At 40.1% G+C, this 57,334-nt stretch overlaps 3 protein-coding genes, 1 long non-coding RNA gene and 2 other non-coding genes across 9 annotated transcripts; 2 read left to right on the plus strand and 4 right to left on the minus strand.

Annotated features, from left to right (window-relative positions):
- Positions 1-6,337: 6,337 nt before the first annotated feature.
- LOC134326881 (zinc finger protein 271-like) lies at positions 6,338-38,222 on the minus strand (the record flags this gene model as incomplete). Its single annotated transcript, XM_063009006.1, has 2 exons — positions 6,338-7,065; positions 37,286-38,222. Coding segments are annotated over 2 exons (1,665 nt in total), but the record flags the coding sequence as incomplete, so codon positions are not given.
- LOC134326887 (zinc finger protein 79-like) lies at positions 11,533-12,252 on the plus strand (the record flags this gene model as incomplete). Its single annotated transcript, XM_063009011.1, has 1 exon — positions 11,533-12,252. A coding segment is annotated over one exon (720 nt), but the record flags the coding sequence as incomplete, so codon positions are not given.
- Positions 19,078-19,150, plus strand: trnak-cuu (transfer RNA lysine (anticodon CUU)). Its single transcript has one exon. It is a non-coding gene; the product is annotated as a tRNA-Lys (tRNA).
- trnan-guu (transfer RNA asparagine (anticodon GUU)) lies at positions 19,367-19,440 on the minus strand. Its single transcript has one exon. It is a non-coding gene; the product is annotated as a tRNA-Asn (tRNA).
- LOC134326890 (uncharacterized) lies at positions 21,202-22,249 on the minus strand. Its single transcript, XR_010014624.1, has 4 exons — positions 22,156-22,249; positions 21,914-22,000; positions 21,728-21,834; positions 21,202-21,647 (listed from the first exon to the last, which is right to left on the minus strand). It is a non-coding gene; the product is annotated as an uncharacterized LOC134326890 (long non-coding RNA).
- Positions 38,223-44,298: 6,076 nt separating the features above from the next.
- Positions 44,299-56,439, minus strand: LOC134326458 (uncharacterized). Of its 4 annotated transcripts, none has more exons than XM_063008631.1 (10): positions 56,246-56,439; positions 53,503-53,590; positions 53,259-53,425; positions 52,070-52,138; positions 51,874-51,930; positions 51,671-51,733; positions 51,497-51,523; positions 51,171-51,394; positions 46,551-46,713; positions 44,299-44,584 (listed from the first exon to the last, which is right to left on the minus strand). In XM_063008631.1, exons 1-10 carry the CDS (start codon positions 56,436-56,438, stop codon positions 44,472-44,474), a joined length of 1,164 nt encoding a protein of 387 aa, XP_062864701.1. In that variant the 5' UTR covers position 56,439; the 3' UTR covers positions 44,299-44,471. The 4 variants fall into 4 exon arrangements, with proteins under 4 accessions (XP_062864701.1, XP_062864700.1, XP_062864699.1 ...); XM_063008630.1 differs by having other exon boundaries at positions 51,171-51,391; positions 51,497-51,553; XM_063008629.1 differs by having other exon boundaries at positions 51,497-51,553.
- Positions 56,440-57,334: the final 895 nt, after the last annotated feature.

Consider the following 57,334-nt stretch of genomic DNA (forward strand, 5'->3'; position numbering starts at 1 on the left):
AATACTTCCCACACTCTTAACAGTGATGTAGTAAATCTACGTGAATACGCTGATGCCGTTTGAAATTATTTTCATGACACCTCGCGCTGTTGGCCGAAGAAGGGGGGGTAACACCGACAATAGCTGCGTGGCATGGCGCTTTCCAGCAACTTATGCTGGCTAGAGCCATGCCAGCTACCGGGTGTGATTGATTTGCGGGTTTCAAAAGTTAAAGGCAAAGGCGCTGTCACCAGCCAGGGTGGCTGGGAAGTGGCCATTTGCTCATGCGCTCCAGAGGGCGGAACGTGACGCTGTCACCAGCGGTAGCTGGGAGGGGGTCACGTTCCTCTGGGCGCAATAATGGGGTCTCTAGGTGGCGGCGGCACGGCGGCTCGACGGCAGCTGATTCTTCAAAAAAGAATCAGCCAACAAGAGCAGAAGGTGCGACGGCTACAGCTCTGCACCTATCCCTTAAATAAGGGAAGGCACAGGTGCAGCCACTTCGCCCTAACGAGCTGGCCAGGTAATTAAAGGCACAGCTCGTTTCTGCTCTGTAAGGCCTGTGGCGTCAGGGAGAGATGGTACATTCCCCTGATGCCACAGAGCCTAACAATATATATATATGTGTGTGTGTGTGTGTGTGTGTTTAGGCAGATGTTTGGAGCTTAAGTGTTGTCCTATATGACATGCTGTGTGGCTACCTCTTGTTCGATGGTGACAACTTTGTGGAGCTCCATGAACAAATTACTGTAAGTCTTGAAACTACAATGCAACACCATTGGCATACACGTCTTGTTACGATTATAAAACTGAATCTATTATTTAATGCTCAGCAGCATGTTAAACATACAGTAAAAGTAACAGTAATGGCTTGTGGTGATGGTCTTTGATCAGATGTGATTGTTTTGCTCTGTGTTTCCTCAGAAAGGACATTATGACACTCCTGACTGGCTGTCTCCTGGTTCTGTACTGCTGATTAAGGAAATGCTGCAGGTGTGTGTTTATGGTGTGTTTAATGTGAGCAAAGCGGGTGTGTGTTTATCTGTGGGCTTCTTCACCTGAAGTTCTTGTATCTTGTCCTGTAGGTGGTTCCAGAGCGGCGTATAAAGGTGGAGCATCTGCTGGATCATGAGTGGGTAATGAAGGGGTACAGCAGCCCTGTGGAATGGCACAGCACATGCAACATCCACCCTAGACGTAGTACAGTGACATGATGGAGATCCACCGTACAGAAGATTGTATCTTTATTATCCTACATACTCATATATTTGTGTCTGTGTGTGTGTTTGTGTCTCAGCTGGATCATCTAGATTAGGAGAGCATCACCGAGATGGCTGTGATGTTCAGACAGTCCAACCAAAGCACCAAGCAGCTCGTGTCTGAGGTACATTTCAGTACTTGTATCTGCACCAACACAGATGCCATTTATTAATATTGATGTTCTTGAGCTCCATCTAAAAGAGATGTGTGTGTGTGTGTGTGTAGTGGAAGTTTGATCAGACCACAGCTACGTATCTTTTGCTCTTGAGAAGGAAGCAGCGCAGTAGTCCAGTGTGTAGCTGAGCGGACGTGTAAGAAATCCAGGTAACATTTCCACAATCAGTGTATTTTACCTGATAAACGCTGCTCTACATGCTCATCTGTCCAAACACTACAGCTTCTGGAATGTTCTTACATCTCTTCTTGTTTTATTTAGCAGGAGATGTCGTCGGTGCGACAAGGAGGGATGATGGTGGCGCCATCCAATCAGGAAACATTACATCTCAATTTCACATTTCAGTGATTGTTGCAGATCTCTCTCTCTCTCTCTCTCTCTCTCTCTCTCTCTCTCTCTCTCTCTCTCTCTCTCTCTCTAACAATGCAGTTTGGGTATCTGTGTGTGACTGGTTAGATGAACTCCACTGAGGTGCCGCCCTTGTTGATCCACACAGCTGTATGAGAAGTGTAGAACATGGATGACCAGGATCAACAAGCCTCAAAATCTTATAACATTAAATAATAGATAAATAAACTCACTGAATATATGAAGGTTTATGGATGTTTATTTTCACATTTGTTCGTCATTTTGTGTATGAAGTCAGTAATATGAGGTGAAAGAAGGCACAACGTTTCCTGACATGTTACAGAACATTGAACTCAGCAGTGAAGATACAGACAGTGGTGTATAGTAATGAAGTAATAATACTTCGTTACAGTACTTAAGTAGTTTTTTGAAGTATTTGTACTTTACTGGAGTATAAACATTTTCAGCAACTTTCACTTTTACTCCACTACATTTTCTAAAGAAATTGTGTACTTTTACTCCGTTACATTCGCTGTATGTAAACTCGTTACTCGTTACTACAGAATGAAGGTAAATGATGTGAGATGTGTGACGGACTGCACGCTGGTTTGGTGAATCTGCGCTTGTAAGTTAGACGGTGGTTAAACACATTATTGCGCATGTGCAAACGTGCACTAAAAGCTATCGGAGTTTTCTAAAAGTGTGTCGTTCACCCAAAGACCCGCAAATATGGAGATTTCAGAAGCTCCCCGTCCAACACACTGATGTAACTTAACAATGATTAACAAAGTAAAGCTGCAGCATCAGCGGTTTTTTCATATTATTAACATTGTTCAGATATCTACCTACCATTTTTACCGATTACATTCGAACCACAAATAAAACGTTTCACTACATTTGTTTGGAATTCATTGACTGCAAAACTCATGAAGACACGTCCATTATTTTTAAAAACTCACCTACAGATAGATATTTCCTCAGATAACTTCTGTATTAGACCGGCAGAGGAGATTCATGGTGCTGAGGAACATGCAGCACGTCTTTAACCCTTTAATGATCTCAACAAGAACTCAATTTATCCAACTTATTATTAACTTATTATTAATGATTTTTCAGCTGTTGGCTTCAAGTTAGAAATGGTGTTTTCTTAAAGTAAGAATACCAATATTTTTTTAGTTTAAGACATGCCATTCAGTGAGTAGATACAGCCCAAAAAGATTATTTAAATACAGATTATTTTACTCAAATATTTTGATTTGAAATAATGGTTGAACAGATCATTAAAGGGATAAAAGTGCCACACATGTTAAAGTCTCTTGAGTTTTGCTTTAAATTAATTATGCCAAAATTATTTTTTGTTATTGAAATATACTACCCAAATAAAAAAAATGGGACCGTATAGAAATTGCAAATAAAATAGATGCAGTGTTTCTTACATTTACATCGACTCACATTCTAAAAACGTTGGAACAGGAACATTTAGGGCTAGTAATAAGTTAAAAAAACAACTAAATAATGTCATGATTTCAAACAGGTGATGTGAACAATGATTATGATCATGAATTGGCACAAATGTTCAGATGAAAGGAAAAAAACAGGTTAATTGTTAAGGTGGTTTACTGGCTTAAAAAAAACAATCTTTATATTTAAAATGACCGCTTCCATTTATACTAACAGCATTTACTTTTACTTTTAATACTTAAGTACATTTAATATCAAATTACTTTTGATGCTTAAGTACATTAAACATCAGATACTTTTAGACTTTTACTTAAGTAATATTCTAAAAGGTGACTTTTACTTCTATTAAAGTAAATTTCTGGTAAGATACTTGTACTTTTACTCAAGTATGGACTTCCGGTACTTTATACACCACTGTTGGCATGACAAATAAGGACATTCGTATTACCAAAGCAAGTTAGAGAGAAATAATAAAAATAACAATGAGAAAGAACAAATATATACAGAACAGTTACATGTGCAAAAATATAAAATAGAATAAAATATTAATAAAAACAGTGCAAAATAATAATAAAAATTATAATATGTACAGTAATGAGGTAGTAATAACGATCAGTTTGAGTGTGTGTGTCTCTCTCTCTCTCTCTGTGTGTGTATAATTTTTATTGTTATTATTTTGCAGTTTTTATTAATATTTTATTCTATTTTATATTTTTGCACATGTAACTGTTTTGTATATATGTGGCAGAATGGCGAAGGGAAGGGCAATGGCAAATATAAGGTTGTTGCGACAACGCCACCTGGGGTAATCTCATCCACAGGAAATTCTAAGTCTCTAACTTTTAACATACAAGATCTCACAGGTTCAATAATACCACGGGGCAAGAGACGGTTTTCAATTTAACCACAAAGGCTTTATTACACATCACAACAGTTAACAAAAGAAATCAAATTTACACACACACACACACACACAGTTACCCAACATAAATACCAATAAATTAGAAGAAAGGATTGCTGGGGCTTACCAGGCGGCCAGGGCAGACCAAAGATATCAAGAATCTATTAAATCAACCACCGTGACACTACACTCACCCTGCAAAAAAAGAAATGTGAAGAAAAATCACTACCAAGGACTGGACTGCCGCCTGAGCCACAGCACCTAACCAAACACACAAAAACACAATCACAATATACCAAACAAAAAGCTATGCCAGACTGGTGTGAAAAGAAACAATTAAATGACATACAAATGTACCAAAAACTACATAAAGATATTAACTAATCAATTACATTTAACACATAAGACATGTTAAAATACCAGTAGAATGTCCTTTAATTAAAACCCATCGGCCATTTTGAAGACGTAGCAATGCCCTGTAGATTATTAATTCCTTTTACTCAGGACGGACACATTCATTAGCCGTCACCACGGCTATTCAGCAACCCAGTGTTATTACAGACAAGCTGAAGTCACCATGAAGCGACTGACATATCCCACTATTAAATAGAGCCAAAACAGCAGCATGAATCCAGGGAAAGCTGAATACAAACCAACGATTTACGCCGTTCTCTACAAGAAAGGCATACCACGATAATTTAGTACCCAAGTTAAAATAATCAAATAAACTAATATTCATAAAAATATAAACTCATACATACCACGTCGCGACGCTACAGTGACGCCCACGAGAGACCGGGGATCAAAGGCTTGTGCCACAGCTTGTAACACAAGTGAACTTACCGGCAGACAGGCAAGCGCACCCAAGAAGGGCTTCCGGTGGAGCGATGCGTTCCCCCATGGCCACTGCAGCCAATTACGCTATAATGAGCAGAAATCGCGTTACCAACACGCCCGTTTTCCACACACAACAGCGGGAGGCTAGCAGAATGCATTACCTGAATGGGGAAGATCGTGCACCTGGAACGGCCACGCCAAACAGATCACCACCACCGGAAAGAAACGAGGGAAGAGGAGCGACAGGTGTATCCACCCCTCTATTTATCTAATGATGCATTATGCCGCCCCTCAAACCAGGCACTCCATTAATTGGCACAGTGCCATATGGTGGCAGGAAGGGAGACAACCTGTCACATATTCATTTATGAAAACTTAGCATTCATAATATGAAGAATGTATGCAAACACCATAAAGACCAGGGTAAAATTCTTCCACTTGAGAGTAAAAGTTGTTCTGTGTTTATTAAAGTAGATTAAACTTGAATAAAGAACAAAAACAGATTCAGATCTGAGGTTGGTACATTACACCACATAACTTTTAATGATTAATGATCATATTCATACCATCATGTACATTTGATAATTGAAGTGTTAGGCTCTGTGGCGTCAGGGGTATGTGCCATCTCTCCCTGACACCACAGGCCTTACAGAGCAGAAACGAGCTGCTCATTTAAATACCTGGCCAGCTCGTTAGGGCGAACGGGCTGCAGCTGTGCCTTGTGCCTTCCCTTATTTAAGGAGGAGGTGCAGAGCTGCAGCCGTCGCACCTTCTGCTTTTGTTGGCCATTTTCTTTTTTCTTTCTTTCAGTTTGTTTGGCACTGCGGTGCCCTTTTATGTTTGTTTATTTTAATTCTAGGTTGTGCCGCCGCACTGTGCTGCCGCCGCCGTGCCGCCGCCACCGGGCCACCGCTATTGGGCCGCCGCCAGGTCGCCGCCGCCGCCGCCGTGCCGCCGCCATTGTGCCGCCGCCGCCTGGTCGCCGCCATTAGGTCGCCAACAGGTCGCCGCCGCCGAGCCGCTGCCGCCGTGCCGCCGCCACCTTGAGATCCATTAGGGACGCCCAGAGGAACGCAACCCCCTCCCAGCGCAAAGCGCTGGTGACAGCGTCGCGTTTAGCCCTCTGGAGCGCTGTTTATAAACAGCCACTTCCCAGCCACTCTGGCTGGTGACAGCGCCGTTACATTTAGTCGTTTAAGTCCGCAATTAAATCACACCCGGTAGCTGGCATGGCGCTGACCAGCATAAACTGCTGGAGAGCGCCGTGCCACTTATCTACCAGCGGTGTTACCCCCCTTCTTCGGCCAACACCTCGCGAACACCTTGAGATTCTTTTCATAAGCAAAAATCTTTCCACACTCTGAGCAGTAATATGGTTTCTCTCCTGTGTGAATACGCTGATGTACTTTAAGAGCATCACTGTAAGCAAAACTCTTTTCACACTCTGAGCAGTAATATGGTTTCTCTCCTGTGTGAATACGCTGGTGTTTTTTAAGGTTAACCTGTTGAGCAAAACTCTTTCCACACTCTGAGCAGTGATACGGCTTTTCTCCAGTGTGAACACGCTGGTGTACTTTAAGGTCACTACTTTGAATAAAACTCTTTCCACACTCTGAGCAGTAATATGGTTTCTCTCCTGTGTGAACATGCTGGTGTACTTTAAGAGCATTACTGTTAGCAAAACTCTTCCCACACTCTGAGCAGTGATAAGGTTTCTCTCCTGTGTGAACACGCTGGTGTACTTTAAGGTCACTACTTTGAGTAAAACTCTTTTCACACTCTGAACACTGAAATGGCTTCTCTCCTGTGTGAATGCGCTGGTGTTTTTTGAGTGTATTCTGTTGAGAAAAACTGCTTCCACACTCTGAGCAGCGATATGGCTTTTCTCCTGTGTGAATGCGCTGGTGTTTTTGGAGTGTATTCTGTTGAGAAAAACTGCTTCCACACTCTAAGCAGTGATATGGCTTCTCTCCTGTGTGAATGCGCTGGTGTCGTTGGAGATTACTCTGCGTAGTAAAACTCTTCCCACACTCTGAGCAGTGATATGGCTTCTCTCCTGTATGAATGCGCTGGTGTTGTTTGAGATTACTCTGCATAGAAAAATCTTCCCACACTCTGAGCAGTGATATGGCTTCTCTCCTGTGTGAATACGCTGGTGTTGTTTGAGATTACTCTGCGTAGTAAAACTCTTCGCACACTCTGAGCAGTGATGAAAGTTCTTCATGTTTATGCTTTGATAAGACTGTAGAAACGGTTTCCTTGGAAAGCAACAGAAACAAAGAAACAAGTCGATTAATTAGAATTACTTTTACTACATTAATACCACAATAATATTAAACTCTTCACCTAGTAATAAAAACATTAAATTCACTTCACGTCTAAGTGAGAATCTGAATTTAAAGAACATCAGGATAAAATACTTATAAATACTGCAGATATTAATAATTAAATAACTATAAATAACTTGATATAAATAAAGATATAAGAGATCTGACTTTCTCAACATCAGTCTTGCACCAAGCAAATCTAATCCAGTTCATGACAGGACTAATAATTAGCTCACAAGTGTAAATCTTTGGTTTGCTGGGAGTAAAAAAGCCTTCATAAATCACCACAATTATGAGCATAAAGCTATTTTAAACAGTCTGAATATTTTAACCTGATAATATTAAATAACATCATAAAATAAAAACAACAACAAATGCAACATAAATGTAAAAGAAACAAACAAGAAAACCCTTTACCTTCCTGTTAGAATCCTGGCAGCCACTTTAACAAAGCTGGTGTCTCCAGCAGGTCGTTTCTAATGAAGAACGTGCAGAAGATCCTTCTTACCAAGTGACTCAGCTACAAGTCTAGAGTTTAGTCCTTCAATAGAGCTGAGGACAAAGACCCAAGACCAGTTCAAAACTCTGCATTGGTCAATCATCAGCCAACCATTCACACCTTCTTGTGTGAAGTACTAGCTCATTATCTATGGAACGTGTGCAAATGAATTAGATGGAGCCACAAAGCATGATGGGTGAAGTCAAACTACACCTATTTATCTCAGCAGAGAAGTGATTTACATTTAATCCTAAACACAAACAAGGAATTGAAAGGCTATTCTGTAAAGTGAAATGACATGAACTTAGATAAAGCTTTTATGATAAGAATTTAAGTCGAGCCTCTAGTCTTGCTCGACTTGAGCCCCCATCCAGGACTAAAGGAAGACAAGCATCAAGGCTGTTCTCTGTTCTAGCGCCGAAGTGGTGGAATGAACTTCCTGTGTCTGTCCGAACATCTGAGTCTCTTGTTGTCTTTAAAAAACGATTAAAAACCCACCTTTTTACTAAACACTTAGGCTGACTGTACTTATTTACTAACATTTTGTTCCATTCTTTTCCATTTATAAAAAAAAAAAAAAAAAAAAAAAAAAAAAAAAAAAAAAAAAAAAAAAAAAGCCTTTTAACAGGTTTTAGCAGATTTGTGTTCATTGACTGTTGTTTACCTAAACTTGAGAAATGAAATGTTCACTATAGAAGCACTTCTGTAAGTCGCTCTGGATAAGAGCGTCTGCTAAATGCTGAAAATGTAAATGTAAATGTAAGTCATGTAAAATGCTGTATATGAGTTTCTACTGTATATGAGGAACAATAAGAAAACTAGAAGAGGAAACACCCACCTATAGATTTATCTGTATTTATGGTGTAGAAATATGTGAACTGTTGGATTTACTGAAGCACTTTCTACATTCTGAGCAGTGATACGAGCTCACTGAGGAAACATAAAGATTAATAAAGGGAAGGAAATAAAACCTGAAAATAAGAGCTTTACCTTCCATTCAAATCCTGTTTAAACTGCTGAGAATGAGAGCAGTTCATAACTACAGGAACACAGACTGTACTTGTACTCGGTCTGGTCACCTCCAGCAGTGACTGGAACCAACGCCAAACAATTCAACTCCACCCAGGGATGCCAAGTCCAGCACAAATATCCAGCTCAAAGTCTGTCTAAACCCGTCCTTCACATGCTAAAACTAGCAGAACTTGTTCATAGGTATGTGAGCGCAAATCCTTATTAAAAACATTTTGTACGGTTTGTAATGAAAGCTTTTAGACAGCCGTGACACATTTGGAAAGTAACCCAATTTGAAAATCGCGAGAGTTGCCAGGTTCAGCCTAATGTCTGGTCTAAAATCAACCCTGAAGCTGAAACTAGCCCAGAATCCAGGGTGTCACAGATATTGGTGAAATGGCAAATGATCGATCAGTACTACTAGTGAATCTTTTATTATTAATAATAATATACTTTCATTTTACAGTATTTTTTTCATTTTTTGTGATGTATTTTGTTTACATTGGTATTACAGCTAGTAATATTTTATCATTAAACTATTAGTCATTTTATAATCGTCATTTTACATCCGGCCCGCGAGACATCCCCAACCGGCCCGCATGAGGTTTGTGGCAATTAAAAATTAGATGTAAATAAACGTACATCAAACATGCATTACAACAGGATTGATTTTGACGGGAACGCTATATCTTTAAATTACCGTAAGTTTTGATTTACGTGTGTGTGAGTGTTTCCAGCTTCACCATAATGTGAACAGAAGGAGTTTTTAACAAGACATGAACTTCTGAAGTATTTATTAACTGAAGTCAGGTGTAATGCTGGTTAAGGATCAGAATTTAGGCTCTAAATCGCTGTTACGATACTAAACAGAAATATAAGAACATTTTTACTCTGCCTACTTCTAATTTTCTGATTGTAACATCTAAACATTAACAGCTTATAAGAACTGTACAATCTACTGCTTCTCATAAAGAGTGAGCAGTCGTAGCCTAGTGGTTAGTGGACTAGTAATTAGAAGGTTGCTGGTTCAAGCCCCACCACAGCCAGGTTGCTGCTGTTGGACCCTTGAGCAAGACCCATAACCCTCAATTGCTCAGACTGTATACTGTAACTGTATTGTAAATCACTTTGGATAAAGATATTAGAATTAAGTTCACCTTATTGGTCCGGCCCTCCACAACAGTCCCAGTTTCTTATGTAGCCCCTTGGAAAATTTAATTGCCCACCACTGATTTAAACCCTATTTTTTTTCGTACCCTTAAACTTTAAAATAAAGGCCTTTTATATTGTCACATTTCTAGAATGTATTTGTAACCTACATGTTGTGTACTATCATTATGAAGTGGAATTGTTCTGTGAAAACAAGAGAATTCCTTTTAGTAACAATAAGAGATTAAGTTTTATTTGACTTTAAATTTAAAGTAAAATCATAATGTCCAGTTATTACCAAACCTTTTATTTTAAAGCCTGAAATTCTATCCTAAATAGTTCCGCCAGACGCTTTTACCGTAATGTTTAGTATACACACATCTTCACAAACAATGTGGGAGCTGATTTGACTGAGCATTTTGAAGTGGAGGCTTGACCGCAGTAGTAAATCAAACAGTTCACAGACACACAAGTGCAGAGTAAATATTTCTACACCATAAATACAGATAAATCTATAGGTGGGTGTTTCCTCTTCTAGTTTTCTTATTGTTCCTCATATACAGTAGAAACTAATTCACACAAATTTACATACAGCATTTTACATGACTTACATTCTTATCATAAAAGCTTTATCTAAGTTCATGTCATTTCACTTTACAGAATAGCCTTTCAATTCCTTGTTTGTGTTTAGGATTAAATGTAAATAACTTCTCTGCTGAGATAAATAGGTGTAGTTTGACTTCACCCATCATGCTTTGTGTCTCCATCTACTTCATTTGCACACGTTCCATAGATAATGAGCTAGTACTTCACACAAGAAGGTGTGAATGGTTGTCTGATGATTGACCAATGCAGAGTTTTGAACTGGTCTTGGGTCTTTGTCCTCAGCTCTATTTAAGGACTAAACTCTAGACCTGTAGCTGAGTCACTTGGTAAGAAGGATCTTCTGCACGTTCTTCATTAGAAACGACCTGCTGGAGACACCAGCTTTGTTAAAGTGGCTGCCAGGATTCTAACAGGAAGGTAAAGGGTTTTCTTGTTTGTTTCTTTTACATTTATGTTGCATTTGTTGTTGTTTTTATTTTATGATGTTATTTAATATTATCAGGTTAATATATTCAGACTGTTTAAAATAGCTTTATGCTCATAATTGTGGTGATTTATGAAGCCTTTTTTACTCCCAGCACACCAAAGATTTACACTTGTGAGCTAATTATTAGTCCTGTCATGAACTGGATTAGATTTGCTTGGTGCAGGACTGATGTTGAGAAAGTCAGATCTCTTATATCTTTATTTATATCAAGTTATTTATAGTTATTTAATTATTAATATCTGCAGTATTTATAAGTATTTTATCCTGATGTTCTTTGAATTCAGATTCTCACTTAGACGTGAAGTGAATTTAATGTTTTTATTACTAGGTGAAGAGTTTAATATTATTGTGGTATTAATGTAGTAAAAGTAATTCTAATTAATCGACTTGTTTCTTAGTTTCTGTTGCTTTCCAAGGAAACAGTTTCTACAGTCTTATCAAAGCATAAACATGAAGAACTTTCATCACTGCTCAGAGTGTGTGAAGAGTTTTACTACGCAGAGTAATCTCCAACAACACCAGCGTATTCACACAGGAGAGAAGCCATATCACTGCTCAGAGTGTGGGAAGAGTTTTACTACGCAGAGTCATCTCCAACGACACCAGCGCATTCACACAGGAGAGAAGCCATATCACTGCTCAGAGTGTGGGAAGAGTTTTGCTCAACAGGGTACCCTTCAAAAACACCAGCGCATTCATACAGGAGAGAAGCCATATCACTGCTTAGAGTGTGGAAGCAGTTTTTCTCAACAGAATACGCTCCAAAAACACCAGCGCATTCACACAGGAGAGAAGCCATATCACTGCTCAGATTGTGGAAAGAGTTTTGCTCAACAGGGTAACCTTCAAAAACACCAGCGTATTCACACAGGAGAGAAACCGTATCACTGCTCAGAGTGTGGAAAAAGTTTTGCTCAACAGGGTAACCTTCAAAAACACCAGCGTATTCACACAGGAGAGAAATCATATTACTGCTCAGAGTGTAGAAAGAGTTTTGCTGAACATAGTACCCTTCAAAACCACCAGCGTATTCACACAGGAGAGAAACCGCATAACTGCACTGAGTGTGGAAAGAATTTTACTCAAAGTAGTGCCCTAAAAGTACACCAGCGTGTTCACACAGGAGAGAAACCGTATCACTGCTCAGAGTGTGGAAAGAGTTTTGCTCAACAGGTTAACCTCCAAAAACACCAGCGTATTCACACAGGAGAGAAACCGTATCACTGCTCAAACGGCATCAGCATATTCACATAGAAAAACTACATCACTGTTAAGAGTGTGGGAAGTATTTTATTGCACATTGTGTTCTCCAACAACACCAGCGCATTCACACAGGAGAGAGTTCGCATCACTGTTCCCTGTCTGAAAAGAACTTTAGTGAAAGGAATATCCTTTAGGTACACCACACCAGCGCATTCACATAAGAGGATGACCTATATTGCTGCTTATAGTGCAGATGAAGTTTTACTGGAAGCAGCATTTTTAATAGACACCAGTACGGTCACACAGAAGTTATGATTTTGTGACTGAAGTCGTCTTGAAAAACACCAGCGCATTCAGAGGAGAAAATAAAATGATTTTCCACTACTACATGTACAGAAAAAGCTATGTGTACTTTCTTTTTCTACTAATATCCACTAGAACTGTTTTCGAATGTACATGATGGTATGAATATGATTATTAATCATCAAATGTAATGTGGTGTAATGTACCAACCTCAGATCTGAATCTGTTTTTGTTCTTTATTCAAGTTTAATCTACTTTAATAAACACAGAACAACTTTTACTTTCAAGTGAAAGAATTTTACCCTGGTCTTTATGGTGTTTGCAAGAATTCTTTATATTATAAATGCTAAGTTTTCATAAATGAATAGCCTCTTACTTTAACACTTCTAGATCTACACTCCAAAATTCTAGTCTTTAGATGATTTCCACTTAGCAAATAATGAACCGTCCTCAACCAGAATGTACATGAGAAGGTGTGAATGGAGGGCTGTGTTGCATTGTTCTATCATCATGAGTCTTTGTTCTTTGTGTTTATCTATAGGCTCCCTTGTTAAAAGAAATACTCACATTTACGTTTAATTATCCCACCTTATAGTGCAGGGGTGTCAAACTTATTTTCACCAAGGGCCACATCAGCATTATGGTGGCCCTGAAAGGGTCAATTGTAATTTATCCTGCTGTGAGTGCAGTCTGCTGTTTTTCTTGGAGGCTGAATTCTGTGTTTGGTGTCAAATTGTCAAATTTATACAGTATATTTATAATGTCTATCTACATTTATATTGTCCTCCTCTACCACAGACATGGCCTCATAACACAAGAGATGCACCGGTTTCTCTTCCTAAAGCACAAACTTGTATTCACTTTCATTAAATTTTTTTATTCTGCTTAATTTTCTCTTCTTGTACATGTTGGGATTATGTTTAAACATCATCTACTGGCGGGATGGGGTCACTTTGTGGGTCACAAAATCAGCATGCATTTTGGGAGATGCAGTTTATGTAGGATTTTACAGTGTATTTTAAGACAGACTAGACAGACAACTCCCTCCAGAACACAGTTATGTCGGTTTTATTTGCTTTCTAGCTGTATGATACACTGTGTGTATCAGAATGGAGTAAAACTACATAATAAAAACAATAAAAAACTTAATACAGTACATGCATATAGCTGTAGTTACAGTGTTACATCTGGTACAATATGAGATGTAACCAAACGTAAAATAGTGCTAACGAGTTAGCATTGTGTGTAAAGATACTAATTGCTATAGTAGCGATAACAAACGTATTTAATTATGGAATTACGGTAAATTTGTAACTTAAACACTGTAATATAATCGCTAAACATTTACAAACAACTGAGAATATAAACGTCACTACTGTCACTACGATGCTTCTGTATTATATTGCAAGATAATTATTTGTATTTATTATTATTATTTACATTACTGACTACGCTACCCCGCGTTCTTTTTGCCGTAAAAGTGACATGGCTTCTAGCCAAGGTCAAAGTTATTTGCAGTGACTATGACGTCAGCAGTCGCTGCTTAAAGGTGCAGGAGTCCCATTAAATTATAAGTGCGTCTCTGTAATGACTCCATTAGTACTTTGTTGCACCACCTCTGGCTTTCATAACGGTTTGAACTCTCTGAAGCATGGAGTTAACTAATGACAAACAGTATTCTTCATCAATCTGCCTCCAACTGTCTCTTATTGCTGTTGCAAGATCAGCTTTGCAGGTTTGAGCCTTGTCATTGACCATCTTCTTCAATTTCCACCAGAGATGTTCAACTGGATTGAGATCCGGACTATTTGCAGGCCGTGCCATTGACATTATATGTTTTCTTGAAGGAAAGTTTTCACGTCCTTTGTCCTATGGCAAGATGCATTATCATTATCACCAAACATCCTTTTAACTGAAAAGTGTCCAAAATTTCAATATGGACTTTGGCATTTATTGAACACTGCCATCTCCCCTGTGCATTTACCTGACATGCAGGCCCATATCATCAACCACTGTGGAACTTTACATGCAGTTATCTTCATACATTTCATTGGACAGACACCAAACAAAAGTTCCAGCATCATCACCTCGCCCAATGCAGATTCACGATTCATCACTGAAGATCACTTTCATCCAGTCACCCACAGTCCATGATTGCTTTTCTTTAGCCCACTTTAACCTTGTTCTTTTCTGTTTAGGTGTTAATGATGGCTTTTGTTTGGCTTTTCTTTATGTAAAGCCCATTTCTTTTAGGTGATTTCTTACAGTTCGGTCACAGACATTGAGTCCACTTTCCGCCCACCTGTTTCTCATTCTCATTTTGACGCTTTGATGCCTTCCTTGGTCTACCAGTATGCTTCCCTTTTACAACCTTCCCATTTAGTTTGTACTCAGTCCATATTTTAGACACAGCTGACTGGGAACAACCAACATCTTTCATGACATTCCATGATTATTTACCTTCTTAACACTAGCTTGACTGAAAATCTGAGATCCTCAGGACATACCCCCTCCTTCTACATAACCATTAGAGCACTATCAGTCCTCTTTTGTCATGCATATGCTTGCAGATAACACACTATTCAACCCACCCCCAACTAATCTATGATTCTGTCTCTTGCTAGCCAGCATGGTCAAACAATAGTTTGTGCGCCAGTTTTCAAATAGTGTCATATATAGTAGTTTTCAAATAGTATTCATATATACATGTATGTATTCGATTCGATCCCCGTACGGGCCACACCCAGTTTTAGACTTAAACTAACTAACAAGTGAGCCTTCTCTAACTAGCAGGTCTTATTAACCTGGGCTTCAAACATTGTCTCTGAGAAGTGTGAGATCTGTGTACTTTGGTCAGTGGAAGTAGTTTTATAGCTTTATAAAAACATTACAGTAGACCAAAACTGATGAGTTTAAAATGTTTCATGTTCCCTTTTGCCACTTTACTTTAGTATCATTCAGAACTTTTTCTTGTTATACATCTCTGTATGTTGCTAAATAAAAAAAAAATAAAGGATGCAGATTAAAAAAACCATCTCATTTGACTTATTACACCTAAACACTGTTGTAACTAAAGCTAGTGTTGTAGAACTACTAACCCTATTTACCAGAAAAATTTGAACATTTTTGTTTTGTACCCAAAGGGGTCAATGGCAAATTTTTCAGTCATTTAAAAAACTGGCTACTGACTGACCGTAGCTTTAAAACAAATATAAACATGTCTGTTGTAAGCTTTAAACAGTATTACTAGAGGAAATGCATTTTTTCTGGATCTAATACGCTGTTCTTCATTATAAATCAGTAAAAGCTGAATCATGAAGAATGGAAATCCTTTTTACTTTGCAGAAATGCAAGATAGAAGCATTTTCACTAGTTGCTACAACTATAAGCATGTGGAATAAGTTTTAACACAAGGGTAGATAATTCATACATGTACCAGCCAGCCCACCATAAATCATGGTCTCAGACTCATTTTGTGTAATTGACATTTTCGTCAACAAATAAAAACGAGACAAAAATGTTTGGCAGGGACGACATCCAATCAGAACTGATTTAGTTTTGGAGAGTTAGGGAGAGATCCAATCATAACTACTTTAGCGTATGTGGAGAGGCGGGACAAGCCGGGTAGCCATCCTATCAGTACTAATTTCTTTTGCAGTACCGCTGTAAGACCACACTCGCACAAATTTGATCTAAACCCGGGAAGACCAGACTAGCCTATGAACTGTCGTTACTCATGGAACTAGGTTAACTCCACAATGTCAACAGGGAGAAAGTGCAGAGACGATATATATGGACACATTTCACGTTTCTCATTTCACGTCGTGAAAAACAAGACGATGTGTACACCATCTGGGGCGACGATCTCGGGTAAAAACACAACAAATCTGAAACCACATCTGGCACTGCTGGCAGTATAATGGCAACATAATGGCACTGCTGCTTTTACGGTACCCAGTTTTATAAAGAATGTAATATGCAATTTGTTATGAACAATGCATATATTTTTCAGGCAGAGCAGGCCTACTGGTCATTAATATTTTGTTATTGTTATGCTCAATAAGCAAGGTCAGGTAAATAAAGATGTTGTTTGAAATAAGTTACATCTGTTTTTGTGTGTATTGCACATTCAAACATTAATAATATTCCATAACTGGTTAAAAATGTTTCATTTTGTGTAAGTGTGCATAATTACTTAAATAATTGAAGTGAACTGATTAAAAAGCATTTACATTTTACACCCTTTATATATATTTTAGTCTAGGGCTGGCAGATTTTCACGATTAATTCGGTTAATTCGCATGAACGTTTACACCCGATGTTAGAAATGTGACAATTGCGATTGTTTACATACTTTATATTTTAATTAAAATACCAACATGTCACGAGGCAGAAACTGACCAGACACTCACAGAACATAAATCAGGGAAAGTTTAATATCAAAAGGGTGAAAACAGTGTACAAAATCATGTAGAGTGCAAAACCAGCGGATAAACTAAACAGTAAACGGAGGACAACAAGGACTATACACGGTAACGGTTAGATTCAGAAATAAGGAGCGCAAACACGATCGGCAAAACAAGACACAAACAGAAGAGTTTAATTAAGATTCACTGAATCAAACACCTCTGAACTGAATCAAAACTCCGGAGACGGTGAGCGCGATCAGGATTGGCTGACCGGGACATGAGAGTCACGTGACAGTCCGGGGGAGCATGGGAATTGTAGTCCATATAGTTAGAAGCAGACCGTGCCCCCTCCATCCACCCCCAATAACAAGAGGACAAAATCAAAGCTGAGCTGAGTGATTACTTGATGCCCCCCCAGTGTAGCTACTGATACAGACTCACTCAGTGGTGGAAACAGTACAGTACAGGCTCGTGTTCCTTTTAAGAAACCTGTAAAGAACTTTTTGTAGTTCTTTTCCTAATGTAAGGAGGCTCTGCTGCACATTATTTAAAATAAGAGTTGTTTGTGAGATATTCTTATAAAGGATATAGATAATTAAGATTTCTATTTTGTTTTAATTATTGTTAATTATTGTGATATTGTTTTTGTTATAAGTTTGAGTCCCTTGAAAGGATAATTATAGGTGGTGCTGTTACTATTTTTGCACTTCTGCAGTCTTTTAAATTACAATGCAAAAAAAAAAAAATTTGAGTCTTGTTTCAATTGCATTATACAAGAACAAAAAAAAAACTAAATCGTAATCAACAATCGGTTATCATTTTAAAATAATAGAGATTTTTTTATTTGGCAAAATCGCCCAGCCCTATTTTAGTCGACTGAAACTAAAACTAGACTAAAACTAAAACAATTCAGATGACTAAATTATGACTGAAACTAAATTACATTTTAGTCAAAAGACTATGACTAAAACTAAATCAAAATTTGCTGTCAAAATGAACACTGACGTGTGGTTCCATGAGTAACCCAAAAAATAGGTCCAGACTTTTAACCATACAGGTTTCTGAAGGCTTCTGCTAACGGTAAAAACAATCAAACCTTTTAAGATTTGAGCTTTTTTCCAGGAATAAGAAGGTTCGAGAGCTCTGGGAGGTCTTTCTGGGTGAGTAGGAGATGATGAAGGTTTGATATCTATGCAAGGTTTAAGTCTCTATTCACAGGACCTCACAGGACCTCACCGGACCTCCAGGACGTCACGATAGCGTAACGGTAGTCCGCAGGTCAACGAGCATCTCGATCCGGAAGATGAGGAGATTCTTCTTACAGTTACCAGCAGCTTCTTTGTTTATTAAATAAATAAATTGTTCAATAAAGACGTGAACTGTACCGTTGTCTGTGTGTTATTAGCATGTTTTTAGGCGTCTGTGTGCACAGACTTTGATAGGACACCCAAAAGACGGGTATGATACCGCTTGAGATGCATCTCCAATTTAACTGGAGGCCACCTGTGGTCAATTGGTTTGATTGGATACGATTGGGGATTGCAGACACCTGCTTATACGAGGTCCCACAGTCCACAGTGGCCATGGGGTCAAAGGAATCGTCTGCAGACCTTAGAGGCATAGATCTGGGCAAGGGTACAGACCACCAACATCCATAAATGGAAGAAGTCTGGCCTGGCCGGGAGGTGAGCAGGAACCTCCGGCGTATCCTTGTGGAGACGTGAGAACCTTCCAGAAGATCAACCATTTGAACTAGGTGCTAAAATGCACCTAGAGGTCTCTCGGACCACGAGAAACACATTATGTCTGGTGGAGACCAGGCACCCGGCTAATGCTGCACCTAATGTGAAGCATGGTGGTGGCAGTCCTGATAGAGGGGAAGATGAATGCAGCTGATCCGTCCTGCAGTGCTTATATATTTTATTTATTTGTATTAAACAGCACTGAAACACACTCATGTTAGGACGACCTTTTGAGGTTTTCAGTGTATTTCACTGTGCACATTCTTTGAAAGTAAAATTGTTTTATTTCATTTATTTTTGTTTATTTAAAATAACACTATTAAACCTACATCTCTCTGATGGTCTGACTGATGAGCTGTCTGTTCTGACATACTGCTTAAGCCCGGCTAGCTCAGTCGGTAGAGCATGAGACTCTTAATCTCAAGGTCGTGGCTTCGAGCCCCACGTTGGGCGAGTATCTTCATTTAACATCTACTGAAACCAAAAGGACGTTCTTCCACTTTGGACAGCCGGTCTCCGGTGACTTATCAGGTGGTTTTTTGTGCTCGTAGGACTGTTGTTTACTGGATGTTTTTCAGTTACTTATTTCCACTATTCTGTGGGACTACACATTGTTCTTGTGTCTCATATCCGTTTGATCAACAGGCAGGTTGTGCAATAAAAGGCACTCGTCCCTGGGTGGGCTCGAACCACCAACCTTTCGGTTAACAGCCGAACGCGCTAACCGATTGCACCACAGAGACACAAGCACTGCTTTTTCATTGGACACAAAAGTCACATGACTTGCAAACATTTACAGAGGGTTAATTAAGTTTGGCAAATTGAAATAATGGCATGTTTCTGACTTGAATGAGAGGGGCATTAAAAAGATCTCACACTTGTCAGAGACAACGTTTGAAGCCCAGGTCAATAGGACCTGCTAGTTAGAGAAGACTCACTTGCTTGTTAGTTTAAGTGCAAAAGGGATAGTGGCCCGTATGGGGATCAAACCCATGACCTTGGTGCTATTAGCACCACGCTCTAACCAACTGAGTTAACCGGCTGGTCTTCATGGGCAGGGCATGTACCCACATACCTGATACACTGACAGCCCTTCAGTTATGGTGCTGCCACACAGAAACGATGGAGAGCTTTACTGTTGTTGAGCAGAACAGATCTTCATGTGAGATGACTGAGGTTCATGTATTTTTCTTTTAAGAATAAATAAAAGCTGATGCTTTTAACCTCATACTTTCCTAATACTTTTATTCTACACGGTCTCAATTTCTTTTAGTCTTCTGCCATGTGCAGTGCAAGAATTCACTAAATTACACAGCAGTTCTCTTTTTATTTATTTTTGCCATTAACAAAATTGATTGCAAGCATTTATAAAGGTCATGCCACGATCATTAGGTGAAATGAAGCCAGAATTAAAGATGGCAGAAGAACAGGGTGGTATTCTTACTTTCAGTGATTAAATTACTCAGGTTAGAAAGTCCTGATACTCAGCACATGCTCACCTGACTCTCTCTCAACCATGCTACCTTTAATGGTTAAAGTGGGTGTGGCCCGTACGAGGATCAAACCCTGGCGTTATTAGCACCACGCTCTAACCAACTGAGCTAACCGGCCAGTTCATCTAGACTCTGTAGATCTTTGTACATAATTCTACACTAAACTTTAATTCAATTTAATTTTTTTAACAGGAGAAATAACTCACATCAGCATTTTATAAAGGCTTTCACAAAGCATTAACAAATTGAGACGCGTCCTGGAGCAGCTGAGGTAAACGCTACAGACTCTATACTACCTGATTATCAGTTTTACCTCACTCACTTTTCATTTTCTTTATTCTTTCACACTATTGTAAATTGTTCCACACTAACACACCATGTCAGTGTCACTGCAGTTCTGAGAATGATCCACCACCTAAACAATGTGACCATTGAAAAACAGAGTAAAAGCAGGTAGAGAAATAGATGGACTACAGTCAGTAATTGTAGAACTACAAAGTGCTCCTATATGGTAAGCGGAGCTGATTAAATAGACTACACTGATCATCCATAACATTAAAACCACCTACTTGTTTCTACACTCACTGTCCACTGTGTAGTGTGAACTGAACAAAGATCTGAACACAGTCGTGTAGTGTGAACTTGGTATTAGTGGTTAAGGTACTGGGCTAGCAATCAAAAGGTTGCTGGTTCAAGCCACACCATTGGTGAGTTGTCACTGTTCGGTCCCTGAGCGAATTGGTTCTTTGCCTTGTAGAGCTTCTTTTCCTTAAGTGTCTGTGACACCTTTACTTCCTCTGTATTGTGTCCACATTCCAGTTCCCAGTTTGTTCCCAAATCTCACAACTCAAATTCCCTCAAAATAAAGAGCAGCATGGAGAGCAACTGTAACTGTAATCTTCTATAAACCTTTTACTCTTATTCTGCCTCCGTCCCAACTTTATATAGCAATCAGTGAAATCATTGGAAATCTTTTATTTTGGAGAATAAAGACGCTAGAGAATGAATGACTCACAGTTTCTTCTTTCTTTATTAAATTTTTACAGAACATCAGCTTTTTACACATCTGGATCTGGTCCACAAAGTCATCCGGGCGTTGTCCTGATGTAAAGACATCGTCTTAAAGGCAGCAGGTCTCTCAGAGATCCTAATACATGCTTCCACATCGGTGGTATCTTCACACGTCGCCGATGTCTTGGGTCCTGACGCACCTCCACAAGTACACAAACTGTGAACAAACATTAAAAACACGTCAACCACCAGACATGCATCCCTGACAGTTAAATAAAGGTTCTAATCAAGGTTGGCCTTTAGATGTCCTCTGTTTCCAGCCTTTCATGAAACCGTTGGAGGCTCTGCCATAAAAGCGTCTCCAGTGCAGCAGCCAGGGCTTCAGGTTCTGCATACAAAGACTCGTCCAGAGTGAAGATTTCATCCAGGAAGCTCAGCATCTCAGTCTGAGAGAGAAACAGAAGAAATAACAGATTACTAGCAGACAGTTCTATTCAAGATCATTCATGGTGTAAAGAACACACACCTGAAGATGGAATAAATAACACGTTCAGTCTATCTGGGCGTAACACACGAATAGATGAGAGCAATCAGCCGGTCCAGAAAGAGCCTTCGTCTCCGGTACTGCGTCAACTAAACAATGGTGTGTTTAACTACACTTGTAGGGCAGCACAGATTAATTTTAGACTCTATAGAGCACAGACTCTCTTACTGAGATGATCTGATGCACCCTCGCTCTTCCCAGAATTCCCAGCAGCACCAGCTCAAAGACGATGTCTATAAAGTTAACGTGCTGGATCTGTGAGTAAAAGGAAAATAGATTTTCTATTAGAACGGTAGGACTGTGGTTCTGACTGATGGCGTAGTCGCTATGGGTAACCGCATGGGTGGCATCCGGCAGTCGACACATATAGTAGTAAATATAGTGCCAGTTTCAGACTGAGTCAAACTCACCCCGATCTGCGCCAGCTCCACTTTGGCCCACATCCGATTAGTACGATTCTCCAGCATCTGTATCAGCCGGTCGTACCTTTGCTGGAAGACGCGCAGATCCTAGGAGAGAAACGCTCAAGACGTTATTAAATCATTCGTACATCACTTGAATTATTTGATACGTGTTTTTCTGCCGTGTTACCCTCTTTTTTGCAGCCGCCAGTATGAGTGTAAAGATCTACACCGTCTGGACCTAGTCTTCCGGTTACTCATCAAACCACCCATGCAGGAGGATCTGCCCGAGGGTGAGACGCTTGCTGGGCTTCTTCTTGAGGCATTGTTCGATCAGATGGCAGCAGGCTGGCGAGTGCGACAATGCAGATTTAAATTATACGGTGTTTAGATCTGAAGAAGATACACCGATCAGGCATAACATTATGACCACCTTCCTAATAACGTGGCCTCCATTGATCGGACTCGTTTGTCCAGCACATCCCACGGACGCTCGGTTGAATCGAGATCTGGGGAATCCATGGAAGAGTGGACATGGTCCTCAAATGCTACGTGTCAGAGCTACGTGTCAGGAGCTACGTGTCAGGAGCTACGTGTCAGAGTGACCCAACCCAAAGTTTCCCAGCAGAATGTTGGCAGAACTTCTTCCCATAGTGCATCCTGGTGCCATGTGTTCCCCCAGGTGAGCGACGTGGACAGGGGTCACCATGGGCATCCTTACTGGTCTGCTGCTACCTTTGAGCTACAGGAGCTCTTCTGCTGGATCGGGCCACACATGCATCAGCGAGCCTTGGCTGCCCATGACCCTGTCACTGGTTTACCACTCTACCCTCCCTGGACCACCCCACAAGAGCTGCAGATTTGGAGATGCTCAGACCCAGTCATCTATCCATCACGATTCGCTCCTTGATAGTCACTTCACCTGTCTGTAATTGTAGGTCTTAATGTATATATTTCCTTACCATTAGACACACCAGGTTTGAACACTAGACGCCCTTTGGTGATCTCCTTCCTAGACCGAAATGGCAGGCGTCCACAAACCAAGACAAACAGCAGTACGCCCAGACTCCAGACGGTCGCAGGGCAGCCATAGTACTTCTGCTTGGTTATCCACTCGGGTGGTGAGTATTCCCACGTGCCTACACGAACAAAGAAGACAAACTAGTACCCAAAGTCCAAACCAAAGTACCCGTCCCTCATTGGTGCACAGTTACCTGAAAATGTGTAGTACGGAGTGTCCCTCAACAGGTCGCCGCATCCGAAGTCGATCAGCTTCACCTCCAGCGTCTCCGTGTTCAGAAGGACATTCTGGCGCTTAATGTCCCTGTGCAAGACACCGCGATCCCGGCAGTGGAGCACCGCCAGGACAACCTGCCGCATTACATGCCGGGCAAACTGCATCCTCAGCCTACCCTTCTTGCGCATCAGCTGGTAGAGGTCTACGCAGGGGACGGGCCGCTCCAGGATCAGGATGCAGCGCTCGGGCGTGTCGAACCACTCCAGGAGCTTCAGCACGTACGGGTTGGCGGGCGGCCTGGACACCATGCGCATCAGGGCCACCTCGACGGGGAGCAACTCTGTCTCGCCGGGCTGATGGTAGAAGAGACAAGAACAAATGATTTAATGTATATCCAGTCTATACGGTATTTACTTCATCTGAAAGGTAAAGTCACTTACAATCCTGGTAAATCTGAGGTCCTCATCCTTCACCACGTATTTGATGGCAACCTAAACACACACAAGTAAACGATCATTAGTAGATTTTTAATACAAGGGTTGGGAGAGACTCGATAAGGTCCTAGTAGGTCGCCATGGGTGTCTGGAGCCGTGCTGACTGCATTTGCTCAAGGCGCTCCTTAGGGTTCAAGTCTGGGAAGCCAGCTCACGAAATGAGACCTTCTTCAGGAGTAACTCGGACCACCGACACGTGGACTCCACGAGACATCCAAAGGCATCCCGTGGTATCCGGTATCAGGGACTCAGATCTTCTTAGTGTGCATCCCCAGTTTGTCTGAATAATGTCCCGGTAGGTTGTAGGGAGGATCCTGGGGAGGATCTGTAGATTGGAACAAAGGGAATTCAGGGGGAAGGGTACTCGGAAGCCCCCGTGACCCTATAAGGTCCTGGAAGGTTGTCACAGGTATCTGGAGCAAAAGGAGGATCCAGGGGAGGATCCGTAGAGCCAACACGACCATCAAGGAGGTCCCATAGATGCTCAATTGGGTTCAAGTCTGGGACCAAAGGGAATTCAGGGGGCCAGGGTGGTACTCGGAAGTCCCCGTGACCCAATAAGGTCCTGGAAGGTCGTTGCAGGTATCTGGAGACATAGGAGGACCCAGGGGAGGATCCATTGAGCCAACACGACAATTCGAGGTGGGTTCAAGTCTGTGGAATTAGAGGGCCTGGGCCTGGGTCATGCTCTTCTAGCCATGCTGGAAGATCCCATCCATCCCACTGAGTCCTGATAGGTCGTCACAAGTATCTGCAGCCATAGGAGGACCAAGGGGAGGATCAACACAGCAAACTGATACTCACCTGGTTCCCGTCCACCTTATGGATGCCTTCGTAGACCGAACCGCAGCCTCCCTTTCCCAGCAGCTCTCCAACAGTGTATTGGCTCTCAAAGCTGTTCGGGTTCGTGTCGGTCGTCACCTCCTCTTGACGTCCTCCATCGGTGGTTTCTCCTTCAGCAGGTTCTCCTTTAGCGGGTTCTCTTTCACCGGTTTCTCCTTTAGTGGTTTCTTCCTTAGCGGTCTTTCCTTCACCGGGTTCTCCTTCAGCAGGTTCTCCTTTAGCGGTTTCTCCTTTAGTGGTTTTTCCTTCACCGGGTTCTCCTTCACCGGGTTCTCCTTCACCGGTTTCTCCTTTAGTGGTTTCTTCTTTAGCGGTTTCTCCTTCACCAGGTTCTTCTTCAGCGGGTTCTCCTTCACCGGTTTCTCCTTTAGTGGTTTTTCCTTCACTAGGTTCTCCTTCACCGAGTTCTCCTTCACCGGTTTCTCCTTTAGTGGTTTCTTCTTTAGTGGTTTCTCCTTCACCGGGATCTCCTTCAGCAGGTTCTTCCTCAGCAGGTTCTCCTTCAGCATCTTCAACACAAGTATCACCAATGATGCTTCATGGGCTCATGTAGACCAAAAATAAGGGTCCAAATAAAGGTTCGGCATACTCACTCTTGTTCTCGGGAGCATCGCAGACGACTTCTCCAGAACTGATCCCACCTATGAAGCCCAAGGGTTAATTACATAGTCACTACAGTTCAATAGTGTCGGACTTGAATGTGGTGGTGTTAAGGTTACCTGGAGCTTTAGAAGACGCCCGCGGTCCCTGGGAGTCTGTCTGCTCGCTCGAGTCTGAGTCCTCCAACTGAATCTCCCCGTCCACTAACGTCTTACTGGAGTCTGATTTCGAATCGTCCTCGTACCCGTCTGATTCCTCCTGATTCAGACGCATTAAACTGGTGTTACAGAGCCGAGAACCGAACCCCTCCCCTCCCGGAGTATAGTGGTGATGATAATTCACCTCGCTCTTGACTGTTCCTTCTTTTCTCTCAGTCAGGTTCTGAATGGCGCTGATCCACGCCCGTCTACCTGCCTCACAGTCGGCCTGGAACGTACAGCTCCTGTACACACACGGTGATAGATACAGATTATATAGGATGCAGACAGACAGACAGATTGAGTAGATAGATAAACAGATAGATAGACAGACATTGAGACAGACAGATGGATAGAAAGATAGATAAATAGTCTGTCTATTGATCTGTCTTTTGATAATCTATCTGTCTGTCTATCAATTATCTTCTTGTCTATCTGTCTATTCATATGTCTATCTAGAATCTGTCTGTCTGTTTATTGAACATCTGTCTGTTTGTCTATTGATCATCTATCTAGCTGTCTGTCTATCTATCTATCTGTCTGTCTGACTATCTATTTGTCTGGCTAATATTTGTCTGTCTGTCTGTCTGTCTATCAATTACAGTGGGGCCAAATAGTATTTACTCAGCCACTGATTGTGCAGGTTCTCCTACTTAGAAAGATGAGAGAGGTCTGTAATTTTCATCATAGCTACACTTCAACTATGAGAGACAAAATGAGAAAAAAAAAATCCAGGAAATCACATTGTAGGATTTTTAAAGAATTTATTTGTAAATTATGGTGGAAAATAAGTATTTGGTCAATAACAAAAGTTCAACTCAATACTTTGTAACATAACCTTTGTTGGCAATGACAGAGGCCAAACGTTTCCTGTAAGTCTTCACCAGGTTTGCACACACTGTAGCTGCTATTTTGGCCCATTCCTCCATGCAGATCTCCTCTAGAGCAGTGATGTTTTGGGGCAACACAGACTTTAAACTCCCTCCACAAATTTTCTATGGGGTTGAGGTCTGGAGACGGGCTAGGCCACTTCAGGACCTTGAAATGCTTTTTACGGAGCCACTCCTTCGTTGCCCGAGCGCTGTGTTTGGGATCATTGTCATGCTGGAAGACCCAGCTACATTCCATCTTCAACGCTCTCACTGATGGAAGGAGGTTTTGGCTTAAAATCTCACGATACATGGCCCCGTTCATTCTTCCCTTAACACGGATCAGTCGTCCTGTCCCCTTTGCAGAAAAACAGCCCCAAAGCATGATGTTTCCACCCCCATGCTTCACAGTAGGTATGGTGCAACTCAGGATTCTGCTTCCTCCAAACACGACGAGTTGAGTTTTTACCAAAAAGTTCCATTTTGGTTTCATCTGACCACATGATATTCTCCCAATCCTCTTCTGGATCATCCAAATGCTCTCTGGCAAACTTCAGACGGGCCTGGACATGTACTGGCTTAAGCAGGGGGACACGCCTGAAACTGCAGGATTTGAGTACTTCTCGACGTAGTGTGTTACTGATGGTAGCCTTTGTTACTTTGGTCCCAGCTCTCTGCAGGTCATTCATCAGGTCCCTCCGTGTAGTTCTGGCATTTTTGCTCACCGTTCTCATGATTATTTTGACCCCACGGGATGAGCCCCAGATCGAGGAAGATTATCAATGGTCTTGTATGTCTTCCATTTTCTTACAATTGCTCCCACAGTTGATTTATTCACACCAACCTGCTTGCCTATTGTAGATTCACTCTTCCCAGCCTGGTGCAGGTCTACAATTTTCTTTGGTCTTGGCCATGGTTGAGTTTGGAGTCTGACTGTTTGAGGCTGTGTACAGGTGTATTTTATACAGATAACAAGGTCAAACAGGTGCCATTAATACAGGTAACGAGTGGAGGACAGAAGAGCTTCTTAAAGAAGAAGTTACAGGCCTGTGCGAGCCAGAAATCTTGCTTGTTTGTTTTTGACCAAATACTTATTTTCCACCATAATTTACAAATAAATTCTTTAAAAATCCTACAATGTGATTTCCTGGATTTTTTTTTCTCATTTTGTCTGTCATAGTTGAAGTGTAGCTATGATGAAAATTACAGACCTCTCTCATCTTTCTAAGTAGGAGAACCTGCACAATCAGTGGCTGACTAAATACTTTTTGGCCCCACTGTATCTATTTATCTATAATCTGTCTTCTTGTCTATCAGTCTATCCATCTGTCTATCTAGCATCTATCTGTCTGTCTGTTTATTGGTCATCTGTCTGTCTGTCTGTCTATCTATCAATTATCTTGTCTATATATCTATTGTCTGTGTATTGATCATCTATCTGGCTGTCTCTCTGTCTATTTGTCTGTCTGACTATTTGTATGTCTAATATGTGTCTATCTGTCTATTGATCATCTGTGTCTGTCTATTGATCATCTGTCTGTCTATTGGTTATCTGTCTGTCTGTCTATTGATCATCTATCTGTCTGTCTGCCTATCTATCTATCTATTGATCATCTGTCTGTCTGTCTATTGATCATCTGTCTGTCTATTGGTTATCTGTCTGTCTGTCTATTGATCATCTATCTGTCTGTCTGCCTATCTATCTGTCTATTGATCATCTATCTGTCTGTCTATTGATCATCTGTCTGTCTGTCTATTGATTATCTGTCTATCTGTCTATCTATCTGTGATTATAGATCTGGACTTACCTTGTGGGCGTGACCACCCGGAAGCAGAAGCGTCGCCCGGCGTCCTCGCAGCTCTGGACCGAACAGCGCTGCAGGTCTTCAGCCAGCACCATGAAGTCACGCTGGGGGAATAGAACATAAAACCTTCTTATTTATACAGTTGATGATATAAACGCCGGTGAAATCATCCCAGACGTAAACATGACGGGGGTGGTTTGGGACACAGCCCGGCACAGAAGTCGACTTCTGCTGTAATGCGCCCGAATGATGAGGGGCGTACGGCCGCGGTACATTATGGGTATTTCACAGAGTCCAGGAAAGAGCTGATTTGGATCATATGAAGTCATGTGACCTACCTTAAACCTCTTCTTGTAGAGAAGCTGATTGTTCTGTATGATGAACCACCGCCTGCAGAGATCAAACACATCGTGTATATATATATATAATATTGAGTGTATATATATAATATTGAGTTTATAGATATAATGTGTGTCTATGTATATAATATTAAGTGTATAAATATAATAGTGTATATATATAATGTTGAGTGTATAGATATATAATTCCTAATATATAGACTAAGCATCAGTGTACAGACCTGTTCCAGGTTTTAAACACACTCCTGGTCCTCTTAAACAGAAACCCCTCCATCAGGAGCGCTTCCTCGGCCTCCGCACCGCCCCCGTGACCCGGGTCGCCCCCGGAGGACGCCCGGGGAGGCGCCCCGCAACACAGCACACGCAGAAACCTCTGTCTCAGAGAAGCAGCCATCGTAAATGAGGAGAAAATCTAAATGCTGCTCCTGAAGAGCACAGGTCCACATTGTGATGTCACAGCGTTCCGAGGGAGCAGAGTGAATTTACCTTTACCATATATGGGCATGACTGGATTCATGTGACTGCACATATACTGACTTGATTTCCACTGTGGGACGGCTTCTGGAGGGTCCTGGGTTTGATTACCGGGAGGAATTTGCATGTTCTCCCCATGTCCTGGGGGTAAAGGGGTACCCTAGGTATAAGGTATAAGGTACACAGGTATGTGTTTGTTTAGGTGTGTCTGGCAACCTGTCCAGAGTGGTTTGTTAATTCCACACAGTGAATCACACCCCATACCATGACACACCCTGGTACTGGTACTGACACACCCCCATACCATGACACACCCTGGTACTGACACACCCCAAACCATGACACACCCTGGTACTGACACACCCCCATACCATGACACACCCTGGTACTGACACAACCCCATACCATGACACACCCTGGTACTGGTACTGACACACCCCCATACCATGACACACCCTGGTACTGGTACTGACACACCCTGGTACTGGTACTGACACACCCCCATACCATGACACACCCTGGTACTGACACACCCTGGTACTGGTATTTACACACCCGCATACCATGACACACCCCCATACCATGATACACCCTGGTGCTGGTACTGACACACCCCCATACCATGATACACCCTGGTACTGACACACCCCCATACCATGACACACCCTGGCACTGGTACTGACACACCCCCATACCATGACACACCCTGGTACTGACACACCCCCATACCATGACACACCCTGGTACTGGTACTGACACACCCCCATACCATGACACACCCTGGTACTGGTACTGACACCCCCCCATACCATGACACACCCTGGTACTGACACACCCCCATACCATGATACACCCTGGTACTGGTACTGACACAGCCCCATACCATGACACACCCTGGTACTGACACACCCCCATACCATGATACACCCGGGTACTGACACACCCCATACCATGACACACCCGGGTACTGACACACCCCCATACCATGACACCCCTGGGTACTGGTACTGACACAACCCATACCAAGACACACCCGGGTACTGACACAACCCATACCATGACACACCCTGGTACTGACATACCCCATACCATGACACACCCTGGTACTGACACAACCCATACCATGACACACCCTGGTACTGACACAACCCATACCATGACACACCCGGGTACTGACACAACCCATACCATGACACACCCTGGTACTGGTACTGACACAACCCATACCATGACACACCCTGGAACTGACACACCCTCATACCATGACACACCCGGGTACTGACACACCCCCATACCATGACACACCCTGGTACTGGTACTGACACAACCCATACCATGACACACCCTGGTACTGGTACTGACACACCCCATAACATGACACACCCTGGTACTGACACAACCCATACCATGACACACCCTGGTACTGGTACTGACACAACCCATACCATGACACACCCTGGTACTGGTACTGACACACCCCATAACATGACACACCCTGGTACTGGTAATGACACAACCCATACCATGACACACCCTGGTACTGACACACCCTCATACCATGACACACCCGGGTACTGACACACCCCCATACCATGACACACCCTGGTACTGGTACTGACACACCCCCATACCATGACACACCCTGGTACTGACACAACCCATACCATGACACACCCTGGTACTGGTACACCCCCATACCATGACACATCCTGGTACTGACACTCCCCATACCATGACACACCCTGGTACTGACACACCCCCATACCATGACACACCCTGGTACTGACACACCCCCATACCATGATACACCCGGGTACTGACACACCCCCATACCATGACACACCCTGGTACTGACACACCCCCATACCATGATACACCCTAGTAGTGGTACTGACACACCCCATACCATGACACACCCGGGTACTGACACACCCCCATACCATGACACACCCGGGTACTGGTACTGACACACCCCCATACCATGATACACCCTGGTACTGGTACTGACACACCCCCATACCATGATACACCCGGGTACTGACACACCCCCATACCATGACACACCCTGGTACTGACACACCCCCATACCATGATACACCCTAGTAGTGGTACTGACACACCCCATACCATGACACACCCGGGTACTGACACCCCCCCATACCATGACACACCCTGGTACTGACACAACCCATACCATGACACACCCGGGTACTGACACAACCCATACCATGACACACCCGGGTACTGACATACCCCATACCATGACACACCCTGGTACTGGTACTTACACACCCTCATACCATGACACACCCGGGTACTGACACACCCCCATACCATGACACACCCGGGTACTGACACACCCCCATACCATGACACACCCTGGTACTGGTACTGACACAACCCATACCATGACACACCCTGGTACTGACACACCCCCATACCATGACACACCCTGGTACTGACACACCCTCATACCATGACACACCCGGGTACTGACACACCCCCATACCATGAAACACCCTGGTACTGGTACTGACACAACCCATACCATGACACACCCTGGTACTGGTACTGACACACCCCAGAACATGACACACCCCATAACATGACACACCCTGGTACTGACACAACCCATACCATGACACACCCTGGTACTGACACACCCCCATACCATGACACACCCTGGTACTGGTACTGACACACCCCATAACATGACACACCCTGGTACTGGTACTGACACAACCCATACCATGACACACCCTGGTACTGGTACTGACACACCCTGGTACTGGTACTGACACAACCCATACCATGACACACCATGGTACTGACACACCCTCATACCATGACACACCCAGGTACTGACACACCCCCATACCATGACACACCCTGGTACTGACACACCCCATACCATGACACACCCTGGTACTGGTACTGACACACCCTGGTACTGGTATTGACACAACCCATACCATGACACACCCTGGTACTGACATACCCCCATACCATGACACACCCTGGTACTGGTACACCCCCATACCATGACACACCCTGGTACTGACACACCCTGGTACTGACACACCCCATACCATGACACACCCTGGTACTGACACACCCTGGTACTGACACACCCCATACCATGACACACCCTGGTACTGACATACCCCCATACCATGACAGACCCTGGTACTGGTACACCCCCATACCATGACACACTCTGTGTGTGTATTACATGTGTGTATTACGTGTCTGTGTTACGTGTGTATAAGGTGTGTGTATTACATGTGAGTATAATGTGTACTTGTTTATATATCCTGGTGGGGACTGCCACCTAATTGCACACCAAACCAGCAAACCTGAATCAAAGTCAACACAGGCACAATCATTTCAACCAATAGAAAGCCTTAATATACGTCATCTGACAAAGTTTCATTGAAATGGCCTCAGGTCCCCCCACAGGGTAGGTCAACCGGAGAAAAAGTGTGTGTGTGTGTGTATAAAGTGTGTGTGGAAGTTTTTAAATGCCACACAACATATTATTAAGATTAACACTAATTAACACTATTATATTGTTGTCGTTTCTTGTGTGTACAACTTCCACACACACTTCCAACTTTAATTAATTAATTAATTATAAATGAAATACTGCAAAATAATGACAAATACTGTAAACAGAAAGCAAAATAAATGTAAAAACAAACGGTATTAACACAGTGACCTCTGTGTGATCTTTTTAGCTAGTCGTTTTTCTGAGAAGCTTCTTAAGAGACTTTGAAGTGTGTCTGTGGGAACTCAGTAAAAAAGCATTTGTATGGCTGGGCACCGATGCATTGTAAAAAAAAAAAAAGCCTCAGTCGGTGTTCCGGTTCATCTCAGAGCTGTTGAGTGGAGCTAAGGTCAGGGCTCTGTGCAGGACACTGGAGTTTCTTTAAACCACATCCAATTTGGTGGTACTACAACAGTAACTTCAAAGCGACTTACAGTATTGTGACACTATGTTGTCTGAGCAATTGAGGGTCAAGGGCCTTGCTCAAGGGCCCAACATTGGCCACCTGGCAGTGGTGGGGTTTGAACAAGCGACCGTTTAATTACTAGTCCAGTACCTTAACCGCTGGGCTACAACTAGGCTAGGCTACAACTGCCCCTTTAATAGTGATAAAGGACACACATCATTTACAGCTTTTGCTGTCTACTCTGAACCAGCACAGATTCCCAAGATGCAATGCAAGCCACCACAGTGGGTTAAAGTAAGACAGTGAAGGTAGTACAGATCACCGGTGCCATGGAGGGACCTGAACCTATAGAATAGTCTAACATGGGTGGCCCTTACCAAAAATCTTTGAAGCTGAATTTCAGGAAGCACCCGAGGCCAGCTAACCTGCGACACCAACCCCACCACAGAAAATGATGGTGAGGTGAGAAACTGGGGCTACATGTCACAGAAATTCCCAACTGCAGTTAAGGAAAGCCTGGTGCTGGAGAACTTAATACAACTTTCCACTTTAAACAACTGTGACCTGCCTGCCACAGCAATTTCACCTGGGTAACTCCAGCATGTTCCAGCACCGCACTGCACTGAAGAATTAGACACCATCTTTACTGATCATGCCACCAAATCAGAAAAAGCTGCAGTAAAAGTGAAGCTGAGAAAATGAGGCCATATGAGCATGGGTGTTATTCCACCATTGTAAAAAACCAGGCAAGCTTAAAGTGCTATGTCGGTTCAAAGGTACATCTGCGGAGGCGCTGGTAGACACGAACACGATGATAAGCCTGATCTGCTCAGGAGAACACCAGCACAGTGGTGAAGAGCATGTAGAGACTGATGAAAGCTACACCTGAATGTAAAGTTTTGATGTTTCAGCTGCCCTAAACACCACTGTCAAACCCACTCTGTCTGGACTGAAATTAGTGGCAAGTCAGCACCGGCACTTATTCACAAATTTTGTAAGATAAACAAAAGAAAAATTTTGTTATTGTATACAACCCTAAATAACGTTATAATTAGCGCAAAAAGACGATAAATATCCATGAGTGGGGCTTGTAATGAGCTTTTAATGTAACTATGGTGATATTACATCATCACGTCCTCAGGTCATCACTTGACGTTGGTAAGATGGTGGACGTAGTACGTAGGGTTGTTTGTGTGCATACTGCACACTTCTGTACTGAAAGCGCCGCGCACTTCTTTACCGGCTGAGCGGTGCGTACTTCCTCCAATCTAGTACAGACTCTGTAAGTATGAGATTTCAGACGCAGCTTAACATCACCTCAGTGGGGGAGGGGTAATCAGTTCACTACAAACAACTCAACTTGTTGATAGCAGTTTACTTTAAAATCAGATCAATCAGTTCAAAACTACAACAGTCAACAGTTTGTAAAAAGTGTATACATGGGGTCCACCCTTCAGACAGCCATCTGTAATTTCAAAGTTTCGAGATTAAAAATTGTAATCAAACGATTTTTATTGGGCTGTTTGTGCCACAATGTGTCTCTGTGGTAATTTGCATTTCTTAAAAGTGCAGGAAGCAGAACGCTACTTATGTCACACAAGTGAACATAAGCACAACCGAAATCGATCATTTCTGATATCTTCCCTACACACTTGCTCCCTATGCCCTAGCATAGTACACTTAACATTCTTAAAGGGCCAGACAATATATTTGTAATGCACATTACATGACAGGTCAGACATTAGAAAACATCATTCTTTTTCTTACAATAACCTTTATTTTTTTAAAGAAAAAGTACAGTAGTTCTTATGTGAATTACAAGGGCAGGAAAAACTACGGCAGACACAAGTCAGAACAGGGGGCGCGGCGTAACATTTTTATTATTTTATCAGTTGAACTGATTAAAAAAGTTGATTTCGTAAAATTAAAATACGAGCCGTTTTTCAATTTCTGCTTGTTTGTTATTTGATTTTTGAACTTGAAATAAAATACGAATAACGCCCCGTGTTCCTGTTTTTTTAACTTTGGGATTTGAAGTGAAAAACGAATGACCGAAAGTATACGGACCTTAAATAGATCACGATGGACTGTATAAACGCTTTAACATAGTTAACGATGTGGGTTGACAGGATGTTATACGTGTTGCACAGGGGCGTAACTACAGTGGGGGCGGGGGTGTAGGTGGCAGGCGCACCAGGGCGCTGAGCACTGAGTATGAACTAGTCCCTAATAGGTGAGCTACATCACTGGTGTGGAAGTTTTTCGGATACAGAAGGTCAGACTCCAAACAAACGACTGTAAATACAATCACGACAAACAGTGGCAACATCACATTTACTTCAGCACCTAAAGCAAAAGCATCCGCGTGAGTACAAGGAGTGTCGGTCACTGCTAATTTTTAAGTCATCAACCGTTATAGAGTATAAATCGAATTTTATTGAACAAACCTCCCATTGATAACAGTATATTCTTCAAAAAAAAAAAAAAATCACTGTTCCAAATTATTTTGCACAACAGAGTTTCAAAACATTTCATAGGTTGTAAAGAACTGAAAATGGTCATTTGTTGAATTGGCAGCATTCACTGAAATCAAAAGATATTTCAATCAAAAACATCCTAACAGGCCAAGTTACATGTTAACATAGAACCCCTTCTTTCATATCACCTTCACAATTCTTGCATCCATTGAACTTGTGAGTTTTTGGAGAGTTTCTGCTTGAGTTTCTTTGCAGGATGTCAGAATAGCCTCGAAGAGCTGCTGTTTTTATGTGAACTGCCTCCCACCATAATAGATCTTTTGCTTGAGGATACTCCAAAGGTTCTCAATAGGGTTAAGGTCAGGGAGGATGGTGGCCACACCACGAGTTTCTTTCATTTTATGCCCATAGCAGCCAATGACACAGAGGTAATCTTTGCAGCATGAGATTTGTCATGCATGAAGATGATTTTGCTGCCGAAGGGCGGGTTCTTCTTTTTGTACCAGTGGTCAGTCAGAAACTCTATATACTTTGCCAAGGTCATTTTCACACCTTCAGGAACCCTGAAGGCCCTTCACCTCCTTGCTGACATCGCAGCCTTGTTGGGACATGGTGACCATCCACTATTCCATCCATCTGGACCATCCAGGGTTGCACGGTACTCATCATGTATGTCTGGGCCCACTGCAACCGTTTCTGCTTGTGAGCACTGGTAAGGGGTGGCCGAATAGTAGGTTTATGCACAACTGCAAGCCTCTGGAGGATCCTACACCTTGAGGTTCGCTGGACTCCAGAGGCACCAGCAGCTTCAAATACCTGTTAGCTGGTTTGTAATGGCATTTTAGCAGCTGCTCTCTTAATCCGATGAATTTGTCTGGCAGAAACCTTCCTCATTCTGCCTTTATCTGCACGAACCCGTCTGTGCTCTGAATCAGCCACTAATCTCTTCACAGTATGAAGATCAGGCTTAAGTTTTCGTGAAATATCAAATGTTTTCATACCTTGTCCAAGGCATTGCACTATCTGACGCTTTTCGGCAGCAGAGAGATCCTTTTTCTTTCCCATATTGCTTGAAACCTGTGGCCTGCTTAATAATGTGGAACAGCCTTCTTAAGTCGTTTTCCTTTAAATGGCAAACTAATTATCACAGGTGTCTAAGATTGATTTCAGTGATCCAAAGAGAAATGAGACACAATACCATCCATGAGCTGAATTGAGAAACAAAAAATGTAATCTTTATGACACTTAAATCCAATTTGCATAATAATTAGGAATGCGGTGTACTTTAAGTTTACATTATATCGTACATTTATATGGGAATATGAGTTTTTAACCATATCGCTCAGCCCTACTGGAAGTGATGCTTAATTTAATGGACATTTAGTAACATTTGTACCTTAAATTTCCTGAGTGTCTGCAAAACAAGTGTGTTCTTATGTATCCCGAGTGAATATCGTTATCGCAAAGATATCGTGATATTTTTTAAAGGCCATATCGCCCACCCCTAGTGTTGTGTGCATACTGCACACTTCTGTACTGCATGCGCTGCGTACTTCCTCCAATCTAGTACAGACTCTGTTAGTATGCGATTCTGGATGCAGCTAATGTTTCTCTCCAGTGTGAATGTGCTGGTGTGTTTTGAGAGCACTCTGTTGATTAAAGCTCTTTCCACAATGTGAGCACTGATATGGTTTCTCTCCAGTGTGAATGCGCTGGTGTGTTTTGAGAGCACTTTGTTGATTAAAGCTCTTTCCACAATGTGAGCACTGATACGGTTTCTCTCCAGTGTGAATGCTCTGGTGTGTTTTGAAAGCACTCTGTTGATTAAAACTCTTCCCACAATGTGAGCACTGATACGGTTTCTCTCCTGTGTGAATGCGCTGGTGGATTTTGAAATGACTCTGTTGATTAAAACTCTTCCCACACTGTGAGCACTGATACGGTTTCTCTCCAGTGTGAATGCGCTGGTGGATTTTGAGATGACTCAGTTGAATAAAACTCTTCCCACACTGTGAGCACTGATACGGTTTCTCTCCAGTGTGAATGCGCTGGTGTATTTTAACCTCACTCTTTGTATTAAAACTCTTTCCACACTGTGAGCACTGATATGGTTTCTCTCCGGTGTGAATGCGCTGGTGGGTTATGAGATCATTCTTTGTATTAAAACCCCTACCACATTGTGAGCACTGATACGGTTTCTCTCCAGTGTGAATGCGCTGGTGGATTTTGATATGACTCTGTTGATTAAAACTTTTTCCGCACTGTGAGCACTGATACGGTTTCTCTCCAGTGTGAATGTGCTGGTGTTTTTTCAGATCACTCTTTGTATTAAAACCCTTCCCACACTGTGAGCACTGATACGGTTTCTCTCCACTGTGAATGCGCTGGTGTGTTTTGAGATGACCCTGTTGATTAAAACTCTTTCCACACTGTGAGCACTGATACGGTTTCTGTCCACTGTGAATGCGCTGGTGTATTTTGAGCTCACACTTTGTATTAAAACTCTTTCCACACTGTGAGCACTGATACGGTTTCTCTCCAGTGTGAATGCGCTGATGTATTTTGAGCTTACTCTGTGCATTAAAACGCTTCCCACACTGTGAGCAGAAATACGGTTTTTCTCCAGTGTGAATGCGCTGGTGTTTTTTTAGATCACTCTGTGTAATAAAACTCTTTCCACACTGTGAGCACTGATACGGTTTCTCTCCAGTGTGGATGCGCTGGTGTATTTTGAGAAAACTCAGGAACCTGAAGCTCTTCCCACACTGTGAGCAGACGTTTCCTTCTTCCTGTGTGGGACTGAGAGAGGTGTTAATGCTGACAGTACCAGAGGACGTTTGCTGATTACTGGAGCTTCTGGTGGGCGTCAGATCCTCATGTTCAGTCTTAATCTTCACCAGAGTCTCATATTTATCATGGTTGCAGCTCTTGATGTGATTGTGGAGCTGATTTTGGGTTGTAGAGGAACGTGGACATGAGGAGCAGCAGAAATCCTTGTTCAGTTCTGAAGCAGAAAATAATCAAATACATTTATAACATTATAAATAATCAAATACATTTATAACATTATAAATAATAAATACATTTATAACATTATAAATAATCAAATACATTTATAACATGATAAATAATCAAATACATTTATAACATTATAAATAATCAAATACATTTATAACATTATAAATAATCAAATACATTTATAACATTATAAATAATCAAATACATTTATAACATTATAAATAATCAAATACATTTATAACATTATAAATAATTAAATACATTTATAACATTATAAATAATCAAACACATTTATAACACTATAAATAATCAAATACATTTATAACATTATAAATAATCAAATACATTTATAACATTATAAATAATCAAATACATTTATAACATTATAAATAATAAATACATTTATAACATTATAAATAATAAATACATTTATAACATTATAAATAATTAAATACATTTATAACATTATAAATAATCAAATACATTTATAACATTATAAATAATCAAATACATTTATAACATTATAAATAATAAATACATTTATAACATTATAAATAATAAATACATTTATAACATTATAAATAATTAAATACATTTATAACATTATAAATAATCAAATACATTTATAACATTTTAATAATCAAATACATTTGTAACATTATAAATAATCAAATACATTTATAACATTATAAATAATTAAATACATTTATAACATTATAAATAATCAAATACATTTATAAGATTTTAATAATCAAATACATTTGTAACATTATAAATAATCAAATACATTTATAACATTATAAATAATAAATACATTTATAACAATATAAATAATCAAATACATTTATAACATTATAAATAATAAAACACATTTATAACATTATAAATAATAAATACATTTATAACAATATAAATAATCAAATACATTTATAACATTATAAATAATCAAATACATTTATAACATTATAAATAATAAATACATTTATAACATTATAAATAATCAAATACATTTATAACATTATAAATAATCAAATACATTTATAACATTATAAATAATCAAATACATTTATAACATTATAAATAATCAAATACATTTATAACATTATAAATAATCAAATACATTTATAACATTATAAATAATAAATACATTTATAACATTATAAATAATAAATACATTTATAACATTATAAATAATCAAATACATTTATAACATTATAAATAATCAAATACATTTATAACATTATAATTAAATACATGTATAACATTATAAATAATAAATACTGTTAGTAATTGTTAAACTGAGATCTGATATTAAAGTCCTGTAACGTGATTCATCCTGCATTCATCATTTCCTGCTCACACTGATCTGCATGAGCACAATACAAGCTTTCACTGTATGATGCTTCATCCCAGGTTCCTCTGATTCTATTCAATCCAAATCTTATTTTACTCAAGATAAAAAATATCTTACTGAGTTCATCTTTATCTTCAGGTTCTTCCTTCTTCACAGGCTTCATCTGGAAACCTCCACACTGTTGGTCCTCTGGGGTGAGGTGTTCCTCAGAGGTGACGTGTTCCACAGGGATTAAAGATCCTTCATCTGAAATTCATCAATATGTGAAGAAGAAACTCAACAACTGGAGGAAACTGAAGGTTGTGGGTTTAGTTACCACAAATAAATACTACTTAGATTTAATCCAGACTGGAAGTATCAGCACTTCTACACAGGACAGTACGGTACAGTACAGGTTCTAATCCCACTATCCACATTCTCTTATTATTTCTACTATACTAACCACACTGTACTGTACTAACATGGCAAATTGCTCCACATTTACTTACAGAAGTAACTTCCATCTTCTTCCTCCTCCTTTTTTATTAGTTTCTCTTGGAATCCTTCATTTTGTAGATCTATGGGGGTGACGTGTCCCTCTTCTGCTGACTGCATTATTAAAAGATCTGACAGACAGACGGACAGATAGACAAATGTACTTTATTCCCTATTAAAGAGAAATCCAGGGAAACTCTTTCAGACTTGTTTTAACTGTTTATTTTTAATGCTGTGAGGCTGTAAACATAGTGAAAATGTTGAAACTATTGTGGGACTGAGCAGCATCAGACAGAAAAGACTTCTAATAGAACTTTTTGGGTTGGTTTCACAGACAGGGATTAAGCCTAGTCCTAGACTACACAGCATTTTGAATGGAGATTCTCTATTTAAAGCTAAATGTAGTCCTGGACTATAAGCCTTAATCCCTGTCTGGGAAACAACCCTTTGAGTTTGGTGGAAGTGGTTTTGTGGTCCAAAGTGAAATGATTAAGTCTGATGTTCTTTACATCTAGTTTCTCATCCACTCCCAATAACAGTGCTGTACTAATACTTTTAACTTTTACTATAAACCTGTAAAACAACCTGTAAACAAAGCTACAAGAACTCGCTGTTTCTATCAAACATTAAACACTGTAAACAAAGCTAAAAATGTGACGCGTTTATATCAAAATGTTAGATTTAATCATGAATAAACTCTGAATCCGTTACAATCCACTGATTCATCGGTTCAATGAATCGGTTCATCAGTACTGAATCATGTGTGATGCTAACAGTTAGCAGAGCAGCTAATAGTTTGTGTGTTTAAATAAAACTGGAGTTAAAGCTTCTCAAATCCTCACAGTGATGTTTTATTATAAACTCTAGTTTTATTATTAATTAGAATGTGGTTATAATGAAATATAAGGGTTATAATTAACTACATATTTTACTTACAGATGAGGCTCTACAGTACAAACACAGCAGCTTCTTGTTCTTCTTATGATGTTTAATGGCGGTTGGCAGAACAACTTAAGACGCACCAGCGTCACCAACTGGACTGGAGTTGAACAGCAGCTTAGCAGTAAAACATCTCCATTAGCCCTGTATCTCTCAGCTACAGTGTTGGGGGAACGAACCGATTCTATTGAACGATTCTTTGAAATGAACTAAAAGAACCGAGTCGCTCCTCTAGTATAAGGACAAATAATTAAGAAATAAACTTGTTTAATGATGTTAAATCTGATTGGTTCATGGCGTGTATTTTTTAAAGCAGAAACAAACACAGGCACATCTCTGCACAAGAGAGGATTTTTCTGAAACTAAATAAATAAAGTAAATAAATGGAATTTGTTTGTAGATGTGATTCCAGTATACAGTATTTGTTTGGGTTTAGAATGTAACGTGAAAGTAAAGTAATGAGGAACGAGATTACATTTTCCAGGATGTAATGAGTAAAGTAATCCCATTACAATTTTAGTTAAGTAATAAGTAATGAGTAATGGATTACTTTTTTGAGTAACTACCCCAACACTGCTCAGGTAGCTTTAGAGAGGACTACAGTCAGTCCTAGACGTTCTTCCAAGCAGTTTCTATAATGTCATGTTTTGTTTTCCAACTCACACATTCACACCAGTAGAAGCTTAAAAATAACCCAAAAAGTCACAAATCTGTGCTTAAGCAACAAGCTGTAATTTATTTCTAGCACCACTAGATGGAGACGATGCATTTGGTACAAAAACATCACAACAAATCATCTGGATTCAACCTTTTCTTCACTAGGATTTATATGAACTGGGTTTTAGGCACTAGAACAGGGGTGCACAACTTCTTTTTACCAAGGGCCGATTTCACATAAACACCTAAACCAGAGGGCCACACATTTCATTTTTACAGACCTGTCCACATGAATTTGTAATACAGTTATGGCTGGGTGATATTGAAAAACAAATTTTCGATTATTTTCAAGTGTATTATCGAGTCTCGATTGCAATTTTGTTTTTGTTTTTGTATAATGCAATTGAAAATGTTTTATTTAAAAGACGGCAGAAATTCAAAAATAGTAACAGCACCACCTATAATTATCCTTTCAAGGAAATCAAACTTTATAACAATATAACAATAATTTGAACAAAATAGACATCTTAATTAGCTATATCCTTTATATAAAAAACATAAGAAAAGTGTAAAACCACAAACAGTTCTTTACAGGTTTTTTAAAAGGAACTCGAGCCTGTTTACTGTTTCCACCATATAAGTGAGTCTGTATCAGTATCTACACTGGGGGACATCAAGTAAACACTCAGCTCAGCTTTGATTTTGTCCTCTTGTGATTGGGGAGTGGATGGAGGGGGCACATTCCACGTCTAACCATATGGACTACAATTTCCATGAGCCCCTGGACTGTCACGTGACTATAACATGTCCCCGGTCAGCCAATCCTGATCGCGCTCACCGTCTCCGGAGTTTTGATTCAGTTCAGCTGTGTTCGGTTCCATGAATCTTATTTAAACTCTTCTGTTTGAGTCTCGTTGTGAAGTTTTGCCGATTGTGTTTGTGTCCTTATTTCTAAATCTAACCATTACCGTGTATAATCCTTGCTGTCTTCCGTTTCCTGCCTGTCTGTTTATCCTCTGGTTTTGGATTTTGTACACTGTTTTTGCCCTTTTGATATTAAACTTTCCCTGATTTATATTCCGCGAGCGTCTGGTCAGTTTCTGCTTCATGACATGTTGGTATTTTAATTAAAATATAAAGTATGTAAACAATCGCGATTGTCACATTTCTAACATCATGTGAAAACGTTCATTCGAATTAATCGTGAAAATCGCCCAGCACTAAATACAGTTATATCAAATCAGGTAGTTAGAAGAAATGTGTTGGTCAGTGGGAGATACTGCAGCATCTTTCTGACACCAGCTGATTAATGTGGTCGCAAGCACAGCAGACATGAGAAAATACCTGTATGTCCATTCAGAGTTAAATTTCCTCTGCTCGAGATCCACTTTACTTTTTTTACTCGTACTTGGTTTGGACAAACACACGGTACCGCTGAGGTAACTTGTATTTACATCATTTACTTTTCAGTCGCAATTTCATGGAATTACCCGGTGAATTTAAAGTGACAGCATCATTTATTTAAAAATGCATCAGCACTTTATTTGGCGGGCCGGATCGAGAGTTTTGCCGGGCCGGATCTGGCCCGCGGGCCGTATGTTGTGCACCCCTGCTTTAGACTGTTGTAATGGGCTGTTGTTATTGTTATAAACTGAAGCTACTGTGGCACCAGGCAGCAAAAAGTTCTTTTGAATTCCTACAGTAAAATGATCTCAAAACCACAAGATTAGTACTAGAGTAAGTGTTCTTTATGGATGTCGGGGTGGCACCTGATAACAATTTGTTTTGTTTATTTTATTGCTCTTCAAAAAGTGGTATTAACAACCGAACAGACACTTCACATGAGTTTGAGATCCGATCACATCAAATTCCTCCAGTAAAAATGTCTGAAATGTATTTCATTAATAACAGAGTCGATGATCTTCTTGAACTGAGTGGATTTTGTGCATCAGAACGCGGTAAATAATGTTTATTAAACTGTAAACAGCAGTTTTACCCTCTTTAACGCTTTGGGTACCGTAATACATGGTTTAGAGGTACAGTAACATGTTTAGTGTAGATGGTGCAGTGATAATTACCCAGACAGCACAAATACGTCGCTGCTCCCTACTTAGAATGGTTGGCGTTACATAGTATTTATGTCGTTTGCATATTGGCACTGCGTAGCTTTGATGAAAAAGCGCCCTTAAAACGACGCTGATCCGGTGTATCCGCGACGTATTTTCCGGCATACCTACGTCCAGCTTCCCCTTCTACGACTTTCATCCGATGTCTCCGCGATGTCTTGTTTTAATGTTTTATTTTTATTTTGTGTTTTGTCTTTTAGCAAAACTGAGTTCAAATTATGAAAGGTTTAACAATAAACTTTTATTAGGAATTAAACATTTTTAAAAATTGCAAAATTATGTAAAACATTTGATATAAAATGTTTCTTATTTTAACATACACATATAAATATATAATAACTTACATACTACTAACTTAGCCTTAACTTTAAAAAAACAGAACATATTTACAAGTATTTATATATACATAAACTATTATATATATATAAAACATAAAATAAATGTAAAAACTATCGCTGCCTTTTTCTGAGCCTGTCACTGGAAAGGCGAAGCCACTCTTTAATGATCTTCTCAGCTTCAGCCTCATTTGGAGTGGGGAGCAGCGGGTTTCTCATTGCTGATACTGAAAAAAAAATCGGATTACAAAAAGAGTAGGTATATGTAGCTGTAACATTAGACATGAGTAATAGAATAAATAGTCTCGCTGTATTAAATGAAATTGTATTCATCCCAATGACTCAGTTTCTTTTTTTTTTCTCCAGTGAACAATTTAAGACAATGTACAATACAAAAATATGAAATATAACAACCCATTCAACTAATTAGCACATGGAGGGCACAAGGCTGTGCACTTGAAATATTTCTTACACCTGCAGCACACAGTATGTGTTTTACAGTCCTTCTTTTGAGGGCAGAACTGACATCTCTTCCTCTTACTTGCCCTAGCTGGGGAAGTGGCTGTGGTAGCTGGATGATCAGGGGCTCCTGCACTCTGAATAGCTTTCACAACTGCTGCTGAGGCTTCTGTGTGGGGGACATGCTTCCTTCTTTCAATGAGTGGAGTTACAAGTGCCTTTCCTAGCTGCTCCAGGAACACCCTCCTCTTGTTCTGCTTACGAGACATCCAGGTCGGGTTGATCTCTCTCCAAATCACAAAGGCATTGTAGCAGGAAACATCAATGATGTTGTGGACTGCCCAGGGGCCAGCGGGCAGTCATTCTTCTGCAGCTATCTGTTCCAATCACCTTATCTAGGTTGTCCACACCTCCTTTGTTGCGGTTGTAGTCTAGGATGATGATTGACTTCCTGTCCTCACGATCGCTAATGTCACCATCTGCGTGCAGTGTGCTCAGAAGAACTACATTCTTGTTTTTCTTTGGGAGGTAGGAAACTGGAGTGGTGGTGGGCGTGAAGGCAAACTTTGAGGAGAAGACCTTTCTCTCCTTTGACGCAAGCAGTGCAGGTGGGAGCTCAGGCTTGTTCTTTCGAACTGCACCAACCATGGTGATCTTCCTCTTCAGGAGCTGCAGTCCGAGTTCATAAGAGGTGAAGAAATTGTCACATGTCACATTGTGACCCCTCAGTCCCTCTGTCACATCAAGCACAACGTTTTGTTCTGCATGCCTGCCGTGTTGGTCATATGCTGCTGAGGACCATGTTATTTTGCCATTTTTTGAAAGGAAAGTCTCTCTTTTAGCTTCAGGGTTTTCTTCTTCTTCTGAAGATGATTCATCATGCTCTGGGTTGTATTCCTCCCCATCTTCTTCTTCGGATACATGCTCCACTTCCTCTTCTGAATCAGAGTTGTCTTGCTGGACATCTGAGAAAATCAGCTCTACAGCCTCTTCAACGCTATAACGCACACTCATGGCTTCAGTACAGACAGAATTCTGGGTCCTGTTATCTGCAGCACCTTTATAACCTCTGGAAATAAACAGGTGGTCTTCTGAAGTCTGCGAGAACACCACCTGATTACTTCTGCTACTGATTGATCTGAGACACAACTAAAACATTGTAACATTCTGTGGGTTGTAAATAACTCTGTGACCTTGATTTCAACTCTATTTGCCTCACGGGTCATTTTGACCCGAAGACCACCTTTGTACCTTTTTTTGTACAGCTTACATGGAAATGTGAATAAAAGCAACATTTCACTTTTTCTATTGTTGGGGCCAATCTAGGAAAAGTCATACAATTTCAAGGTAAAAAAATAGCATTTAGTGGATTTTTGGGGGGGTTTTAACACAGTGGCGGGTCATTTTGACCCGAGGACAACAGGAGGGTTAATGCCATTAGACTGCAATAGCTTGTCATCTTTTGATAGAGCTATGAATTTTTGGCATATTAAACAATTCCACATGAGAATGGTAAGGCATTCATCTAGGATTAAAGACTACAGCCTATACACCATATAAAGACTACTGTACTCTGTTAATCAATGGAAGATCACAAAAATATCCATCCAGCAATGATCCTGTGGTTAGAAAATGACTACTGATTATGGTCTAGTGGACTAGAAGGTGCACAAACAAGATATCTTAAGTCAATATACAGAACTAAAAATTGTTGACAAAAATGTTTATACTTACAGACAATTGTGTCTTTCAGGTGTGTGTTTTTGATGGCCGTTTTCTCTCCTCTGCCACACCAGTTCAACTGCACAGCTAGTTGAGGAGCAAACACTTTGCCACCACAAATCCGCCACACTGTTTTTTTAAGTGTTTGTTCCCCAACCAGTGACAGTTTTGACACCTGAAGTTAATAATAATAATAATAATAATACATTTTATTTATATAGCGCTTTTCAAGATACTCAAAGACGCTTTACATAAGACAAATAATCAAAACAAATACGTACATACACCATACAAATCAAATCATAGTACAAAATCAAAATAGTACATCAACATCAAGAATAATTAAGATAAAAACAAAGAGAGCAGCATAAGACAGTTCATTAAAAATTAGCTAAATTATGAGAGAGAACAACAAATATAGAACAATTTCTTAAAATTAGACAGAAACAGGACAGATTTACATGCAATCAGGAAACTGAAAACTTTACAAGTTTTAGGATCTAGGACTTCACATTTCTGTCGTGATCTAAGTATAAAAACTATTAAAAAGAATAGCAAAAATAAAAGCATTTATTTCGTGTTGTTACAAGTTAAATGCCACTCTGAATAGATGAGTTTTGAGAAGTGACTTGAATTTGGACAGGTCAGGACAATCTCGTAGGTGTTTGGGGAGAGCATTCCATAAAGATGGAGCAGCTATGGAAAAGGCCCTGTCACCCCAGGTCCGGTGCTTGGTCCTAGAGGGTATGGACAGTAGGTTAGCCTCAGAAGAGCGAAGGCTACGGGAGGGAATGTGCTGATGGAGCAGGTCGGTGAGGTAGGATGGGGCCTGATTATGGAGAGCTTTGTGAGTGAATAGAAGAATTTTGAATTGAATGCGTTGAGCAACGGGAAGCCAATGAAGTTTTTGTAGAACAGGTGTAATATGATCACGGGAGCGAGTATGAGTAAGGAGGCGAGCAGCTGAATTCTGGATATACTGAAGTTTTTTTAGGATTTTGTTAGATGTACCATAAAGGATGCTATTGCAATAATCAATTCTGGATGTAATAAAAGCATGAATCAAGGTTTCGGCGGCAGAAAAGGAGAGTGATGGACGTAGACGTGCTATGTTTTTTAGATGAAAGAAAGCAGTTTTGGTGATGTGATTTACATGGCGGTCAAAAGAGAGGTTGCTATCAAAAATTACACCAAGATTTCGGATGTTAGAAGACGGAGACAAAGTGTCATTATCAATGGTAATTTGAAAATTTTTTGTGGTTTTTGCCAGGGTTGTAGGACCTACGATGATCATATCTGATTTTTCACAGTTTAATTTGAGGAAATTAGCTTTCATCCACAATTTCATTTCAGTGATGCAATTTGTCAGAGTGGAGTGAAGTTCAGTATTAATGGATTTGGAGGAGATGTAAAGCTGAATATCATCAGCATAGCAGTGGAAATGTAAACCATGCCGACGTATGATGTCACCAAGGGGGAGCATATAAAGAATAAACAAAAGGGGACCTAACACTGAGCCTTGGGGAACGCCTTGGGACAGTGGAGCAATGGCAGAACTACAATTGTTGATATTAACAAACTGTTGTCTGTTTACGAGATATGACCTTAACCACAAAAGGGCAGTACCAGTGATGTTGACAGAGGATTCAAGGCGGGACAGAAGAATGGAGTGATTAATGGTGTCAAAAGCTGCAGTAAGATCAAGGAGGACGAGAATATTAATTTGTCCAGAGTCTGAGGAAAGAAGAAGGTCATTTGTGACTTTGAGGAGGGCTGACTCAGTGCTGTGCTGGGGGCGGAAACCAGACTGAAATGATTCAAATAGATTATTGGAATTTAGGTGATCTTTGAGCTGTGAGGCAACAACACGTTCCAGTATTTTCGACAGAAATGGAAGATTGGAAATGGGCCGAAAGTTACTCATAATGTTAGAGTCAAGTCCAGGTTTTTTAAGTATGGGAGTAACAGCAGCCAATTTGAGTGATTGAGGGACTGAGCCAGAACTAAGAGAGGAATTGATTATCTCTGTGATAAGTGATGAGATAACTGGAAAACAACCCTTAACAAGTTTTGATGGAGCAGGATCCAAAACACAAGTGGAGCTTCGCATCCCTGTTAAGATCTCAGATAGGTCCAAATGAGACACAGGTGAGAACTGAGACAGAGGCTGGGTAATAAATTGAGGTGAGATAGGCGGAGAAACAGAGATGACAGGGGAAACTGTCAGAAAATTGTGGATATTCTCAACTTTTGTTTGAAAAAATGAGAGGTAAGAGTTACACTTGTCAACTGTAAAGGAATTGGTAGTATTGTCAACTGGTTTGAGAAGTTTATTTATTGTGGAAAAGAGAGTCTTAGGATTTGTTGATCCAGCATGTATGAGTTCGGAATAGTAAGTGGATCGGGCTGCCGTAAGAGCGTCTTTGTAATGTTGAAGATAATCAGAATAAATCTGATAATGTACTGTTAGACCGGTTTTCTTATAAAGTCTTTCAAGCTGGCGTTTACGGGATTTCATTTGGTGAAGCTCAATTGTGTACCATGGTGCAGAATGACTAAATGAAACAAATTTGGTTCTCAAAGGAGCCAGCTCATCAAGACATGAGGCGAGTATGTCATTATAGTAATCGACAAGGTCAGATGAATTACTAGACAGTACAGGACAGACAGACATCTTTTTAACAAGAGAATCTGAGAAAGCAGAGGGAGAGATATATTGAAGATTCCTGAAGGATATTTTACGTTTAGCTCTAGTGATGGGCCTAGTGACCTCAATGTCCATGATGATTGTCAAATGATCAGAGACAGTAAGGTCATGGCTGGACGGCTGATGAACTAGGACACCAGTAGAGCAGACAAGGTCAAGAGTATGACCTTTTTTATGAGTTGGAAAATGTATATGTTGTGTGAAATTAAAACACTGTAACAATTCCAAAAATTCCCTGGCAAATTTACAGTTGTTGTCATCAATATGGATGTTAAAATCACCCATAAGCAGTACAGAGGATGAGAGGGCACTAAGCTGGGTTAAAAAATCTGAAAAATCAGAGAGAAAGGAAGCGTTTGGCTTTGGCGGACGATAAACTACAGCAGTGACCAGAGGAGTAGGCCCTGACAACTTGAAAGCCAGGTGTTCAAAAGAAAGAGCAGCAGGAAAAGACAAAGTGGTTATTTTAATATCATCCCTATAGACTGCAGCAACACCACCACCTCGCCCTTCCATACGAGGTTCATCAATATACGAGTATCCCATTGGCGTGGTCTGATTTAACGTAAAATAATCCAAGGGTTTATGCCAAGTTTCAGTGAGACAGAAAAAGTCTAGTTCACTGTCAGATATAAATTCACTGAGTACAGTACTTTTTGTGTTGAGTGAACGAACATTAAGCAATGCCATTTTCAAGTGGTATTGTTGTGTAGTTGGCTGTGAGGAACGAGGAAGAGAACGGAGATTTGCTAAGTCCACTCCGCGTTTCCCATCCCACTCCGTGGACAGCGTTGTCATGGAGACTACACCGCTACTGGTGTGCAAGGCAGCAGCGCTCTGATGACGTGTTTGCGGAGCGACAGTGCGCACGGCTGACCAGAAGGATGGAATAGCGTTACCGTTTCGAAGATAAACAAGCTTTCTCCGGGAGCCCCTGTGAATATAACGAGGCCGGCGAAGGAGTCCAAGCTGTTTGATGACTGAAATACACGATGGAGTAGTGCAGTTGTTGAACTTCCTCAGCTGGTCAACGGAATAGTTCAACATCGTGCCGATCCCAGGAAAACTCATCCACCGTTCACCACCGGCCGCAGACGCGATGTAGAGTAGAAAGAACAAAAAGTATCAAAAGCACAAATAAAAGTATCAAAAGTAACATAAAAGAAATAGATCCACAAGGTGTGTAAAAAGATGAAAACGAAAAACGATAAAAATACAATAAAATACGGTAAAATACGGTAACGGTAGCGGCAGCCAAATGCGCCAGCGTCCACCATCACCATCAAGTTGACAAAAATATTCGGTAAGTAATGTACATGCAATGTACAATATATATATATATATATATATATATATATATATATATATATATTAGGGCTGTCAAACGATTAAAAATTTTAATCGCGATTAATCTCAGAATTTCATATAGTTAATCGCGATTAATCGCATTAAATAAAATCTGTGTAAATGTTATAGAAAACAAGGTTTTTTAAGTGAAATGTGAAAAGTGGACGTTTCTACACGAAGTGAGTGTGTTTTGACCCTTTTGGGGCTTCCATAGTTCATGGACTAGCGTGCTTGACTCCGGTATTCAGTGCCGTAACAGATTAAGTTAATAAAGTGTTTTGCTCCCGACAACTTGTGAATATACCGTGTATTTATTTCTTTATTATGCAAGTGCATCCCTACGACGCTCAGTTATATTATTTTAACAAACCGCAAATGAACAACGGTGGCAAGTCCGACATTAAAACGTTGGTTCTACCAGTCAAGTCTCAACATGAACTAGAATTTGCGTTAACGGCACTATTTTTTTTAATCGCGTTAAATTGAGATTGCGTTAATGCGTTATTATCGCGTTAACTTCGACAGCCCTAATATATATATATAGTGTGTGTGTGTGTGTGTAAGGTACAGTAAATTACCAATTTTTGCTTGAAGATCTTGTTTTGAAGATGGACTTCAAAGTCATTCAAGGCCTGAATGCTTTCCAGTGGAAGTCCATCTTCTTCCTCTTTATCTGCTGGTGCAGGTGGCATCTTCAGGCTGCTGTTACCCAAAAAGGGGCCTCTTTGGGTAATAACAGAAGTGAGATGCTGGACCTGGAGCTGCAGTTCCCCCAGCATCTCTAAGATGGCCCTCTCTGCTGCTGGGAAATCACATAATAATATCATGGTTATTCACACATCTTTATTAGATCAATAAATAAGACAATTAAGAATTTTATAAAATAGAATTTACTTAAACTTACGTGTGCATTGACCCGGCACTAGTCGGCCTGTAGGCAGACGGACTCTAGGTGCGTTAGCTATTAACACCAAGGACGGTATATTGGTCTACTCATAAGTATTTAAGTATAACAATAATAAGTGAGGTTAACCACAAATATAAAGTCACTGTAATTTGTGCAGTGCTGTTATCTTACCTGGTCCTGCTGACAGAATGTCACAGTGGCTTTCCAAACCAACACTTTGATTGTCTTCTGTCACTTAAGGAGAAAGGTAAGCACTTGGTAAGATTTAAGTTTGTCTTCTTAAACATGCTGAAGATCTATAGTGAAATTTTCTATTAAATTATTAAGAAACATTTTAGTTAATTGTAATGTTAATGACTGTAGAGAAACCTTACTTTGTTCTGTGATGGTGGACTGTCCATCTTGACTGAGCAATTGGATTTGTGACATCACTGAAAGCAAATAATTATGCATGGGTGATTAAACTTTTTATGAATTTGTAAGGTTATGTATATTTCTCTATTTGTTTTGATAAATACTTATCAAGCAGGGGGTTTCTATGAATAGCATATATGACAAATGTGATTTTACTCTGCTGTGTTGGTTCAGTGAACCAAGCATCCTGAATTCTTCCCTGATAGGACTGGGCCTTTGACATCACTGAAAAAAAGAAATAGGTATGTACTATATTCATAATTTAAATTTGTTATTCTAAGTTTGTTTTATTGTGGACTGAAATTAAAACTGCACTTCAGAATTTTTATTAGTTGGACAGGATAAAAGGAAAAAAAATACTGTAAGCTCTCTTAAATCTAGTCATTTCCACAGCATGTTTTATTAATTAGTAGGAGAATATCTCAGTTTCAACATTTGATATGTTTTCTTGGTACTATTTTCAATTAAAAATACAATGTAAATAATTTGCACATCATTGTATTCTGTTATTATTTATATGTTGCCCAGCATCCCAACTTTTTTGGAAAGTGTTGTAATGTTTTTATATATTTAATTTCTTCATTTTCAATGAACTTTACCTTGTCTAGATTCTGGGAAGAAGCACTCATCCTGTGACATCACTAAAAAATCATAATTTGGTAAGTACACTGTCCATTTTAAAAACCTGCTTTTTTCAATATGCGTTTATGCGTGATGTTTGAAATACTAAGCTTCTATAAATATGATGGAACTGAAAAAAAATGATTTTATTTTTCTCTGGGCATTGGTTATATTATTATAGACTAGCTTTGCACTGCTTAGTCCTCAAACAGTTTAACAAACACATTCTTAACAGTATCTAACTAATTATAGTGAATATTAACAATCTTCAGTATGAGATTTCTAATAAACGTCCAGTAATACTTGTGGAAATGTGAAATATCATAAGCTTTAAAGCCAGTGTTGTGTTTTAAAGATTTGCCAGGCTTTTCCCAGTCTTTCAAACTATATTTTATTCAGGCAATGGAATGAAAAGATTTAAGTCTTCTGAGCTATTGTGTTTCCTAAAATTCAAGGGGCCCTATAAGGTGGTATAAGTATATAAACAAGATTCAAAATGTATTTTTATTATTATTTTATCAAAATAAGGCTGAGGGTGGTTTTTTTTTTTTTTTTTTTTTTGGTGATGTCACAAAAATGCCAGGCGCATGTATGTATCTGTTCAGCCTTCAGCCATTTAGACCCATCTAGTCCAGCTCAAGTTGCAAAGAGTGTTACATCTTGGACTGCTTTTTTTTTTTTTTTTTTTTTTTTTTTTTGGGGAAGAAAAATACACTAAACTTACTACTTCTGTTTGTTCCAGGATTTCGATGGTCAGCAGGTGGTGGTGGTGGTATTGGTGGTGGTGGTAGGGAATGCACTGTTTTCTTTTTCATTTTGAGATTCTGTTTTTGAGGGCTGGGATGCCATTTTGCTTGAGACTTTTCAATAAATTCAAATGGCTTTTTAGGTCTAAAAAGTAAAAGAAAAATCAAATAGAAATCTTCATGAAGTACTACACAATGTTGTGTGACATGTTATAAAATTACTTTCGTTTTCGTGGGAAATCATTGTCTGAATTTAAATCCGAGGTCTCGCAGGATATTCTCCATTTCTGGACGACCTTGTCCAAACAATCTGTAATATATTTTGCATGCAGACAATTAAATGCATAATATACAGTCATGGGAAAAAGTAAGTACACCCTCTTTGAATTTTATGTTTTTATGTATCAGGACATAATATAAATCATCTGTTCTTCATCAGGTCTTACCATTATATAAATACAACCTCAGATAGACAATAACACATAACAAATTACACCATCTCATTATTTATATAAAAAACTAGATCAAAATACAAAAAGCAGTGTGTGAAAAAATAAGTACACCCTTACTGTTTCTAAAGGAATTAAGAGGGTATTTATCAGTCAGGTTCTGCTAATCAAATGATCTTGATTAACTGATGATTAGTAAGTGTGATCACGTCTATAAAATCAGAAGTTTTGGCACTTCTTGTGGTCTGGACCATTCAGGTGTGTGTAAACACAATACCAAGTAGGAAAGACATCAACAATGATCTTAGACAAAGAATTGTTCCTGCTGATTATTCTGGGAAGGGTTATAAAGCCATTTCCAAATCTGAAGTTCATCGTTCTACAGTAAGAAAGATCATTTACAAGTGGAAAACATTCAAGGCAGCTTCCCAGTAGTAGACGTCCCTGCAAGTTCACCACGAGATCAGACTGTGCAATGCTCTGAGAAATTGCAAAACATCCAAGAGCTTCATCTAAGACTCTACAGGCTTCGGTTAGCATGTTAAATGTTCAATTTAATGACTGTTCAACTAAAACAAAAAGACTGAACAAGTTTGGCCTGCTGGAAGGGTTTCTGAAAGAAAATGTTCTCTCTTTAAAATGAACATGACAAAACAGATTAAGTTTGCAAAGTTGCATCTGAAATAAACCACAAGATTTCTGGAACAATGTCCTGTGGACAGACGAAACCAAAATTTAGATATTTGGCCAAAATTCACAACGGCACATCTGACAAAAAACAAACACAGCATATCAGCACAAACACCCCATACAAACTGTCAATCATGGTGGTGAAGGGGTGACGATTAGGGGTTTGTGTTACAGTCACAGGATCTGGACAGATTACAGCCGTTGAGATCATTTACAAATGAATGGACACAAACCTTAGTGAACTGAAGTAATGTTGTAAAGAAGAGTGGAGTAAAATTTCTCCAGAACGATGTTAGAGACTGATAAAGTCATACAGAAAACCATTACTACAACTTATTACTAATAAATGAGATTCTACATGCTATTCATTCATGGGGTGTACTTATTTTTTCACATACTGCTTTTTCTATTTTGGTCTAGTGTTTTTATACAAATGAATGAATGAGTGTAATTTATTATGCATTATTGTTTATCTGAGACTGTATTTATATAATTTTAAGACCTGATAAGAAATAGATGGTTTTTATTATGTCTGAATACACAAAACCATAGAATTCAAAGAGGGTGTACTTACTTTTTCACATGACTGTACATACAGTACAGACCAAAAGTTTGGACACACCTTCTCATTCAAAGATTGTTCTTTTTTTTCATGACTATGAACATGGTAGATTCACACTGAAGGCATCAAAACTATGAATTAACACATGTGGAATTATATACTTAACAAAAGTGTGAAACAACTGAAAATATGTTTTATATTATAGTAGCCACCTTTTGCTTTGATTACTGCTTTGCAGTAGAGCACATCCGTTCACCTTTTCTGCGCCGCACAAAGACACGGTGGTTGGAACCAAAGATCTCAAATTTGGACTGATCAGACCAAAGCACAGATTTTCACTGGTCTAATGTCCATTCCTTGTGTTCTTTAGCCCAAACAAGTCTCTTCTGCTTGTTGCCTGTCCTTAGCAGAGGTTTCCTAACAGCTATTTTACCATGAAGGCCTGATGCACACAGTCTCCTCTTAACCGTTGTTCTAGAGATGTGTCTGCTGCTACAACTCTGTGTGGCATTTACCTGGTCTCTAATCTGAGCTGCTGTTAACCTGCGATTTCTGAGGCTGGTGACTCGTATGAGCTTATCCTCCGCAGCAGAGGTGACTCTTGGTCTTCCTTTCCTGGGGCGGTCCTCGTGTAAGCCAGTTTCTTTGTAGCGCTTGATGGTTTTTGCGACTGCACTTGGGGACACTTTCTAAATTTTCCCAATTTTTCGGACTGACTGATCTTCAGTTCTTAAAGTAATGATGGCCACTCATTTTTCTTTACTTAGCTGCTTTTTTTCTTGCCATAATACAAATTCTAACAGTCTATTCAGTAGGACTATCAGCTGTGTATCCACCTGACTTCTGCACAACACAACTGATGGTCCCAACCCCATTTATAAGGCAAGAAATCCCACTTATTAAACCTGACAGGGGACACCTGAGAAGTGAAAACCATTTCAGGTGACTACCTCTTAAAGCTCATCAAGAGAATGCCAAGAGTGTGCGAAGCAGTAATCAAAGCAACAGGTGGCTACTTTGAAGAACCGAGAATATAAAACATATTTTCAGTTGTTTCACACTTTTTTGTTAAGTATATAATTCCACATGTGTTAATTCATAGTTTTGATGCCTTCAGTGTGAATCTACAATTTTCATAGTCATGAAAATAAGTCATGAACTCTTTGAATGAGAAGGGTGTGTCCAAACTTTTGGTCTGTACTGTATAATGTACATAATATAGATAATGTTTATCTAATCAATATTCTTATACATTTTAGATTACCTGAGCTGTAAAGGATACGAGCTTGGTGCTGTGTCCATCCTCTGCTCACATTTGGGACCTCACTGCCTCGGATACTCTTTAGAAGTTTGGCTTTGTCTGTGTATGGAGGCCACCATGATATGCCCTCATGGTACCACTCTGCTGCCACCGGGCTTGTTGTTCCCTCATCCACAAATTCAACCAGTAGGTACATTCCTATCATACAGGGATCTATCATGCTACTCATATGTCATGAAAACTATAAAAAAAAATAAACTTGATTATGAAGAAGAAAATTTTAAAAAACTCAGTGGGGATGAAAAGGGAGGTTCTGGTAGCAAATTTCTCATGAACTGGTATGCAGAAGGGGAAAAGATACAAATTTCATCTTATATGGCAAAACAAATGCCTTCTGTTTAACTTCTGAAAATTTGCAATATTCAGTGGCCCCTGAGACCTTGTCTATTAAGTAGATGCCAAGTGTGGCTGAGGAAAGAGGGTATTCGAAGAATGATTCCTGTTCGAGAAAACAGCAGTATGCAATGTAGACCTCATTTCCATGGGAGAAAATATTTTTCACTCTGGCAACTTTGTTGTTGATGTAAATAAAGCTGTTGGCTTCATCTAATCTCAATGAGAAACTCTGTGTCCTCAGTTCGCGATACTGACTGGCTGTTTGGATGGACCTGGGAAGTGGACCACATGCATGAACTTTGTATAATCCCATTCTTTTCCTATTTCGATTCAGTTTTTTGGGCCTCTCTGACAGTCTTCTAATGACCTGACTGAGTGGGAAGCCAGGTTTTCTAATTAGCTTTTTAATCTGGTGAAGGAAAGATTCAAGTTTAAATGCACTGAAATTATCGAGTGCACCATGTATTTTTACATCTTGTGCCAAGTGAACAAGGTTGTGTACATTGTAAGACATGAACTTTTCCCCATAGAGCTCTTGAAAGTGCTTCACAAATAAAACCAAAATGTCATTAGCATACTCAAGATGGTCTCGGAGTAGCTGTTTGCTGGATAAAATGAACACTCCCACAAAAAGTAGAAGAAAGTTTTGGTATGCTGTTGTAATGAGTGTGCTATTTAAAAGAACAGGCCCACTGT

This window comes from Trichomycterus rosablanca, chromosome 14 (assembly GCF_030014385.1).
Source record: "Trichomycterus rosablanca isolate fTriRos1 chromosome 14, fTriRos1.hap1, whole genome shotgun sequence".
Lineage (NCBI taxonomy): Eukaryota > Metazoa > Chordata > Actinopteri > Siluriformes > Trichomycteridae > Trichomycterus > Trichomycterus rosablanca.

Bases quoted from the DNA above. Each gene is read 5' to 3' on its own strand.
- LOC134326458 (XM_063008629.1), bottom strand. From the start codon at position 56,438: ATGTACCTACTGGTTGAATTTGTGGATGAGGGAACAACAAGCCCGGTG. The intron at 53,591-56,245 runs GTAATCTAAAAT...AATATATTACAG, and splicing joins TCGTATCCTTTACAGCTCAG to ATTGTTTGGACAAGGTCGTC. The intron at 52,139-53,258 runs GTAAGTTTAGTG...TCTTTTTTTCAG, and splicing joins TCCTGGAACAAACAGAAGTA to TGATGTCAAAGGCCCAGTCC.